We start from the raw sequence: 65031 nt of genomic DNA on the forward strand, positions 1-65031 counted from the left end.
GTGGAGGGCTGCACAATTTAGGCATATTATTCGCACTTATGACCTTTGAGTAGGGGTGGGTGTGGGGTGTCTTTTTCGTGCCACACCTGTTGTGACACGGGCCTCAGTTTTTCCGGTCTCATCCGAAAGACCTATCCTAACCCTGATCCCCACGAGATATATTATAGCTAAGAAATCCATTATAGCTAAGGAAACCAATACACGCACGTATGATGAACTCCCTCCACATGCATTAGGGGAACATAAACCAGAAAAAAAATGATTAAATCGTTTCATCTAGAAAAGACCCATGAACCATCATTCAACATACATGTATCAAGTTCTTTGTTCCGATATTAACGCTTGAAAATATACACTCGTATTTATTAGAAAGTTTCATTTGAGAAATTAGATTTGACAAGAGCTCACTATATTATCATTCTACTAGTGTTCCCCATGTATCAAAACAATTCTAAATTTCTATACTGTGAACTACTCTAAAAATCCATTTTATTTTAAGAAAAAAGTAAAATATTTATTAACTTCGAAAATACTTTTAAATATTTTAGATTTGTTTCAAGATTATAATGGTGAGGATCAACTGAAATTGTACCCTCTCAACTCCTAGTTTATATCAGCAACTTTTTGGTTTTAAGTATTGAAGATAATAGTGACCGTTAGATGTCAATTTTAAATACCTAAGATAAAATCATCAGACAAATACTACGTATGATACAGAAATACACAAAACGAAACGAATACTCACTAAGAAAAACTTAAATGATACTCCCTATTCTAGCAATGTGGTTTTTAAACTTGAAACAAATGACACCTTAAATCTTATGGCAAAGATGCAATGTACCTTGCGTATTAATCTACACAAAACAGTGTAATACAAGCTCGAAAAGGTTAACTACGACACGTCCGCGGAAAACGTATGCATATGTACTACAATTAAGAAAAATGTAATAGAAAATATCACAGGCAATTATATCGCTTGAGTTCGAATTTACTATCAAAGAGTAAGGTGAAGAACTCTAAATAAAAGGTACCCAAGTTAGCCGATGTAAAAACAATAAACCACATGGTATAAAATTCTACTGTGTATTGTAATATATTCATACATAATCAATCTACATCACTACCAAAGTCCATCCCTAAATTCCGTATACTATCCAAGGTATGCAAAAATGAATACGGAAAAATGCCTATTATTGTTGGTTCACGTTTAGCTGGCACTATACGACTAAACAGAATGTTTGAGCATTGTAACAAGCTATTACTTAGAATGTGCTGCATTGAATATCATTTTTTTAGTTGCATTTCTTACCCCAATTCATAAACTGAAGTCCGTAATGTCTCAAAGTGACTAAAAATTGTAAAACCGTTTACACTTTCACTTTTCACAGCCATTTTAACCGCTTGACTTCAGTTTATGAATTGAGGTAAACTGCAAATGTCTGTAAATGAAGTAGAATCTCATGTTTGCAAGTAAGAAGTCGATATTCATCATTAAACTTTGTTTTAGGAAATTGATAAGCCTATTGTAAAATCTAGATTTGTTCATCTAAACCATACAAGATGATTATGAGTTAAGTAATCATATACTTCTTAATCAGAAATTCCCTGTTTATGTATTGTATAGTTTTATATAAGGTTCATCAAAATACAATGATAATTGGAAATCAGTGGATCTCATCTTCCCCATGGTACAACACTCCCATACTCCAATTCTTTTATTTCAGATGAAGCTGGTGTATCTCGTCTGCCTACTTATCTGCTTAGCGTTTGTTCGGGTAACAGTAGCAACTCGATGCGGAAGGTATTGTTGTGAGTACAGAACCGATTCACCTGGCTGCGCAAGATATTGTCCAGGCTTTCCGTGCAATTTTATGATACCACGTAGAAAGAGAGAATCCTCGGTGAGTTACTTGTAGAGTTTACATTGATAAAAGCTACCCCAAGCTCGTTCAGATGATTGATTGATTGCTTGTATCTTGCTTAACGTCTGACTCGGGAATTTTTTACCCATATGAAGACGTCACCAAGACCGGTGAAGGGCTTCCAATTGAGGCTTTTGTTCGGCGCTTACGCCCATTGAGCAGTGAGGATTCTTTAGCGTGCCACACCTACTGTGACAAGGGGCATCCGTTTTAAGGTCATCTCCGGGGACCCGTGACATTCATACCTGATGCCAAGCGTTTGGCGATGGAACTGTCACTACCTGTTTTAACGACCTAGGACTCTCGCGGCCGGGATTTGAACCTCGGCTTTCCGCATGCGGGGCGAACGCTCTAACCTCTACACCACCGCCTCCGTGGCCGAGTGGTTGGAGCATCGCGCTCAAAATCACACGATCTCTCACCTCTGTCGGCGCGGGTTGGAATCTCGCTCGCGCCGGTAAGTGAGAAAGTTTCCCAGTTTACTTTCGGGAGGTCGGTGGTCTCTTCCCAGGTACATTGTATCTGGGTTCTCTCTTCCACCAATAAAAAACTGGGCGCCACCATATAACTTAAAAATTGTTGAGTGTGCCCGAAGACCTCAATCAATCAATCTAGACCACCGCAACGGTCAATTTCAGATGAAGGCATGGTATATATATATATATATATATATATATATATATATATATATATATGTGTGTGTTTGTGTGTGTGTGTGTGTGTGTGTGTGTGTGTGTGTGTGTGTGTGTGTGTGTGTAAACGGTCATGGAAATGTACTTTTACTCATTCATTAGCATATCAAACTAAGAACTTTCAAAACCAAAATATATAGCTAATTTTTATGGGAACAATCAACATAATTTTCCAAAGTACTTAGAATAAGATACATGTAGAAGTCAAAACCATATGTTTAAGACATAATGCATCCAATTTGATATGAAAATTCAAATAAATACATTTACATGACTTTCAGTACCACATGACGTACATGGAAATGGCTGGTTCTCTTTGGCTATTCCAGTTAAAATTATTTTTAAAAATAAAAACTACTAAACCTGCACTGCATGAATACGTTTCTGCAATTTAGATGCAGGGATGACTTTGTTTGTTTGTTTCATTGTTTTATTTTTGGAGGATGTTCCTTTTTTAATTATTATTTTTTGTTAATTGTCTGTAGGCCTACATTCATAATAAGTACGTTGTCAATTTTTACAACAGATTTTATTCAGCTTACATTTGATTTATATTTTTTTCTTTCAGTCCTCATTCAAATTCAAAGAACCTAGTGCCGTTTACGAGCGATTTAAGCAGAGATTTAAACATCAATAAAATGGTAATATTCCGTTAACATTTTTGTTTTCTGGCATATAGTTTAAAATCAAATTCATGTACTTTAAAACCTGCGTAGATTGTTCTGAATAAGTGGCATTTTGCTACTCTATGTCATTAAATTCATGAACATTAATTCGTACGATAACACGTAGGGAACTTGTAGATTAAATGTACATAGAGAGCGTTTTGAATATATGAGAGAACATGGAACTTTAAGATGTTTTTAATACACATATTTGTACATTTTATCTTTTAACATAATTTGTGTGATACTGTAAGTATTGCGCCACAATATTCTCTAAACATAGTAATAACATGTATGATATCATAATGATATGTAAAAACACATAATATGCCATATACAAAAACATAGCTGTGAACTGTCACCTTATGTTTGCTCTGAAATGCATTTAAAGTAGAAATACACTTTATTTCCTTTTCCATTTTCATTTCTGTCTGGAAAAGTCAAATGTCGGCAATTCAATGAGTGACAGAATTTTATTTATCAAAAAGGAATTTGTAAAAGCGGTGTCTGTGTATCGAAATATTATACGACTTTAATGTTTCGTTGATGTTGTAAATTGATAGGAGACAAATATGTTGAAAAATCACAAAAATATGTCACATGAAATATAAGAATTCTACAGCAATCATCTTAAGCTGCATCTCTACTATTTTAATTTCACTTCAACCGTTTCACTCTTGATGCCCAGAACATGCATAACATTAATAACATGCGATTTTCACTTTTATTTATGTCAATACTTTTAGACTTGATGAGTGACAAGCACAACATCGTTGGGTTTTCATAATTGAAATGATAGTTTATTTTTTCCATTGTAGATGGAGATGAAAGTCTTTGAAATCAACGTGATGAAAAAAGAATGAACTGCATTTTCCTTATTTCTTAAAAATGAATTAAATGTTAAATCACCATGGTGTCATGTTTTCATTATATTGCAAAAATGCATAATGCATTGATCACAGTTTTCAATATTTATACAGGCATAATGGACAAAATTTTAAATCTTATATAAAAAATAAACATGCATGTGTAAATTTTAAATCAATTAAATATCTTTATTCGGCTTAGATAGTAACAGCAAAGGTAACCCATGGAATTTTTGTTTCGATGTATCGAATGACACATGTAATGACATTTAATAACTTAAGGCTACCAATGTGAAAAAATAGAAAGACAGGAGTTACATAGAAGACAAATTAACTTATTAATTTCAAAGCAAATGTGCAATATACACCTTCAATGAAATGATTGCGTGAAAAAGTGAAGATATCGAACAGTGATCAATTTCATAACTCCTATAAAGAATGCAACATTGAAAGTAGGGCAAACATCATTCCAGTTCGGTTAAAAAGATTTGTTTAGGATTAAATACGTTTAAATTCATTCGTCTGGCCCCCTCCTCCGACTTACGCTTAACTATTGAAAACAGAGTGCAGGGGTGAAGCTCAGACTATAAATCCCACCTCAGGTCCCATATTTACTAAAGTTCGTAGACGTAAACGTAGCGTAAATCTAGAAGTAGCGTACGTTTACGTGTGGGACGGTATTCATGAACAGTCGTAGACGTAAATTTACGTCAGAAATGAGCGTAACTCTACGTGTGCTATACTAGTACACGTAAGCTGATCGTAACTTTAAGAATAAACAAAGCAAATGGCGACTTGTCATTTTTATCGATAATTTCTTGCGTAAAGACCTTACAAACCCTCCAGATGCATATAAGCTGGTTAGTAATACACAAATTAATTGTATTTATTCAGATTATCGTTTTATTTGAGATCATCTGCAATTGTGTGACAATTCTCAAAATTTTGAGCCCGATCTAATTTACCTTGTGGCGGATCTTAGTCTGATTTAAAATCAAACCTCTCACTTCGCTCGATATACGGACAGTCGCTGTCCGGATATTGAGCAAAGTGCGAAATTTGATTTTAATCAGACTGGGTGGATCTAACCTTGCCTTTAGAAATAATTGGGAAGCTTTTTATTTTAGTCATGCAGGTTATTTAAAAAAATGCCATTTATCTATTATATAGGGTAGGTCTAGCATCTTTCAGGGAAATACATTTTTTTAATTTTCCAAACATGGTGGAATTAATGTACTTATATGCAATCAAACATGCAATGTTTTAGATTTGAAAAGAAGAGAGCCACTGTGTGTACAAGAATACATGGTGATCGACAGCTATAGAAAAACTATTTCTACTTATAGATATGTGATCTTTACTTTGTGGTTATAAGCAAATATTGGTAGTCCAAATAACTATTTGTTACATTGTAACTTACACAACAGGGAAAAGAGCCTCTAAATAAATATTTCTTTAAAAAAAAAGATATGCATTTCATTCCAAGAATACAATTTTGTGTAATTTGTTTCAGAGAGCAATTGTGATGCCTACTAGTGTAGTCATGTGTAGACTTTCAATCTTTCAGAATGCCATTTCCTTTAACTATAATCCTACAGGAGTCAAACCTTCATTGATAATGCATATATATGAATCTTTCTACCATTCATGATTTGTATGTAATTGACCTTTATATGTGATCAGCTAGGTAAAGTCTTTGCAGTGTATATTACCAAACTCCAAGGATGATGCCTTCAACATACATATTATTTTGTTGAAGCCCATCCCCCCCCCCAATTTACAAATATTTCACTGATAAAAGTTCATTCTGAAGGCTTCTCACATTAAACCGACATATGTACTAATGCTCCTCTTTACAAATTTTAACCCACCAGACAACTTTGTTGACAAATATTTAAGATTTATTTATTATGTCATCTTTTTAATATCAAGATGTTAAAATCATTCTAGAAATGGAAGTAATGCATGTACATGTCAATATCAATAACAACATGAAAATTCATCTAAAAATTTATCTATTAACAAATATACATGTAATTACATGTACATAATTGTATGCATAACAATGCATGTACATGTACTTAATTTCTTAAACATGTATTGTAACAAATTCTATTTTGCTGAATATCAAACGTTTTGTTATTTTACTGTCAATTTTTAAATGTCCATATGATATAAATGAATAAATAAATATATAAGATGACATCAATGTAGCAGATGGACCATCATCATGGATTGGTCAGTGGGTAAAGTACCAGACTACGGGCCATGGGTTAGATTCTTAATCCTGCCATATATTTTTGAATCATTCCTCTGCTCGTCCTTTTACACAATCATGGCAATGGAAGATGAACATTTCTCGGTTTCGCAAAAGATTTTTCAGGCCATTACAACAATGTACCCATATACCTAGAAAAATAATAGTATTACATTGATTTAAATAAACAACTGTCATTACACTGCAATCAAATTTCATAAGGCTTGAAAAATACATGCAACATAATTGTTAGTTAAATAAACTGTAAAATTGTGATAATACTGATTTTTTTTTACAGTATATTCATCTACCGTACACCATATCTGGGAAGATATCATTAAGTATCACCTACAATTTCTAATTTTAATGATTTATAACCCAAGAGCCCATATCAAGAAAAAGATTTCAAATGACCCCAAGGTCAACTTTAGTATTTTTTCATTAACCATTCCCCTTGTAATGAAATTGGCTTCTTTCCAAACTAGAAAAAAATACTTTTTAACCAAGAATTGTAAGTTTCAGTTAAGGTCATTCACGTTTATAAATAAAAAATATTTTTTTTGTGACATTTCAGGTACAATTCACTTGCATTCTATTTTCATTTTACAAAATTCTCAGGTTTAATTAGTCTAGAGTTAACATATTTTTATAGTTCCTGGTTGTGGCAAGTAAAAAATGTAAAATCAGCTGATATGTACTGCAGTAAAGTATATGAATGGGATTTTACTGTCACCAAAAAAGGTGAGAAAAATATTTAGCACAATTGAGTATTGAACCTGGTACCTTTGCACTGAGCTACTCAGGCTGACATATAATACATGGTAGTACAACATTATAAATTTAAAGGGGCATATTTGCTGTGAAAGTGATGGCAACCATTTTTATCTCTCAAAATCTCCCAATGGCAAAGGAATATGTATTACTGACTAATAAAAATATTTCTTTAGTAAAATAAAAAAAAAAACCCAGAAACCTAACAAGAGGCCCACATGCCTTATCGGTCACCTGAATACTAGTGGAAAAGTATCATTACTTGCATGGACTATGAAATCTAGAAAAAATTTCCTGTTCTAAATATCTAAGCTAATTATATTCTAATGTTCAGCAACAGTATAAAACAAGATGTGTTCTTAAAACTTCACATCCCTCAAAGTGCATACACTGATGAAAGGCTTTAAATAGGTGTATTCACATGAAAACATCAAAAGATATGACTAATTTGCACTCATCTTAAAGTCATAACCCTGGGTTGTGAAATTCACCATTTTTTGTACATCCTTTTCTGCATTTATATTTTATACAGTATCAGCAAACTTACACATAAATACTATATACTAAGTTTGGCCCTACCCTGGGGTCAAAACCCTTACTCTGGGGGAAATCAAATTTACAATTTTGGTAAAAGACTACCTGCTCAATCCATTTAGTTTCAATTTAGTATCAATAGCATTAAAGAAGATGTAATTTAAGTGTTTTATACACATAAACACTATATAACAAGATTTGCCCCGCCCTGGGGTCAAAATCCCTACCCTGGGGATCATGAAATTTACAATTTTGGTAGAGGCCTGCCTGCTCTACATCACTATGCATTTAGGTTTTCTTATATATGTGTGTTTCTTGATAAGAAGAGTTTTGAAAATTGTTCCCCCTTGTCCCAATGATGCTTCATATCAAATTTAAAAAGAATTGGACTGGTAGTTATTAAGAAGTTAAAAATGTTCAATTGTTAACGCACGACGAATGAAAACTAATTGCAATAGGTTACTGAGTAAACTCAGGTGACCTAATAAAAGTACATTTGATAACCGCTTTTAGTGTAAAGAAATATATAAAGAAGAATTCTTGGCTTGCAAGATAATAATTATTTAATCACCAAAATTACATATATTCATTTGTTTGCTTTGAGATTAAAAGATGTTTCAAATAACTGAATACATGTGTTATTACTTATCAGAAATATATAATATAGAGCAATTTTTATTGAGTGTTGATTTCAAATTTTGGTGACAAAATTACAGCTATTATTTTGGAAATCATGCAAGAATTTTCAATATCGAGGAGATAAAAAATAATTTCAAAGAAACATAGTGTATGTCCTTAGATTGGTTAAATTTCTATTTGATGTTCTTAAATCTTTGCCTAAGGATTTAATCATCAATGCATTACAAAAATCATTACATCATGTACCATGAATTGGTTTGGATTTTTTAAAACTTTGTAAGTACAGAAATGATTAAATATGTACAAACAGTGGATATACTTACATCATATATATGTACTGTACATCTTGCATCCCAATCCTAACCCTAAGGCATCATGGAAAATCTTTCAGGAGAGGACATGAAGAGCAATGCATCTAAATCAAGGAATGCTGCTGTCTGTTGGCAATTTATTTCTTGACCACCTTTATGACCCTTTGAAAAATAACAGAGGTCAGCTAACTTGGATATATAGTGCATGTTACATGTATATCACACCTAATATCTCCAATTAATATATAGTCATTGTTATTCTACATTAAATAAATTAACACTGACTTCACACAGTTGTACAACTGTAGTTGAATACGATTTTGTTTCACAATATTTTCTGAAAGTTTTGCACATGGATGTGCACAAGCAATAATTGAAATGATGCTAAAAGAGACTGTAACTGTTCTCATCTGGTACCGAGTCCATTCACCCCCATCTACCTGTTCGCCCAGAGTATATATTGTTAAAGCAATAATAATTTTCATATTTTAACAACCATGCAATAGAGGGGCACGTTCAAATCACACATTTTAGAATTAGTGCCTGTATATATAATGTATATTTTAGATTCATTTTTCACCAATATTCTTGTTTTTCTTTTTGCGAAATGATGTAAAAGCATGTGCGTACTTGTGTACAGGTAGCTATGATACTGCTTTATCATGTTGTCCCAGTCATGAAATTAAAAAAATGGGATAAATAATTTTGAATTTCAATTGTGGTATTGTCAAAAGTTTGAAGTTACCATGTACACAAATGAGCTTGTGTCTTAATGTGTTAATAGTGGGCACATATAAAATTGTAAATAACTAACACATATGAATAAGGGACTGATTTTGTGATGTGTGTCATGTACTAAATCCCTTTGAAGTCAATCTAACATTATTTAGGGGCCTAGTAGTCAGTGGTAAAACATTTAAGGTTATTACTACACAAACAACTTAACTTACTTGTCACTCCATACCGACTTCTTTTTGAACACCTACAGCATCGCAGATCCATGCACAAGTCAAATGCGTTAAATTTGATGAACCTTCCATTTGGATTTGTAAACAACACTGAATAACGGCACAGTTGATCGACATGCCGTTCGCAGGCATACGTATACGTTGAAATTCGTTGCTTTCTCACAAAGTTCTGTGTTTTTTTTCATCATAATGCGGCGGTAGCGCAGGGAATTCAAAGTAAATGAGCAAATTCACACTTTTTACGCTTCGATGTGAAAATAACCACTGCGCACGCGTAAGTGCAATCATACATCGTAAATTACGTTTGCGGCTACGAACGGTTTTGTGAATACCATTTTATGAGTACGTAACTCTAATCTTAAGTCAGACGTAAATCCTACGTTTACGTATACGTCTACGAACTTTAGTAAATATGGGTCCTATTGTATCCAGGGATCCGTGTTTGCCCAAATCTCTATTTTGTATTGCTTATAGGAGTTAAGAGATTGATCACTGTCTGTTATATTCACCTTTCTTCAGGTATTCATTTCAATACTCAAGAGCTTACTATACCTCTACAGAAATTCTATAATTAAAACTTATTTGTGTTAATGATGAATTCAGATCGAATACATATCTAGTATTGTACTTATGATTAGATACAATAATCAACATGAATGTTGACATATCTAATCAGTATGCTAAAGAATAGGATGATGTACGATATGGTATTGACCTGAATTATAAACACGTCAAGGGTAAATATACATGGGTATTATTACATAGAGTTTACGGATATCAATATCTGAATAAAAACCCATGAGAAGCACATACTAAATTTCTTGATATTAATTTTCAGTGTTTAAAAAATCAATATTCTTTCGCAGACATATGAATCAGATTTGAATTGTCCTTAAGACTTTCATATTACCTCAGTGCGTTAATGAAACCACTTAACAGTGTTCTTACAGTATACATACGTAAATGATGTTAATGCTTTGTTAAGGCGAGTATCCAAATTTACAACATTTGCTGCAAACAAACCTGTCTGAAAATGAAAACTAAATCTATGTTCATAAAATTAAAATGAGTTAGGTTTATCGTAAGGAATGTAATTTATTTCCATGATTTCTCAAGTTAGTCCAAACAGTGGGGAACATTTGTTATTTTTGTATAAAGTTATATTTGGAGGAGTTACATAGTTCAGATTTTGAACATCATAGAAAGCTTATAAGTCCCCTATTTCCTAGGCCGTTGGTTGTTTTACGTTCCAGTTTTAAAGATTTTATCCCCTCGTATTGAGACCTCACCAGTTTTTCATGAAAGTACCACAGATATTTAGACCTAAGCTATCGATTACAGCTGTAGCATTTCTTTAACGCCAGTCGCGACACAGGACCTCCATTTTCCAGATCATATCCAAAAGACTTGTGATTATTTATTATCACTTCTAAATACTTGGCGTTTGGCGAGGGATCAATCTCATAACTCCTATAAGCAATATAAACTAGAGTTGGATAAACACGGACCCCTGGACACACCAGAGGAGGTGTCTATGAGGAGTAAACATCCCCTGTCGACAAATCGCATCCGTCGTAAGCCCTATATCTTGACTAGGTAATCGGAGTTATCCGTAGTCAAAATCAGTGACCCAAGAACGGCATATCAATCGGTATGTAACAAGTCAGACAGTATTTGACCCAATGATAGGTTGTATTGGCAAACTAGATCGTTATAACAACAATAGAATCTGCGAAATGCTGACTTTAAGTGAGACTGTTGAAACCCCTGTACCATGAAGTTGTTTGTCAGTAGCCTGCCTCGATTTAAAAACTGACCATACGCAGATCAAGCTATCGGTATCGAATCAGTTGATAGATATAAACACTATATGTAGGTGATGATGGAATACTGCTAATAAATACGGGAAGTTGGGGATGGAGACGCTGAAATCATCCCGTTTGTCATAAAGGTGAGTTGCTAGATTGCCGTTAGTATCTACTTTCAATAAATATCTAAGTATGAGGCATAATTAAGTGAACGACTCTGTGGTGTCTTTTATTTCGAATTCACTGGGATATATCGAATCGACATATGAATGAAAATTATTATTGTTAATCTCAAAATGAATGAAATATTCTCAAAAGGACATAAAACAAACCAAATGTCTGTATACCGCATTCTCAGCTAAGAATATTAATTTGTCTCCCCAAAAGCAAAACAATTAAGGCTGCATTGTGAAGCAATATCATTGTGGGCAAGAGAAAAAATAATGATAATCGTCCATAGCTACAAAGATGATCGTGAATTACATACATCTCTATTAAAGTTACAGTTATGACCAAGTACAGCGTGTCTCTCGTCCATGAACATTGATAGTGGGCACATACCACATGCCTTTCGCCGGAAATATGATGCATAAAGAACGGACAAATTGACTGATTGTATTTTGTTTAACGTCTCTCGAGTGAATTTTTCACGCATATGTAGACGTCACCAAGACCGGTGAAGGGTTTAAAATTTAGGCCTTTGCTCGGCGCTTACGGCCATTGAGCAGTGAGGGTTCGTTGGCTTACCACACCTACTGTTACACAGGGCATCCATTTTTAAGGTCATCTCCGAGGACCCGTGGCATTCACACCTGATGCCGAGCGTTTGACGATGAAAGTGTCACTATCTGTTTTAACGACTTAGGTCTGTCGCGGCCGGGACTCGTACCCCGGCTTTCCGCATGCGAGTCGAACGTTCTACCCCTAGACCACCGCGGCGGTGAGAACGGAACGATATGTTGTCAATCATGTATTTCTATTCAGAGCTTTTCACTTCCCTATCAAAGACAGCATACTTACATTACACCGTGTTTGCCCTTCACACGGGTATCTACACGTAATACGGTACCATGAATTTTCAGTAAGGTTAACCATTAATTCTCTTTTCTGGTCAACGTTTATTAAATTCAAAACATGTAAAATTTGTTTTTCTCTCCAAGTATATTGTTGATATAAAACAAAATACCAGATACATGTAAACACTAGTGATTCAGGGGTTGCACAGTTTCAGTGAGTAAAACTAGGCGTATACAAAAAAGTGAACGCTTTTATCATGGAATATGCGTCGTGCAGTGTAATAACTGGTTTCTTTTGACGGAATAAATGATGATATCAATCTTATTTACTTTTTATTTTATTTTCTTACAACAGCATACACATGGTTAATTTGCACTTAATCTAATTTTGACTTCTTGGCAGTTTTCTGATTTCGAAGCGCATCCTCCTCCATTTCATTTTCCTGCAGAATAAATATATGTTCATTGATTACCAACTTCATAATGTGTTATCAGTAATGATATAACAAATAGGTAAGTGAAATCAAAATAAATATCCTCTTCATTTGAGATATTTCCATGTCACCTACCTTTACATAAAAAATACCTTGATATATTAATGTTTAAAAATTTCAAATTTAGGCAGTATCTATTTTAGAGGTAGATCTAGATATTTTAACCTTGTACATTTAATGTCTTTGGTTAATTATGATAAAGCAATTATATAGCAGTCTGATGTGCGTCAATACATGTTTTACCGACCTAATGAAAGTATATTGACCGTGGATTCGTCCTTGGGCAATATACCCACATCAGGTTAATAAAGATATCAAAATGCTACTACATGTATGTACATATATATTAGATGTAAACAACGTGCTTATGAATTTCGATAAATATTATACGGCCGAGAATCCCGAAAGAAAAATGGAAGAAAGTAAATATAACAAATTTCATTTTTAGAAATAACTGAAGGTATGAACTGTGACGCTTTACACCGGCATACTTCATGAAGCGTGTTAGCAAATGCAGGTCATACCTCACGTGTTTTCAAAAATAAAATGCCTTTCTTAGATGTTTTCTCTCTTTGTTTGTTGAATTCAGTTATAAACAACACAACACTCTATCATGCGGAATAGGGGTTACTTTAATAATTACGGAAATTGCAAATATGATAAACTTATGAAATCATGATTTCTTAAAGTTCCTTTCAGACGTATTGAATTCATGTAATAACACCAGTGAAAATAACACGTTTCTTCAATCACATTTGAAACTTACGATATATAAATTTAAATATATAAATGGTATATAAATTTTAATAAGCTTTGAGCAATAGAATTAACCACGGGTTTTTTAAAATCTTGGTAGTATTTTAAGCATTGTATAGAAAAAAAAAACACCTCATAGATTTCCCTTGAAATAAAAAAAAAAAACCCGCTAACAAATTATCATTTTATAATTATGTTTTTGTCTCTGGAATTTTATTTCTCCTATAAAAAATCGAATATACCCAAGGCATATGAATTCATTCCAAGAACGAATATGCTTATAACGTTTTAAATTTTTCATATTATGATATTGTTAAACTCATCAAGGATTTCTGTCTCTTAATATGGAATAACTTTGTATTATACTAGTAAATTCCACAGTGCTGATGTTGTGAAGTCAGCAGATGAAGTAGAGAGAATTCGTTCACTTATTTCCTGCAAAAAGAAGTAGTGGATGTTTAGAAAACCACTGTTTCTATGATAGTATTTCATGAATTAGGACAGAAGCCTTTACAATGGAACAGAGAATATAGGATGTTAAAATGAATAAATATACAATAATTGTATCATGAATAATATTTATCAAGAAATGGTGGATGTACATGTGTGTGATTCAAACGTTTTCTCTTGTTAGTTGTCCTATGTATAAAACAACACAAAAAGCTGATTGATATACATGTGGAATTGGAAAGAATATGTAAATGGAAACCAATTCTTAAGCGAGGTGAAACAAAGGTTAAATGATATGTTTATACAAGTTTGACACTTCTTCAAAATGTATTTGTACAAATATTCAAATGATAGTTTTGATTGCCAACTATACTTAACAAACCCAGTATCAGATATATATATCTACAATACAGTAGTAATTACCATTTTATCTTTATTGAACGTGGATACTTTTATATATAATATTCCAAGAAATGTCACAGGTTGAAGATGAGTTCATTTCATACTGGTTTGTTTATCTATTTATAAATCTAGGAAAGCGTACTTAAACTTAAAGAAATATTACTTTAAATATCCCACTGTTTTTGTTCGGGGGGGGGGGGTGTAACCGTACTTTATCTGGCATGATTTGATTAAAGTCATGATTAGGAATGTTTTCGTCTTATTTTAACTGTTCTACTTTGCTTTATGTATATGCCACACGGAAAATGATATTTTTATGCGTATTTTTTGTAGAAGTATTTCATGTAACTGTATAGTAAGAAACAATACAAGAGTAACAATATCCAAGAAAAATAGCAAAACTACTGTGATTCGTGTTAAACATTAAACTTAACAAGAGGCTCATGGGGTGACATCGCTAACCTGAGTCACCTTGGCCCATATCTGAAGACTTTCCATATATACTTGCATGTAAAACCTTAGTCCCTATTGTGGCCCAACTTACCCCTGGATGCCATGATTTTTACAAACTTGAATATGCACGATGTCAGAAAGCTTTCATGTAAATGTCAACTTCTTTGGCCCAATGGTTCTTAAGAAGATTTTTCTAAAATGTTTTTCTCTATTTATTCCAATGTAAAACTTTAATCCCCTATTGTGGCCCTAACTGACCCCTGGGGGCCATAATTTGCACAAACTCGATTCTGCACTATGTTTTAAAGCTTTCAAGTGATTCTCAGCTCTTCTGGCTCAGTGGTTCTTGAGAAAAAGATTTTTAAAGATTTTCCCTATATATTTCTATGTAAAACTTTGATCCCTATTGTGGCCCCATCCTACCCCTGGGGCCGTGATTTGAACCATGTGATATTTTAGTACATATATCTAGTTTATATTTTAAAACAATACATATAAATATAAACAATAAAATGCCTTTGTTGTTTCTTCGGGTGATGAAGGTAGCAGTCATTGCAGAATTTGTTTTTTACATACACGATACTATGCAATACTAGCTTCCTTCATCACACGATGAAACAACAAAGAACGCATTTTATTGTTTAAATGAACGACACGAACTGGAAGCACAATGGAGATTGACAAGGACCAGAAGTAAAATGGCAAGTTGAATAAAGAAAGCACGAATTTGTAAGGAGCATATATTAAACATCCAACTCATATTACACAACTCAAATAGTAGCGATAATTTCATACCGACAAAAAATATGCGGAAACTATGTTGTATATTACGAATACAGATATGAAAGTCAAAATTAGTTTTCCATGAGAACTTTATCATATAAAGTTATTATTCAAGATCGGTCGAAATAAGAAAGAATAAAAGATATTTGATATCAATCACTAAGTCTGTAAATCAAAAATTTAATTGAAAGCAAGATTTCTTGTATAAGAAAAGGCCAGTGTTTGATTCCAATAATGTTTGTAATTTGATCAGATAATATTAGATCTAGGTTTGTCTTCATTATATCATTCTAGTGCCAAATGAAATGGGAAATGTAAGAAATAAGCTCTGAAAGAGATCCGTTTCCTTTTTCAATATTAGCCACCTTTTAAATGTTGTTACCAAGTCCTGTGTGACACAAAGATTTAAAACAAAAATACTGATCATAGCTTCACACGCAGCAACAAGATCAATCAAGCAAAAAATAAAAGAAATTAAAAAAATCAAACTTGCAGAAGTTTTTATGAGATGCGACTGGTGTTGCAAATTTCTAATTCTAACATCCTGTAGTTTATGCCGAAATATGATCTACCATCGAAAGGTACGGCTGGTTGTTCGAAAACTAATACATCCGGGTTGTTTTCTCATATATTTTATTTTCTATAGCAATAAAATTAGCGTGATGAAAAATCTACGCTTGTTTATTTGTAAATCTTTTACGTCCCAGTCGAATAAAGACGTCAAAAGCATTAAGTGAGGTGCCACAAATTTTGGCTTATGCATGGCGCCCAGGGCCAGTGAGGATTCGTTATCGTGCCAACGCCTGCCGTGACACGGTCATATCCGAAAAGCTCATTACTGTCACTTCTAATGAGTGGTGCTTGATGAAAGAACCTTGCTAATCTCTTTAGGTTTCACGCAGCACCGTGAACAAGCCTAACCACTAGGCTACTATGACTGATCGAGCCTAAACACTAGGTTAATGTGACTGATCGAGCCTAACTTCTAGGATACTGACTGATACTGACTGATCGAACCTAACAATTATGTTTATGTGACTAATCGAGCCTAACCACTAAGTTAATGTGACTGATCGAGCCCAACCTCTAGGATACTGACTGATCGAGCCTAACTGCTAGGCTACTGTGACTGATCGAGCCACTAGGCTAATGTAACAGATCGAGCCTAACCACTAGGCTAATGTAACAGATCGAGCCTTACCACTAGCTAGGCTGATGTGACTGATCAAAAACTTTTCGTAACTGCGGTCAGACATTGTTGCAGATAATCTCAGTGAGATTCGCCGAAGCTGAACTGGCATATCTTCCTAATTTCAGACCAGTGTCACACAATGCCACAAACAGTCTCGTTTAAAATCGACACTTCGCAAATTATAAGGTGGTCATGATAATCGTATTTCGAAATACACACTGCCTTTAGATCGGGTGGTGTCTGATGTGTTTCATACCAATTTGCAAAGCCGTTCTTTTTCTACTGACTTTGACACCATTTACCTCATTAAGATGTAGGGTTCATGACGTCTGTGACCGGTCAACAGGAATGCTAACTCCTTCTATGTACTTTGGTGTTTCCAGGGGTCCGCGTTTGCCCTCTTCTCAATACACAATGTAGCATAGGTACATGCATAGGCTTTATGAGATTAATCTTTTTTAAAATCTTTTTCATGAACAAACTATTTTTTTAAGGAATAAAGACATATCTTTATCACATGTTTACTCCTTTAACCAGTGGATATCACCCATTACATACATTTAAATCATTACACTATGTATTCCTAAGCCATTTGTGACTTCACGAACAAACGTCAATATTAAGTAGTTTGTTTACAAAATGTCAGGAAGCAAAAACAATACGGTAACGTAAGCAAATAATCGGGGGGGGGGGGGGGGGGTGGGTGGGATGGTGTTAGGGTTAACATATAACAAGAAGAATATTCCATGGTTTGTGGTTTGATTTGATTTATACACAACTCGTTAGATATAAATCATATCAAACCACAAACCATGGGGTATTCTATCTTAATGTATCTACTAAGTATATTGTTAATTATAGGTAAGCAAGGTATCAAGATTTGTTTTGAGGAATGGATTACTATTATAACTTTTGAAAAATTAAAGTATCACTTCTCACTCTCTCTTTTCATTTCAAGAATACGTATGTATATATCTTTAGTATGAAAAGAACCTGATTCACAAACCCCATATTATGGCCCTTAAAATATATAAAAATGAAAGTAAGTGTTGAATAGGAGTATTGGTGTTATAAATATGTATCAGAATCCGGGGCTTAAAAAAACATGTTAGATTTTAAAAATAGGAGCACAACTAAAGCTGTATACATACTAGAACCGGATATGGTACCGTATTTTTGTCATTTTCCACCAAAAACTGGTTATTTTGTAAAGGTTTTGTCATACTGGTTTCATCTCGCCCAAACTATTTAAAGTATTTTTATAATATACACCTTTTCAATTGACCATAAATGCAAAAATAGTTTAGGGCGAGCTAGGAACACTATTTTTTATTTTTCAAAAAACGATATTCCGAATTGCTGAAAAATATCACGGTTATAATGCGCTGGTGGTAGTAAACTTGAATTTTACAGATAATATGGCTGATTTAAGTATCTTATGGAGAAAGAAACTACGTTTTTTACTTCATGTCGTGTATATAGGTCATTTTAGTTCGGTATTTAGTTTTAAAGCAAGGGAAATTCCCTCACCTAATAATAGTTTTCGGTTGCGGCTTGTTTTGCCCCTTTACTAGGTTATAGATGTTCATTTTCAATACCTAGTTGTTTTCATCTTTTAAAATCGTTCACAAAGCATCTTCATTGCATCGTTGCTTAAAAACTGTGTATAATTTTTGGTAGTTTTACATTATTATCATAAACATTATCATTGAACGAAACGAGTTACCGAAACTGTTAGGCCTAGTGACTGAAATGTACATGGCGTCTTCTGTCACTTTGGGATATATCGGAAAATATTCAGGCTTCACGCAAGTATTCTTGTATGGTACTGATATCATATCGACTAATGTTTGCTTTATTTATTTTACAAAATTGTTACTATGCAGCTTTAGACTGTCAACATTCGAAATAACGGTTTTATTTAACCTAACTTTACGTACATTGGTAGCGAGTCCTTCTTTGATTTACAGTACATCAAAGTTTCGGACTGAATATTAGCATGACCTGGTCAGGCAAAAGGGAATTCAAAATAACAGAGATTTAAACTACAATATGACTTACCATAACATGCAGCATTGCGCCAGTTAAATCCGACACAGTAAATTATGTAAGCAATACGCCAGTTTCGAGATAGGAACTCTTCTGTATAGGAGGTGCATTTAGTGGAACTTTGAATGCCTAAGTGGAACAGAGTGGATATACAGCCAACGAGGAAGACGATGAAATGTATTAAAAGCGGCTTCTCTTTAAATATGTAAATGTGGAAAATACTAAATACTATCGAAAGAAATGTTTTACTAAAGTGGAAACATAGAAACAATGTCATATTTGCAAGAAATATCTTGGATATGGTACTTATGACGAACGAATAACGTGATAGGATAAGAATTCTATGTATTTAATTACTTCCTAAATACTTATCACTTACTTAGTTTGTGTATCAGTCGAATTCGGGTTATCAAACAGCGTATGAGAAACTTACTAAGTACATTCACTTACGCTGTGATGAATATCTGTCCCACTCCCGCGTGTAAACAAATTCTTTAGCGCCTTACTATGTACGAGAGTTCTCCAAAGGGAAATAACTCGGACGTATCTCGAAACCGGCGTATTCATAGATAACAATCCACATGTTATCGATGAGACATGACGTCATCTGTTGTAAGACATTCATGACGCATTTTATGGTTCGATAGGCGGATCAAGTAACCCCCATATGGAAATACTCGATATACCGTTTTTTTTTTTTTTATTTCACATATGCTATCGTCGTACATGTCAAGAGTTATTTTTTATTTTTATGTGACTTTATTTGTAAACAATTTAAAGACTGCGTTTTGTTGTGTTTTTTTTTTTTTTTTTTTTTGGTTGTTTTATTTGTTTTTGTTTTTTAGGGGGGTTGGGGGGTTGGGTTAAGACAATACAGTATTTATTGTGCATGTTTAATTTCGTTGATTTTCTATTTCATAGGCCTAGTTCGAAGGCCTATCAACGCATCAGTGTTCCATTGTCCAATGTAAAATTAGAAAAGGAGAAGTAGTGTCGTCTTGGCTGTCAAGGAGGTGTGTCCCCATACCAAGTTACATTTATTCAATATAAACAAATTTTTTTTCAGCTTGCTCAACAAGTCAAATTGCGTGATACAAGTAAAATTAAATTATGACAGACGAGCTGAATGCTATATTATATATGTTTTGCCAATTAATAAACTGGACATGTGTTTTGCCAATAAATATATCTTAATTTAATAATCCAGCTTACAATAGCAACAGGAAATTGTGCTTAAATTGTCCAATCTTCAAAACCTTAAATTGTGTACATGTGTGTGATGGCGGGGGTGGATGGTGGTCTTCATCCACTCAAAATGTCCCAATCACCCTCCCGAATTCAATTTCTTTACATGTAAGTGTGCAGTGGATAGATCGCCACATGGACCCATGCAAGTCTGCTGTAAGGATGTTTTGAAATCTCGGTGTCAAATGGAACTAGTTTATACAAAAAATTAACAGACAAAATGATTTGACGATTTGCATTTTAATTGCGTCTATTCATACACGCTATATAACTGTACTGAATCTATAACTTCGATCGATCGATCGAGAGAGAGAGATCTGTAATTGTATACAGGTACGGGAAGTTTAATCAAATCTTAAAATGAACAATATTTTTCTTATTATTAACCATTCCACTTCATTCTGATATATTTAATTTCCCTTTTTTCCGTGTTAATTTATTCGGCTGGCGCAAGTTAGGACTGCCCCCTCTCTTTTTTAAACCGATGTTACGTGCCTAGCTATCATTTAAAGTCAAATGATCCTGAAAGTCTCTTATTTGGTGAACTCGTGCTGCTCGTGCTGTGAAACAATGTGCCGACTAACACGTACGGGATGTCGAGAATTTGGGCGTTTCATAAAGGTGTGAACGTCTGCGGGGAAGTCTGCATACGGATATGTATCAATATTTTGATATATCTATATACAAGAAATAATCCCGATTTACAAACATGTTGAGGTTTCTATTTAGAGATAATTAAAATCCATTTAGCGACACTGTCCACTCTATTTCTGGGGTTTTTAAAAACAATTTATCTGCTTCAAACATATAAACGTGAAAAATTAATACATAACGAACGTCATACGTTAAGATTAATTAAGATGAATTGTTTCGAATAGCAAACTCCAACATGTAAACAATTTAAGTAAGTTATCAAATCAGTATGATAATTCTTTAAAGATAGACAGTGAAGGTACATTTTTTTTTAAATTACTATTCTAAATTTACAATAATATACATCATTAAATGTATGAATATATACAAGTCGCCGTTTTATACGTTTTAATTTTCACCCACTAATATTTCGCGTAGTATTTATTATCTTTTTTAGGTAAAGGTCTACCTCGCTCAGATAATTAAGACTTCAGAGGTGCCGACAATTTTAAAGGTCCACCGTGTTTTATTTTCATAATTTTAGTTTACGAGGTGGATGTTCAAAAAATCCATTTTTCTAATTAGTTACTATAATTACTCAAGTTTAACCAAAATTATACAGTGGTCTCTCTCTTTTTTTTTTATCGTCAATTAATATCAATTTTAATGGAAATTGATACGATTAGATATATGCAACTTGAAAATATAAACTCGTCTTTGAGATAGACGGTAAAACAATACTATTTGCTGTGGTCTTTTCACTGAAAGGAATTTTAATTTTTGATCACGATTTTTCAATTATGTCCAATATAGCGGGGAAAATTTTAACAATTGTGATTTACAACCAGAATAAGCCCAAAAAATATATATTAACCTATGCGTCCATCTTTTGTGTATTACACTGTGATTCTCATAACGTCAACACCATGACGTTATATAGCTTTTCTGTTGAAAAACAACACAAAGTTTAAACGACTGTAAAACGAAAACTAGAAAAGATATAGTTGTAAAATAAATTGTTCTATAACCTATAAATCCTAGAGCATCAACTGTGAAAGTCTCATTTATTTTGGCGAAAGGGCCAATTTTAGTACTTTGTGGTTCTGGTTCTTTTAAATGTGTTCTACTGACTCAAACTATACTCTTTTTTCATCAGTGTAAATGTCTTTGCTCTATGTTTGAATAACATCGAAGTCCTATAAAAATGTAAAAGTTTGTATCTCAGCAAACAGTCACTGTTCACTCTAGTAATTGTGTTTCATTAGTAAGTGCAAGAATTTCATTCCCGGGTTTTCACTGTTTAAGGAATTTAATATACGCTATACACAGTGAACAGGATGGTGAAACATCTTTACGGACGCCGGACGCGCGAGAGGGACGAACACAAACGAACGCCGCGGAGTGGCAAATTTGATAGCTCAGCATCTGTTACCAAAAAAGTATTATGAAGACGCGTAATTAATGCACAGAACATAATTGCTTTCAAGGTAAGAGATACACGTCCCATTTCGCTTTACATAAATATACATATATCTGATGTGAATACTGTATATACTTGTACATGTAGTATGCAGGGATTTGATTATATTTCAAAGGAAAACAACAAAACAAATAAAACACCGGCATGGTACGAAATGAATTCGTTTAAGGTATGCTTTATTTTAAAAGCTTGCATATCTCTCTCTCTCTCTCTCTCTCTCTCTCTCTCTCTCTCTCTCTCTCTCTCTCTCTCAGATTAAATATATATTGCATAAATGTGAGCACATTGGTTGTCGTTTAAACGTTTGGATTTTCCATTGTTTGATATTTGTTATCATTTGATATTTGTTATTATTTCTCTAATTTAGATAAAGCTGCTCTTCCTCGGCCTGACTATCTCCCTCTGTGAACTAATTCCCCAGTCAGGGGCCGTTTCCTCTCACTGTGGTCTCCATGCTTCGAATCACTTCACCACCACGAGGTGTAACAACACCCACTGTACAAAGTACTACAAAGTTACACACGGACGGTGCCTGAAAAGGGTATTTCTTTCACAGTAATATTCTCCTTTTCGTCGGTGAGAGGAGGGGCCATATAAAAATTCTAGTAGCAGTAAGCATGTAATATCTTCTTTCAAAGGTGTTTATGATCTGAAAAGCTGAATCACTCAAGAACACCTGAAATATGCACATTGTACATGTAACGTTTTCTATAAAATGGATTAATTTTGTAAGTGCTAACAGACAATTATTCATCATTTCCAAATACATATCTGTTCGTACATTCTAGATATTCTTACTTACTTTTAAGATCAAATTGATGTAGATAATTCAAATTAAATTAACACAAAATAAGTATAATATATATGTAACTTCTTGTAATTGCACTTTCGAAATGGCATATAAATATTGATTATGTAGTAGTAGTAGTTTATTTATTTATAGTGATGTAGTTGTGTATTGATATGTGCATGTCGCTGCAGGGTTTGCCCCTATAGTGTAGAATATATATACAGAACTTTTTTTTTTTTTTTTTTTTACATCCTGAGAATTATTTACTATATTTGAAACGTCACTAACTGTAGATTAAGTAGCAACTGTGTTCAGGGGCTTACCAGTGAGAGTTCTTTAACGTGCCAACACCAGGGGCTTCCGTGGTCGAGTGGTTAGAGCATCGCATTCAATATCACACTCCCTCTCACCGCTCTCGGCGCGGGTTTGAATCCCGCTCGCGCCAGTAAGTGAGAAAGTTTCCCAGTTTACTTTCGGAAGGTCGGTGGTCTCTTTCCAGGTACATTGTATCTGGGTTCTCTCTTCCACCAATAAAAACTGGGGGGCATCAGATAACTGAAAATTGTTCAGTGTGGCGGTGTAGCGGTGATCGCGGTCGCTGGTGCCTAGGGTCGCTCTAAATATAGCGGTAGCCCTGCTGTTCGACGCTCGCATAATTCGACCCATAGGTAATTGTAAACATTTTATATGGTTGTAATCAGCAATTAGTGTGAAGTTTGGTGATGAAAAAAAAAAAAACAAACCCAAAAGACAATAAAACAATTGGTATTATTGAATTATTTTGTTTTAAAAACCAGAAAATGCTTTGGTTTTTAATTCTACATCTGAAATTGTGATCGGCATATGAACTTCATTTATGCACATATTTTAATAAGAAGACGTGCATTTTAACTAATATATTAAATTATATAACTAGTGCAGCTCCTTTAGCAAAATATCAACAGAAACTTACTAATAATTATTCATTTTACATGCAAGAATCATCGAGATCGGCATTCCACCAATGTCGTCCTGTACTCGAGCGATCGAGTCTCGACTGATTTATATCATTATGATTATGATAACAATACGTTGAAAGTAAGATAGTGGTTTAAAAAAAAAGTAAATAATATTGTTTTTATTGTCTATGATTTAATTGCTAGTATGAATAAATGCGAATCATGATCACACTGTACCAGTTTAATTCAAAACAAAGTTGTGACTCGAATTTCCTCTATTGTGTTTTTTAATATCGAAAAGCCATCAGCTATGTCAATGAAATATTTTTATGTAGGTGTTGAAATGCTTAGGTATTTAGTTTTAATTTTTTGCGCAATTACTTATGAATTATGAATTTAAAGCAGATTTTCGACATAGTTTGTGGTCAGAATAATCCAAGCCCCATGACTAATTTTCATTTGTAATTAAATGAGCACAAAGCACAACTAGCCAATCCAATAAACTTATCATGGTTATGTAACACTAACCTGACTAAGAAGATAAGTACCTGTTTTTGACCGACTCAGGTTTACATTTCTAGGTAAACATCATATCTATAGATATATCTAGTGTTTTTCAATGATGATATCAGACATTCAGTATTTGAAAAGTGGATAATTTATATTGAATTAATGTTAAGAATGGAGATGTGGAGTTCATATCCCATTAAAATAATTTACTTCACGTAGTTCAAAACACGTGAAATTAGTTTAAATTCATTTCTTTGAAAACATGCCAGAAGAAAATTTATACTAATGCAATAATCAGTTATCTTTGGAATGAACAATATGAATTATTTACCCTGTGAAAAACGAATAGAGAACATCCTATATATTGGACATTCTCGAGCATACAGTAAAAATATGCATAATCACTTGCATGAAATTTCTATATGGTAGAGCCTTGATATTTAGAGGTGAAAGGGCAAGTATTATGACATCATTTACTGATCCTTTTAATTCTTTCTGCATTGAATTTGTCAATTCTTCAAAACATCCCAATTTCCCTCATTGTGATACATTTTAATCTGTGATCCATTTCAATCAGTCTGTTGATTTTTTTGTTGGATTTGAATTATACATTTTTTTCGAAGTAATCTGTAGAGTAGCATAATTTCATGTGAATTTGCAATTTTTGAGCTACGTCTGTTCTTTAATAACATCAAGTTGCACTCAAATACAGTGGCAAATCTATACCTTACTGTGGGGTTTGGGGGGAGGTTAACCCATTTAAAAAGAATGATTTAAAATGGTGCATTTTAATGCATTTCTTCCCTTCATTTGTAGTCACCACATCTTTTATATGTTTGGGTGTGGTAAAACAGAAAAGAAATATGCTGGTGTGACGTGTTGTCAGTATATTTTTCTGAATTAAAGTAACAGAAAAGCAGTTTTCGAAATTCGTTTAAAACTTAGTACAGACTGGGTTTATGCCAAAACTAGATGATATAGACCTCATCGAATTGGCATAGACCGCAACATTGAAAAAAATAACACAAATTTAAAACATTTTTATTGACTTTTAAAGTACTTATAAAGCATATTTTCTTTCCATTTCCAAAAAAGTGTTCTCTTTTCCTCATAACGTTTATCAGACGTTGACTTGTGGGATAACTCAATTGCTTTAAACTAAGAAAATTAACATACACGGTTTGTTATATCCCAATTACAATTGTTATAGACCAGTGCCATTTGACATAGACTCGGTCTATGGTTAATTTCAAACACCAAGAAACATCCTAAAGGTCAGTTATAAAACAGCATCACGCATATTTGTAATATATCAACAAGTAATTTTGAAACAGTGCACTTTCTAATGTTGACTGTCTGGTATCACCCTCATCTTACTGGAGTTTGATAGGCTATATATCAAAATAGCAAAACCGGCTGAAACCTTGACTGTCAATGGAAAAACATCAAAATGTTGGGTAGACAGCATACCCCTATGACAGCCGAATTCCCTAAAGTGACTGCATAAAGAAAGAGAATTTGGGAAATATATGGTCACTGCTTTACCACCTTGGTCTGGAAAACCATTAGCATCCCTTGCATGTGAATCAAAAAGGTGGTAATGTTCGTCACGACTAATGATGGCTGTTGTGTAGTCTCCAAATCTGACCAGGAACCCATCTGTGTTGTTATGCTGCTGCAAAATCTGGATGAACTCTGACTGAAAATCCTGAAAAAGAAAGAATGCTGGAGATGACTTTTCAACCTGGAAAGAAAAGGGTGTATTGTCAATAAGGATGGTTGGCTGTGTTGGCAATTCATCAATGGCTAGCCTAAGGTCCGAATTTGGCAAATCCCTGTGTAAAGAAATTAATTGAGTAGTATGCAGGTTATGGCCTTCAAACATAACACGGTTGACATCAACTGCAGACCCAGACACCGACGCTCATAATTAATTCAAAATAATTATTTTCCCCATTTTTTCTCTCCCGAATTCTGAAACTACACTTAAATTATCTAATTCAAATCAAACCGCCACCCATTTGCACCTTGTGCAACTTTTACAGACGATACCCTAGGCAGTTCTGACAAAATATGAAACGGTCATTCTGAAGAGCGACCCCAGACACCGACGCTCATAATTAATTCAAAATAATTATTTTCCCCATTTTTTCTCTCCTGAATTCTGAAACTACACTTAAATTAGCTATTTCAAATCAAACCGCCACCCATTTGCACCTTGTGCAACTTTTACAGACGATACCCTAGGCAGTTCTGACAAAATATGAAACGGTCATTCTGAAGAGCGACCCCAGACACCGACGCTCATAATTAATTCAAAATAATTATTTTCCCCATTTTTTCTCTCCCGAATTCTGAAACTACACTTAAATTAGCTATTTCAAATCAAACCGCCACCCATTTGCACCTTGTGCAACTTTTACAGACGATACCCTAGTCAGTTCTGACAAAATATGAAACGGTCATTCTGAAGAGCGACCCCAGACACCGACGCTCATAATTAATTCAAAATAATTATTTTCCCCATTTTTTCTCTCCCGAATTCTGAAATTACACTTAAATTATCTAGTTCAAATCAAACCGCCACCCATTTGCACCTTGTGCAACTTTTACAGACCATACCCTAGTAAGTTCTGACAAAATATGAAACGGTCATTCTGAAGAGCGACCCCAGACACCGACGCTCATAATTAATTCAAAATAATTATTTTCCCCATTTTTTCTCTCCCGAATTTTGAAACTACACTTAAATTAGCTATTTCAAACCAAACCGCCACCCATTTGCACCTTGTGCAACTTTTACAGACCATACCCTAGTCAGTTCTGACAAAATATGAAACGGTCATTCTGAAGAGCGACCCCAGACACCGACGCTCATAATTAATTCAAAATAATTATTTTCCCCATTTTTTCTCTCCTGAATTCTGAAATTACACTTAAATTATCTAGTTCAAATCAAACCGCCACCCATTTGCACCTTGTGCAACTTTTACAGACCATACCCTAGTCAGTTTTGACAAAATATGAAACGGTCATTCTGAAGAGCGACCCCATTCAGCATAATGCATTCATACATGCATAATTAAGCCATTTACTGAAGAAAGTATATAACCAATATTCCACACCAATTGCAACAGGATATATTTTTATTCTCTTCAATTACATTTCTACTTTGGCTATTTTTAAAAAAAAAGATATGCCAATTTTATACGTATATTTCGGACCATAAAGACTGAAAACAAATGATTTGTGGATTTTTATGTGTTTGATAGAAAGTTCGGTGAGGCTGTATGCTGGTAATTAAGGAGTATATGTTTCGACTCTTAAAAAGATTTCGTCTCTCTGAATGTATGTTATTTGAGGCATCTTTTCGAAATATTTCTGTGGCCCTTAAAAGGGCCGGTTTTCTTCTCGAGCTTTACTTTGTCAGAAGAGCTCTCCTTCTCTGTGCGGCATATTTCCATAGGTTTCCCTGGGAAATATGAACACCATCAGCCGCAAAGTCCTGGGGATATTTCAGTCGAAGTAAAATAAATCTTTTTCCGAGCTTTGCTTGCAGAATTGTGTTAATCCTGTTCCTCTTCCTCCTGAAGATATCCCTAGTCAGACCAGGGCTCTTCTTGAAAGTACCACCCCTGTCTAGAATCTGTCCCACGAGAACAGTTCCAACTCCGCTGTCTTCTAGGACCTGCACCAGTTGTAGGACGTTTTCAGCCACCTTCCTAGGTTGTCCGTCAACGCTAATGTCGTTTCCACCGAGATGAATGAAAACTCGATCAGGGGAATACTGAAGCAGGTTTTGCAGGCAGGTTTGATTTGGCTCCCTTGCTGTCATGCCACCAACTCCAAAATATTTTATTCTCGGGTCTGCTTCGGTAGATCTTCCGAGACGCGAGACAAAAGACGATCCAAAGACAGCAGCTTTCATGATGATATTAAACAACTGGACGTCGATACCGTGGCTTTTGTACATACTCGTGAAGCCAGTCCTATCATATTATTGGCTGACTGCAAAGAATGAGATTCACTCAAAGTACTGCTCATTTTTACGTAGTTCCTTGTCATGAATTTGATATAAGAAAATTGTAATTTTATGATATATGAAAAATGATTCAAATAAATGTTCCTAATTAGAACCAGGATCATGAAAATATTTCAACTTTTGACGTCATAATTAATATATACATTGTGCTGAAATTATGTACCTTTCAAACCATTTACAGCTTTACAAATTACAAAAAGACACGGCCAATATGACCATGGGCAAAAAGTTACAATAAGAAATTTTATGAAAGTAGGACAAAATGTCACAGGACAAAAAGTCACAATTTTATAAGAAAATAAGACCAAGTCACAATTAGAATTTTATGATAGTAGAACAAAATGTCATAGGACAAAAAGTCACAGTTTATAAGAAAATAAAAAACTATTGATTTTTTATATATATTTGAAAACATATCTGTTCTTTTTGTAAAGTTTAAGAAAATATATATGCAAACTTTATATTTTCTATGAGATTTTGATAATAATTATAAAATTGTTATTCCTTTTATCATATTTATTGTAAAATATCATTTTGATTTTTAAAAAGAGAGATTTCTTATTTCGATGAAATAAACTTGATGATCATTTGGTTTAGTATACTACATATTACATGTAATGATTGTCAAAACAAAATCTGATGACAGAATTATGGTTGGCTTCCTTTCACTCCAGATCATTGTCAAAACAAGAAGTAAGTGAACTATCATATAATAATTGATATATAAACAAGTTAATGATTTTTCCTTTCTTATTATCTGATAATGAACATTTAATAATGAACTGAAGGTGCTAAATGTGGCAAAACAAACATCAATAATGATGACATGTATTCCCTTGTACCTCCTATCCACTGTAAGAAATTTCTGGTGTCTGAACAACAGCTTTAGTGAGCATTTGGGTACCACCTGTTATTATTATCTTAAAAGTATATATGGGGTCTCATTTGCTAAGTCATTTTTGTGACTTTTCTACATATTTTGTGACTTTCTGTCCAGTGACGTTTATCCTGTGACTTTTTGTCCGTATATCAAACATGAATCCTATTTTGACTAATTTCGTGAAACTGAAACGTGTCCTTTGTAAGCAATTATAGTTGGGGCATAAGTGAACAGATATACGTTGACCTTGAAAATAAATAAATAGATATTAGGTAAATAAAGACGAAAAAAGCCGCCAGACGTTAGTTTTGTTGTCTTATGGTTTTTATTGGGAATAAGAAGGATGGCACGATCCCTCATGCCTGCTGGTTCCTGTACACGATACTGCTATATGTACCTGTATATAGAGTCTAGTTTGTTAAATTTTAACACAAAAAGAATTATCTCGTAATAGGAAAGTCTTCCACTTTTGTACAAAAACACCCAAAGTAAACCTCCAAGTTGTATACAGTAGATGTGTGGTTGTTCGCATATCGGAGATAATTTGAATTCAGATAATCAGAAAATATATTTGAAATAAAAGAGGGTGAGAGAAGAAACATTCTATGCAAAATAAATAAATAAAACAATGTTGAATATGTGCCTACGTATTGTTCGTAAATTGGGCGAGTGGTATTTGTACTTATGATTACGAAGGTTGGTCACGGTAGAATAACCTGGTGTTATCTTATTTACAGGTAATTGTTTACACCTGCACGTTAATCCAAGTTTAAGGCGTCTAGCTGTGCCTTGTTCACACCTGTTATCATGTGATTAAAATATAAAAGATGACTTAGGAATTGTTATGGAGATAACACTATTGTAAATATGCTTTGAATAAACAGCCATTGTTTTCAAGTTGTTTATTCGTTATTAGATATCTTAGACATAATTCAGAAATCTTATGCATTAAAATATCAATTTTGGAGTTGGATAATACAAGTTAATTTGTATCTTTCAAGTTATGATGTGCATACGAAACAGAAAACTGAGAAGGGGGTTTATTATTACTATGGATTTAAAACCAGTAGGGCACCGCTTCGAGTTAAATACCACGCATGCGGAGAAGCCGGTGATCCGAGTCGTTCTTTTCCCTATATATTCTATTAAGAGCGACCCTGGTCACCAGCGACAACCACCACGGTTACAGCGGAAAACAGCAAAACAATCAATCAAACCTGCTGTGAGACGGAACCTCCGTTTTTAAGGTCATATTAAAAAACCCATGATTTTCACTTCTAATAGCCGAGGAGTAAGATATACGGCAACCAATGTAATTGTTAACGTTTTAGGTTTGAAGCAGCCATAACACGAGCGTGGCTAAACCTCATGACCCCCTGGTTACGAAGCGAACGCTCGGACCACTGACCTACCGCGACTGGTTAAGAAACTTCAGCAGTCAAACGTTATTGTCGTATTCTATTTCAGATTTTGCAGTCCGAAAGGAATATCTACACTAAAGGAAAACAACTGTTTTTATCTAAAACTTATACTAAAATTAGCAAGTAAGTACACCAATTTTTCCTCGTTATTCCTATCTTATTGGACAGTTTATATGCACACGCGTAGCACTTACTTGTATTGCACTATGCTATGTTAAGCATGTGTATGGAAGGTAACTGTATAAAACTGTAAATAACTATATATTACTGTAATTAAACAAAACTGTAATTCTTTATTAATATACATGAGAAGGTGGTCAGTCGATAAAATTGTGTATAATAGAGACGATTTTGTGGATATTGCTGGATAACCCCAAGACCGAGAAATGTTGTTTTGTAAAATAAAAGCCAGGGCTTTAACCGAAGGCATAACATTTCGAAACCGATATCCTGCATCATCCACGAAAACAAGAACTTTATTTTTATTCCACTATGGCTCAGAAATATACAGCCGAACGTCTCCCGATACAGCTATGATGTAGGTTACGTCATGGTAGCTTACGAAACAGAATACATGTTTTTGCTGACGAAATTGAAGGCCTGTGTCTACTAATTTGGAAGACTTTTCTAATATTTAGTTTGATGTTGACGGATTATATCACTGTAGTGTAATTACTTTTAAATATGTATGAATATACAGGCCAGCAAAATTACACAAACGTAGAAGAGGGCCAACGTGTGTTAACATGTACATCGGTCTCAGACCAACGTGTGTTAACATATACATCGATCTCAGACCAACTTGTGTTAACATGTACATCGGTCTCAGACCAACGTGTGTTAACATGTACATCGGTCTCAACGCAACGTAGTCGACTGCGTCTTGTTGATTGGCGAATATTTTTCAGTCAATTATAAAGTTGTATTTGACATGCATTGGTTAATTTCTGGGAGTTGAACTTTATTTACATAAATAGGCCATCGCGTATAAATACATTATATGGGACTTTGATGCAGGCCTCTTTGAAATAACGTATGTTCCAGTAAACGTTTTCCAAACAATATCATCCTATATTCAAAAGCTAACATTTAGAAGAAAGAGAATGTAAGAAGACTCTAATCAAACTATGCAATAACCTAAATTAGCAATGGATTACATATGTTTGAGATATTATTTTCCATTCAGCATAACTTTCTCTTGCAGTAGAGACCTGGAAATAGCCAAAGATGACATGAAAATAACGTACGTTTTGTGAAAATTACATCCATATTTTCTGAAGATCTTTATTAGAAATAATTTGATCTAGTTCATCAATTTAAGTTGAAATCTAACTTAGGTATGCCATGGACGTAGGTTTATCGTTTATAATATCTAAATGTACATACAATGCAAATTAAATCAACACGTGCCACGTGCCTGCTGTTTATTGATAAACATACATGTACCAATCATATTTTCAGCAATATCGTCAAAGGAGATACTGAAGACTTTAAATTCGTTAAAAGAAATCAGGTAACCTCCACCCCTCTCTCTATGGCATTTATTACGAAAACACGAAAATGACACGTGGCACAAACAATTCGATTGCTTATACCATACATTGCTCGATATTGCTTTGTTATATATTTCGCTAGCGTGATATAGTGCATCTTTGACATTTTTTCCAAAGGTTGGAGATTATGATACGATGCTGCAAATTCTTGAAGGGAAACTTTCTCGAAGGGACCTACAGCGTTTGACGACAGATACAGAACAGTAATTTGTGTAAGTGACAAGGCATCATTTACAAATTCCAATATCGAATTAAGATGTCGGCGTATAGGTGTTACTGTGAGTATAGAGTGAGAGAGGTGGACAAAGACGTATGTAAATGGAGAAATAGAAAGATCAACTGATAGAGCCACTTAGACCAAGAAGTTTCTCTCACAGACACATTTAGTCAACCTTTGCTTAACAAAGTTTTGCTGGGTTTTTTTTTTGTCAAATAAAAGAGTTTTGTGCATCATGCTTATTGTTTTCAATTACAACGTATAATTGTGGAAGTAAATACAAGTGTTTTCTTTTGCTGAAGCATTACCACAGAGGGGCTTTTTGAAATATTTTCCGAGTGACACGGAAAGAATGAGTGACTGTCATTATTCTCAAATGTTCAACTACTACCGCACAGCTACAATAGTCACCATATTACGTCTCGTGGGGATCCTGGTTAGAATAGATTCTCAGTACCCCTTGTTTGTCGTAATCTTGAGCTTCAAATTTAGGCCTATGCTCGACGCTTACGGCCATTGAGTAGTGAGGGTTCTTTAGCGTGTCACAGCTACTGTGACACAGAACATACGTTTTTAAGGTCATCTCCGAGGACCCATGACCTTCACACATGATTCCGAGCGTTTGACGATGGTAGTGAATACTATATACATGTATTTAGTGGTACCATACAATGGATTGATTGATTAATTGCATCTGATTTAACGTCTCTCTCGAGCATTGTTCATTGATATGGAGACTCATACAAAGTAAAAAACATAAAATACAGAGATGTTTCAAATGTCATGCAGTTTATGACCGATCGGGGTTAGAGCGTTCGTGAGTTCAAGAGCCACTTGTGTCAAACTTGGCCGCGTCAAAGGTAAGACGTTAACATTTGTAATGATTGCTCCTTTGTCAAACTCTCGGTATTTAGAAGTGATAATCACGGGTCTTTCGGATTTGACCTTAAAAACTGAGGTCCTGTTGGCACGCTAAAAACCCTTACGGCCCTGAGCGCTAAGCATATGTTTAAATTTGTGGTACTTCACCTACAGCTCGTATGAGCGAAACATTCTCGACGGGACGTAAAACAAACAATGAATCAATCATACAGTTTATGGAGTAAATATATGGAACCACAACGGTGTGTTTTCACATAACATAATTCTGATAACATAATCGTCTGTAATGATTAAACATTTTAGTTAATTATTACGTGTTTTTTCTGTTTATAAACATCAGCAGCAGATCAGAGAAGAATATGATAATAATAAGTCATTTGGATTAGAATTAAATGCTTATCAAAACACATCGATGATAATTTTTAAAATCTCTAACCGTTTTGTTTGACGAATTTCATAAGTTTCGAAAAATGTCAGTTACTTTGATGTAGTAAATGTTCGTCCTTAGTAAATAAAGAAAATGTTAAAGCAGCCTTTGTCAGCTGGGACCAGTATATAATCTTCATGATATCTAATTTCTGTTAGCACCTCTGGTTTACTAAAGATGATACGCACGTTTGTTTTAATGTATCTTATACAAGATCTTAATATTACTTTTATACATTTTATCTATTCTGATAAGGCAGCATGTTTTTCCTTGTCATATTTAGCCCATTGTCTGATATAATCGTCAACATAATTTGCGATAGAGATGAACGTCTGTAGTCAATTGAAAGATCTGGGATCAGTGGCTTTACTTTTCAACTATATTGATATCAACAGTAATGACGTCTAGCTAGCCTATACTTTAACGACGAAGGATAATAAAAACATGTAGGATGATTTTATATAAGATGATCTATAACCAGAGACTGTAAATTTTGTAATTAAAACGTGTAGATGCAATATTAGAACTATATTTGTAGAAAATACTAGGTTGGTTGGTGTATTGTTTAACCGCACACGAGAAATTTTCATTCATGGAGACGTCACCATTGCAGATGAAGGGTTGCAAAATTTAAGCCTATGTTCGGCGCTCACGGCCTTTGAGCAGGGAGTGATCTTTATCGTACCAAACTTGCTGTGACATGATGCCTCGGTTTCTGCGGTCTCATCCGAAGAACCGCCCCATTTAGTCGCCTCTTACGATAAGCAAAGGATACTGAGATCCTATTCTAACCCGAATCCCCACGGGATGCGTTGTCTTGAATATATATTTGAGGGATGTTCCGAATACTTCCAGAGACAGCTGACGAAGTTAACCATGTGTGCGCATTGTAATAAATCTACCGGATGTAGCGTTAGTAAGTGACTATCAGGCAAATACAACACATGTACATCCACGTTTCATTGTGATCCTGTAGATGGAGTTTTGTATTCTCTCATGAATTAGTTCTATACCGATATATAGGATAGCAGCTACAGATACATTCGTATAAAACTCTTCGATATACAGTACAACTTTTCCTGCGCACGATGGAGGTCTGCTATTGCGGTATTCTTACATCACTGCCTCACAATCTTGCTCTAAAATCCTAAGATATTGTCTCGCTACATTTGTGTCCTCATCCAAACCGAAAACTCATCACTGTTCAAAAACTTCGCTTATTGACGTAGCCATGTTAAATGACCTTTCATTCGAATTCCGTTAACAAAATGAATACTATACAAGTTGAGCTGTAATTTGAAGGTTTCTTTTAAAGGGGTGGGTCGGTAAGTCTCTGGAATATTCTAATTTTCCAGAGAAATTCAGATTTGCAGCTATGTTTTCAAACGAATCAAGGTAAAAAACCACTTTTTTAAATTTCCAAGCCATATTAGTGCACAAAGAAACACCAAACCAGACAACTCTGCAAAGTCAGCACTTCAGTTTGAAATTGTTAACCTTAAAATTCCTCATTTTACCTTAAACCTGCATAGTAACAATTTTAAATTCGTATGTTGTCTCCTAATTGGATATCCGTGTAACAAATAAATTGTAAGCGATAGAAAGTCCAGTAAAAATCATACAATATACGTGTTATTATCTTTAGAGTTCGCATAGGACATTCAAAATAGATACAGATATATATTTATTAAACAGGAAACTTCAACCAAAATGGTTTGAAATATTTTGTGACTACCCATTTACACATAAATATATGTATATATGTTGAGTTATAGTGACCCAACACCAATCTCCAACAGCAATTTAATAGAAGGGAATGGGTTTTTTTTTTTGAAGTAAACATACAATATGTATTTCTGAAAAGTGAAGATAACGAACAGTGATCAAACTCATAAATTCCATAAGCAATATAAAATAGATAGTAAGGCACACTAGAGGTGGGATCATCATTTGACCCAATGATAGGTTGTATTGGCAAACTAGATCGTTATAACGCCGATGGAATTTGCGAAAGGCTGACTTTAGGGACTGTTCAATATTTATTGGGGAGTTGGGACCGATGCAAAATGCAATAGGACACATACATACTGATGAAAGGCGAAGATAACGAACAGTGATCAATCTCATAACTCATTTTGTTACCTTCACCTTTCATAGGGAATACAGGGATGTGAAAAATACTTGTAAATAAATTAGACAACAATTCAGTAACACAGTCATTAAAATATGCAAATATAGCACTTTAAACAACAATAAAACAAAAAGAAAAAAATAAGACCAAAATATTGAGATTTGTGACTTCAATTGACAAATTACCTAACAAACATGACAAAGTAAACAATGTTTCCCAGGAACTTGAATCCCTCAGCTTATATAACACTTAAAGTGATAATTATGAAGAACTCCAGAGATTTTTAAAATGAAGTTTAATCATGCATATGTAAAACTTATACGGTACCAATTTTGATACTCCGGATGCGCATTTCGACAAATAATGTCTCTTCAGTGATGCTCAACCGAACTTTTTGGAATCCGAAATAACATAAAACTTGTAGGCCCCAAGAGCTATTTTAAGGAAAAACAGAGTGACAAAAATGTGGAGTCAAATTCGTCTAAGGATAAGAGCTATGAATGAGGGAGATAATCCTTTATTTTGAAATGAATTTGTCAATTTTATCACAGCAATTAAATATACATCCGTATTTTCAAGCTAGTAACGAAGTACTTAGCTTTGGCTGTAGAGACCATCGGGGACTAACAGTCCACCAGCAGAGGCCTAGACCCAGAGTTCATATTTATTAGATTGGACACACACTTTTTTATTGCACATCTGATATAGAACAGCAACTTTTTTGCATTCTGAGAAGATAGGACATAGTTTTTAAAAAAAATGAAAATATGGAATACACTGGTCCCAACCCCCAAATAAATATCCCTTAAACGCGACTGTTAAAACCCCTGTACCATCAATTTGTTGGTTAGTATCTTGCCTGAATTTTAAAACTGACCATACGCAGAGAAGCTCCTGCGTATCGAATAAGTTGAAAGATATAAACTCCATAATTTATGCAGGTGATAATGGAATATTGCTATATGAATATGGGAAGTTGATAATGGAGAAGCTGAAATCATCCCGTTTGTTTGCAATTATACAATGTTTGTACGAAAGCGACATTTACAAAGGGATTTTAGTATGTTGTAGTTCTTTTACGTTTAAATGGTTAACATAGTCTCTTAGCATCATTGCATTCATGGTCCTCCTCAAAATCAAAACATACGGGACATAAGGGCAATGAATACTTTTTTTCTGGTTATATAGTATAAGTTATGCAAGATATGGGCATGAACGTAAGATTGATTGATTGATTTTAAACGTCCCGTTGAGAATTTTTCACTCATATTGATACGTCACCAGCTGTAGGCGAAGTACCACAAATTGATGCTATGTGCTTGAGATGGTAGCAGAAAGGGTTCTTTATCGTGCTAACACCTACGTGACATGGGACCTCCGTCTGTAAGGTCATATCCGAAAGACCCATGATTATCGCTTCTAAATGCCGAGCGTTTGACGAAAGAGCAATCACTACCTATTTTGATGTCTTAGACTTGGCGACATCCCGGTTAAGAAGCGAACGCTTTACCACTGAGCTATCCTGACCGGTAGTGAAAGTAAGAATAGTTTTTATGGATAACTGATAGGGTGGTGCTCTGTTTGGCATAATTAAACACATAACACGGTTTGAGGAATTAGAATGGTCATTTATTAACTAATAAATAACAAAGTATTATGCCAAAAAGCATATAAAACAGTTGGAAATATAACAAACTAAAAACACAATACTGCAATTCATGCTAAGGAATTGTGACTAATAAGACATTAGAAAAATGCCACAATCCTAAAAACTACAATATAAAAAATCATAAATACAATATTATGACTAGGAAAAAATCTCAAGTTATACGAGCAGATAGTTTGGCAAATTGTATATACAAAAAGTGTCAAAGATGGGGTATCTCCGCCACCTATCACGGCTGTAATTAACTTCAGCTTTGATATGCCCCATTCTTTTTTTCAAAAGTGTAAGCATAAAAATCATAGAGGATATACTTAATGATATATCATTATAGTTTAGTTTTAATTGTAACACGAATTCTGATTGGTTAATTCGACTTTATCATTATTATTTATATCGTATAAACAAAACTGCCGTTTATTCCCGCTATATGACGTCCGAGGAATGCGGTCACAATACGTTTGGCTGTTCAATTTTCATTTTGTTGCTACGGCATTATGAGTCTGCGTCATATACAATTCATATTTTCTTTAGCATTATTCATCAAATAATACAGCGCACTGAATTAAATGATAAGGAATGGAAATAATGTTTACTCATTTTATACGATATGAATTACGTTGGGATAGTTTATGCTATCTCATAAACCGATTCGCGATTTATAATGTTGTACTGTAAATTGTCCCAACTTATTTGATATCGTATGAAATGAATGAAAATTAATTTCATTCCTTAAATAATACACCTGCAAAGCTTTTTCTCAATGACTTATAACAAGGATCTAGTTTTACGTCTATAAATTGAGAAAGAAGAAAACAAACTTTTGCTTAAAGTCTTGCCCTTCAGATCCTCACCAGAAATTCCTTTCCCTATACATGTGTATTACTATGATAAACTTTACTAAAAGATGAACATTTGAAAACTCGAGATTTATTTAACTTACATTTTGTTTTCCAAAGAACAGAAATGTTTTCTAGTACATTATTCTTTAGTAAAGAAGACAACATGTCATCTCATCTAAAATAAGACCAGGTTCTCCAAATGAATGAATATTATCATTAGGATAATTTTTTTCTGGTTTGAAATATGGGTGTATTATTTTAAATGTTCTTGATATGATCATTTTATTATTATATATTTTCCCCATCAAGTGGGTTCCTGGTAAACTATTGAATCGAATCACATCAAACTCAATATTGTCCTTCATACACTGCACATACGCCTCCGAAACAGCCTTATATCTTAAAATCGACTTTATGATTGCAAACTGGAAATATAAATAATGTGAAAGTATAACAAGTGCATTCCCACAAAGAAAAAAAACAAAGCCAACATCTAAATATTGGATTCACAAATCGATGGAAGCGTCTGATATCTCTTTCCGGAATGTTCTAAAAGGATAGGTTGGATATTTGTTACAGATACAACCGGATTGTGAAACATATTTACGGATGTTTCCAAATATTACAATTGGAAAATTTGACACGTGTTGCAGAATCGTTTCATATATATACCTGTCAGACTGGGGTTTAAATCAGTCACCCCAGAGGTACTATGTGTTTGAATATATTATCACTTCGAATATTTATGTTAATATTTACATTCTATTTCAGACAGCTTTTCTTTTTTTATTTACTTAAAATATACATAATATTTCATTAAATTCAGATACATATTGAACAGTTGCAAGATGCGATAAAACTTTAAATATTGTATTGCAGAAAAAGAATTCTTTTAAGATACGTTGCAATTTATAATGCAGAACATCCTTTCAATATTCTTGATACATGTATGAAATATTATATTTTTCTGAAAAGGAAGATAAGTCTCTATTGGATGTTTATCTGCAATGCGTTCGTCATAATATTAATATTTTTTTCAAATATCGATGAGTGGTACAACAGTAGTAATACATTTCTTTGTTTTAGATGAAGTTGTTCTTCCTCACCGTAACAATCTTCTGCCTCTGTGAACTATTTCCCCAGTCGGAGGCTGTTTCCTCTCATTGTGGTTATCATGCTTTGAATCACTACTACACCACGCGTTGTAACTCTACGTACTGCACTAAGTACTACAAAGTCAAATACGGATACTGCTCATCTTCTGGGGTACAGTATTTCAAACACTTTGAGGAGTTCTATCTTTTCTGTAGATGTTCTCTACAATTTTTAATGTTGATTCTAAAAAACTATTAATTCTGTTTCCAATGTCTACATTTTAACTACAAATTTAAGATGGTCTTTATAAAACAGTTCGATCCTATTGAAATTGACAGAAATCAAGTTCCAAACTAAACATACACGTAGAATTCACTGTGGTGAAAGCAAATTGTTGTCTGATATGATGCCTGTCTTAGGTGTGAATACCTGTTATATTCCATTGGTTTGGGTAGAATAAAGGGGACATTATAAGAAATAAAATACCGTTGTCTTTATCAGGATTCACGATGAATTTGAAAGTGTAAGTAGTATAATGTATGATAAGTTAAAGCAAACGTCAATGAACGCGTCTTCCTTCTTTTTTTGGTTTCAGTATCTACAATATGAGGTGAACGTGTACTATAATGGTAGACAGCTTTATTATTACATCACATATTACAGAAATGGCAAGTAAGTATTTTTTCTCTTTCGATATTAAGTTAATTGAAATCACATTGATGATCATTTCTTCTTATACAGGGTATAACCTATAAAATGGTTATTAGACTAACATACGGATTAACGTCAAATTATCTAATTTCTCTCTGTGAATATTGAGAGAGATTTTCGGCACTCTTTCTGGGTGATTTATGATGTTGTTTTAGAACAATGATTCGTTACTATGATTGTCATTCCTTTATTGTTGTCTTTATGAATCCCAAGTGTGGTCATATCACTTTATAACAAATATTGTATTTTAAATATATAAAACTTTCAACGCGTTTTTTATTGGTACCCGCGCAGTATGTTAAAACAAAAAGATCTGTGAGCATGATAACTTTGATTTAAGCCTTAGTATAAAAACCAACGCTATCATATTTGTATGAGAACTATGGAGGCTGAGTCGGTACATACTATTGACATGCGTATCCATTGTTGTGATCTAAAGTAGGCGAAATTAACACAGTATATATTTTGAATGTACATGTAACCATTTCTCTATTTCAGGAGAGCACTAGACGCAGGAAAAGAAGCCCTGGAAAAAATGTACGTACCAAAATATTTTAAGGACAAGGTATAACCCCAACTGTTAACTACATGTATTTGTTAGTATCTTAATATTGCTGCAAACCTATATCTATTGCAAACATTTATCACGAAATCACGTTTACTTTTGCATTATTCTCAAATTTTTACTAGAAAATTCAATTCATTGAAAAAACAAGTTGACCAAACTTGAAATACTTCAAAAACGTCTGTTATATTGTAGTAATGACCGATTTACATTGTTGTTTGATCAAATAATAGAATATCCCAGGTAAACACAGCGGCATCCTTCTTCAGTCAAGATGAATTCAGAACCTTGATTATCCTAAGACCGTACCAACTATAAAAGTTGTATAAAGATAATGCAATCGTAACGTTCCATCAGTTTTATCTTGAACATTTATTTGTGTTCGGACATCACTATGATTATGTACTGTTGCAATTTCATTATTTATCAACAGCAAAATAGCGAGAAGAAGCACCAACGAGAAGAAATCTGTGAAAACAGTGCAGGTACTTCAAGAATCTTTCGCTAGCTAAAATTGTCTTCAATAAAAAAGAAATTGTGACTTGTTCCGAAAATTTAAATCCAATAATAAGTAGAAAATTCTGTATATGCATTTGTTTAATGTTTCACAATATATCATTTATTAATAGTTTCACAACTTTAACATTTCTCTTTGTTCGCTTTGTTTTAAATTAGGCTGAAGAGTATGGCACCATATTGCAAAAACTTGGTGGTAAAGTCGTTCGCAGTGGCGCAAAAAGTCTCAAAGGCTTAACCACTGATATTGATCAATAAAGTATGTGTTGAATCGCTTTCTTCAAATTAAACAAAACAATGCATGCATTATGTGCAATATTGTGTTTGTGTTTTGCTAATTATACATGTAGCTAATTTTTTTTCAGACCAGGCACAGAAACAAGATTATTGAACAGTGTGTTCTTTCCTAGTTATTCCTTTTAATGAAATAAACAATTGCAAATTATGAATACATGTAGCTTGTTGTTTTCAATGACTAATTTATATGACATACTATCCTCGAATGCAGATTTCCTCGAGGAAATTTGCAATGGGGCTACATCCATCATTGTTTGACGTAGAGTGGTATTCTCGCTCACAATTTCCCTCTCATATCCCAGAGTGGGATTTCCCCTCAGATCCCAAATTCGGATGTCCCTTAGCATCCCGGGGTATGATTTCCCTCAGATAGACACCACACTTTTACTTTTATGAGAGCTTATTTCTTATCCATGTCAAATTCGGGATACATTTTAATAGTGATGTGTGAGTAATAGTCAAGGAACATATAAACATCAAAGGAAGTCAGTAGGATGTCTTATTGTGCTATTGCTTGTTTGGCATTTAACAGTGTGAAAACAGAAAGAAGTTGGACGAGACTTCGGTTTACTAGAAGACACGAACTGGACATTTGACAAAATAATACTGATACCTGTAAATTTGCATCAAACCGATTTGTAATGAGCATAGTACAGTACGCATTATATTACTGTATATTTATGTACTAATTTGGCGACAGTCTTAATGTTTTAAAACAACATTCTTTGAATTCTGATGAAAATCAAAAGGCCAAACATTAACTTACAATGGAGACTAATTCATTATTTGCATCATTATATTGTTAAATTATCTTGAGGTTGTGTGACAGTTGCCTGGTTTAATTAAATGTATCTTTTATTCCAATGATAGCAAATTAAAAAGTGTCACAAATACGTGTATACTTTTGCAAAGTCAACATTTCAGTTTGAAATTGTTAAATTTAGAATTCTTCATTCTGCCCTTAAATCTAAATAGTAACAATTTTGAATTCGTATATTGTCTCAAAATTGGATATCGGTGAAACAAATTCCACACGATAGAAAGTCGAGTAAAAAAATTCTATAATCTGTGTGATTATCTTTAGAATTCGTATAGGACATTGAAAATGGTACATTTATATTTACTAAACAGGGAACTTCAACCAGAATGAATTCAAATATTCTGTGACTGCCCATTTACACATAAATATATGTGTATATGTCAGTTATAGTGACCGAATACCAATCTCCAACATAATTTCAATAGAAGGGAATGGAGAAAAGGGTTTGAAAAAGTAAACATTTGATTTGTATTCCTGAACGGTGAAGATAACAAACAGTGATTAATCTCATAAATCCCATAAGCAATACAAAATAGATACATGTAGTTGGGCACACCAGAGTTGGAATTAGGTGCCTAGGTGGAGTAAGCATCCCCTGTCGACCGGTCACATCCGCAGTGAGCCCTATATCTTGATCAGCTAAACGGAGTTATCCGTAGTTAAAATCAGTATACCAAGAACGGCCTAACAAGTGTGCCACGAATGTTTAACAATATAACACATGAGACATCATTTGATCCAATGATAGGTTATAGTGGCAAACTAGATCGTTATAACGACCATGGAATTTGCAAAATGCTGACTTTAAATGAGACTGTTGAAACCCCTGTACAATCAACTTGTTTGTCAATATCTTGCCTCGATTAAAAACTGACCATACGCAGACCAAGCTCTTGTGTATCGAATCAGTTGAGAGATATAAACTCCATATGCAGGTGATAATGGAATATTGCTACATGAATATGGGAAGTTGACGATGGAGAAGCTGACATCATCCCGTTTGTTTGCAATTATACAATGTTTGTACGAAACTGACATTTACATTGCAATTTTAGTTTGTTTTAATACTTTCACATCACACGGCCTCTCAGCTTTGGTCGGTGCGGGTTCGAATTCCGCTGTCGCCGGTAAGTGAGGAAGTTTCCCAGTTTACTTTCGGAAGATCGGTGGTCTCTTCTCAGGTAATTGTGTCTTGGTTTTCTCTTCCATCAATAAAAGCTGTGGGCCACCAGATAACTAAAAAAATTTTGAGCATGGCGGAAAACGGCGAAACAATCAATAACGTTTGTATAGATTAACATCGTCTCTTAGCATCATTGCGTTTATGGTCCGTTTCAAAATCATTTATAACATATGGAACATAATAGTTCTGGATATGAAAGTAAGATCGATAGATTGATTTTAATTGTCCCTTTAAGAAATTTTCACTCATATTGATACGTCACCAGCTGTAGGCAAAGTACCACAAATATAGACCTATACTTAGCTCTCAGGGCCGTAACAGTAAGAGTTCTTTATCATGCCAACGCCCACAGCGACACGAGACCTCCGTTTTTAAGGTTATATCCGAAAGACCCGTGATTCTCACTTCTAAATGTCGAGCGTTTCGCGAAGGAGCAATCACTACCTATATTAACGTCTTAGGTTTGACGCAGCCATGGCACAGGCGGGGCTCGAACTCACGACCTCCAGTTGGTATTGAAGCAAACCCTCTACTTCTGAGGTACCGCTACCGGTAATGAAAGTAATGAAAGAATAGTTATATCTTTAGAAAACAAACGTGTAAGCATAAAACTCATAGAGGATATGCTTAAGGTGGAGACGGATAGCTATCACGTGATTGACGTAATGCGCAAATCTGCACGCGCTGTTTTTCCGGAATTATCAACGCCATCACATATCGATCATCTTTTACACAAAGCGTCTATTGTTACAAGATGGCTGAAGAGGCAGACGTATCGGCATCGAAAGAATTTGCGTTTTTGAATGGCAAGTTTACATAGAAAATTAAGTCATGGAGGTCATCCAGACTAAAAACTATTAATAGTCACAGGAATGTAAGAGAAATTAAGGATGACCATGAGTACAGTTTTAACGATAATACGCCGTGTCCGCCTGTCCCACCATCGGCATCGGTTTCTGTGCCTGAAGTAGCTGTAAATTTAGACGTGAATGATGATACTGGAGAAATTAATTGGCATGATGGCAGGAGAGTGATAGAACTGAAGCATCTTGCTGATCAGATGCAGTGTAAAGAATGTGGGTCACCTCTGCACTTGTCAGATATCACGAGCGAGACACGGTACGGGCTGGGGAGCGTTTTCAATATTTTGTGCAGAAATTACTTGTGTGACCATGTCAGCCAAGTATCCACTGGAAAGAGAAATAACAAGGGTGCTTTTGATATTAACACCAAAGTGGTCATAGGTTAGTATATAAATATTCAACACCCCATTCAATAATAATTATAAGCTTTAGCCTACCACGTACATGACTGTCCCAAGATTAGTAAATTTTGTCAGAGTGATGTCATAGTGTTATAAGATTTTAAAAAGTAATTTAAAAATTCTTAAGTTTTACTCTTCAATAAAATAAATCAATTATTATAAACCTTGATCAACTACATGTACAACTGATGCAATATACATGAAAGGTGAAGATGTTACATAGTATATAATCAGAGATATATTTCTCTGATATAATGTGTGTATGTAAAAATAGGTCAGAGAATTTGTCATATTTATGAATAGGCCTATATCTTCATTTTTTAATATTCAACTTTGCATTTAGAGGGGTGAAATTTTAGATTCTGATGACTTTCAAAAGTTTTTTAAGCTGTTCATGTCACATAATTTCATCAACAAAGTAAACTCTAAAATTCAAAGGGGAAAAAAGGAAAATTTAACAAAAAGGGAAAAAACAAACAAAATTTGGTTTTCTCTAATTAAAAGGTATTCTTAAATCTTGATCTCATTTTTTTTTAGTTTACTTTATAGTTCATAATTTTTTTTCTTTGCTATATTTTGACTTAAAGATCACAATGATTTAGACAGGGTCCATATGTAATTGAAGAGTTGAATTTAGTCTAGATCAAAACTGATTTAGAGATTAGTGTGCACTCTTACTTTGCTATGCCTTATTGCCTTATTTCATTATTATTTTAATTTTTCAATAAGGTAAGAAGAACTTCAATGTGCTGTCTGTTAGTAAAATGGAATAGTAAATATAATCATATTTTCATAACACTGAAAAATATAAAATGGCAAGTGTGACAGACGCACTTTGAAAAATCTGATATAGAAAAGAAAAGTTAATGGATCCAACTATCTTGTTGTAATATAATCTTAATAAGATGCTTTGTACCATTCAAATCAATGTCTCCCCCCCCCACCCCCACCCTCCATGTTACCTAACTATCCTTTTCTTACATAGTTTGCATCAAGAATACTTAAACAAGCCACTTTTACATTTGAGATTAAAATCATTTTTCAACCCCTAGCAGACTCTAACAATACATGTATGTGCCAATTTTTAGGGTACTTGATTTTGTATCATTGCTATATCAGAGATTTGAATTTTTCACATTTGAAGAGACCTCTCTAATTACAATCGCTTTGATGATTATACAATCTTTGTATTAAGTCTAATCAATCTATATAATCTTTATTTATTCTTATAGGTATGGTTCATTCTGGAATGGGTCCGTCCCATGTTGTGAGCTTTTTAAGTGCTTGTATCATCCCACCAATAGATCCAAGTACAATAAAGAAAAAGGAGAAAGAAATTCACCAATCCTTTCATAGAGAAGCTTCAAAATCTTGCAGATCTGCATTAGCTTCGGAGTATGAAGCTGTTCAACAACATGAGCTAGAGTGCAGTTTTGATGCTGGATGGCAAACCAGAGGTTCTGGGTGGCAGTATAGGAGTAACTCTGGTATGTAAACAATCTTTATTATGATTTACAGTAATATGAACATAAAATATAAAACAGGAATTTCACAAATTAAAATTTGGTTTGGGTAGGGGAATACAAACCTTAAAGTAGAAGAGGGGTACAAAACACAAAATTTTGTCTCAGTAATTTTAGTAACAGATAGACTTTAGTTGAATGCCAAAATGTCTAAATTTGGTAGAGAAGTGGTAATTAAAATTGGTTTGTAATATGTTTTTAAGTTAAAAATCTGATTTTGCTATCATTATCACCTGGAAACATTTTGGGTAAAAAGCATTGGGGCTCTTTCATTTTTCTGCATTCTGCCTCCATTTCAAATGGAACACCCATTTTGAATGGAACACAGTGAAAGGTGACTGGATCACAGTCCCCCAATGACCCCCCCCCCTTCCCCTCCCTTTGTCTACACCAATGCATATACCCATTTTATAAATTGATTAGGCTGCATTGTTCCGATTTGACACCTTGGATCTTGTAGGTATTATGTTCTATTGATTAAAGTCATAGAAATATTACATGCAATGAAATTTCATATATTTTAGGGCACGCTAGTCTTGTAGGAATACAAACAGGGAAAATTGTTGACTTTGATGTAAGGACCAAAAAGTGCCGCACCTGTCAATACTACTCCGGAAGGAACGAGACAGTCCCTAATCACGATTGTAACTCAAACTGGAGAGGTATGTTATTGTTTTATTTACAATATACATTATATGATATTGAAATATTTTCATAGAGTTTTGAATATTATTGAATTGAAGGAAAATTTGGAAAGTTATTCAAACCATTTATTTTTTTATTAGGATCTAGTAAAACCATGGAGCCAGACATGGCCTCAGCCATGCTGAAAAATCTTCGATCCAAAGGCTATGAAGTTAAAACTCTTCATGGGGACAGTGACTCTACAACAATGGCCAGACTAAAACCAGATTTCAAAGATTTAAAGAAGAACAATGACAAAAACTACTTTAAGAAAAATCTTTCCAAGGACCTTTATAAACTCTCTCACAAACACAAAGAACTGAAGCCAGCAGGAGTAATTCCTTATTTAACCCGGTGCTATATGTACCCAATATCCAGTAAGTGTGCTACAGCAGAGGATCTTGCAGAGAAGTTGGAGATAATTGTGCCACATGTGTATGGAGACCACTCTCTTTGCCATTCTGCATCGTGGTGTACTTATCACAAGTCACCATCAACTTACAGGTTAGACTATTCATGTTTTTAAACTGTTCCGAAAGGTGACTTATAGGTATTTTTCTGTCTGTCTCAAAGTGTATGTGGTCTGTAGATGTCATATGTCTATACATACAAAAAAAAAAACAAAAAAAAAAAAAAAAAAAACTTTCAGTTGGTATTTGAACTGTAGTTTGTTATTATACTTATGTCCTTTCTATGTATTTAATTATTCCTAAGGGTTGTTTTAAATTGTTTGATATGTTATTAGGGTAATTATATCATTACACTAGGCACTGTATATTAATGATATTAATTATGCATTTTAATTCTGACACTATGAATATTTTATTCACATGTCTGTGCACATTGATTTTATATTATCTTTTCTATCACAGTTGTAAAATGCTTTAGAGAACTAATGTTTATAGGGCGGTATTTAAATTTTTAAATTACAATTACAATACATATACATGTCTATATTGTTCTTGCCTAACCTACATATATATGTATATACAAATGAATTATAGATGGACGCAATGCTGTCTAAAATAATTAATTTGCTTAAATATTTAAAAAAATATATGCTCTTAGCAATGTTTTAATAAAATATACATTTTAGTTTGTTATTCAGGTACAAGCATCTACCACAAGGTAAACCATTTCATGAGGAGGCATTGGGGAGTGATTTGAATGAGATCACCAAAAAGTTACAGAATAGGACATCACAATTAATTTGTATGGGTACAACTCAGGCAAATGAAAACTTTAACAACATTGTTGCAACTAAAGCACCAAAGAATAGGTATGATATACATGTAACTTGAAAAAGTCAATCTGTGTCTGACCTTAAAGATTTCTCTTTATAGATACGGCACATATAGATATTTGATTTTATTGTCATATTTTCAGATCTTATGGAAATACATGTTCCTTGGCCAAACGAGTGTCGGCTGCAGTTCTACAAAAGAATATTGGATTTACATATGTCACCAAGGTATAGCTATATATATGTTCTTTTAGACACTTTCCTTTTATAGTTACTCAAATTTATGGCATTACAATTAATCAGTGAAGGGTTGCTGCCTTGCTCAGATGAAAATCAGACCCCAACATTTTCTAAGTTTTACTCGCCGGATAAATATCCAAGTCAAAACAGTAAAATTTTCAGGGGTTGAAATTTTTATTAGTTGTGGTACTGACTACATATTCATTCTCATCTCTACGAGACAAACAAAAATAATAATGATCATATGACTTGAAAAATAAACCTTTAGGACCATGAATATATATGTCTTTTATCTACCCTTTTTAAACTGAAGTAATATCATTAAGGAAATGCAAAGATTTTTGGGAGTGAAATTTTCATTTCTTGACCATTGACATTGTGCTTTATACCATTTTCTTTGTCTCAAAGATACGAGAAAGAATATGTAATCAAATAATTTTAGGTTGACAAATAAAGATTGTATGTCTCAAAACCTTAAATATATGATTATGATGATATTCTGATTTATTCAAATACATGTGATACATGTAGATAGATAAATCCTGAATCAGTTGGATTGAGGTTTTTTTACTCTTGTCCTAGCTCTTCCATAAGGATAGATTTCAAGTGTATTCTTTGTGTTTACTTCTTTTGCTCATATTGAACTCTAAGAAGTCCTTTATATGCATAATGCATGTAATTAATTTACAGGAGCTTAATGAACTCCGGATGTCTGTGTAATGAGTTCAATATTTGTACAGCATTTGCACCTCGACATATTGTATTTACAGATCAACAAAGATGCCTTATTATCGCCTGGGAAAATAACACAGAAGTCAATGGCCAAGGATAAAATAAAGCTGTGGCAGAAAAGAAATAACTCCAAAATATCCCAAAAATGTAGACGGTTGATTTTAAAGGCAAGGAAACCTTGACCTTCACATACTACCTAATCAACATCTTCTGAACTATCTAGGGTAGGGCTTTCATGTTTTGTATATCAATTTTTTATGGCAAGATGTCAAGTTTTATCAGGCCAAAAATAAAAATGGATTTGTTTGATGTACTCCGACCGACCCATCAAATTTACTCCTACCCGATCATTTTTTTCAGCAATTTAAAATTTCACTTTTTAAATTATTTTGTTTGGTTCCCTTGAAAAATAGAAAATTCTCCTTATTTTAAAAGAAAATATAAAAACAATTCATGATATTCCAAAAAAAAACCCCCAAAAACCTACCTACCGACCCACCTTGAAAAATGTGGGTCGGAGTACATCAAACAAAAATATTTTTAATGATGGCCTCAAATACATGCACCTTCATGCAGTTCTGAAGAAAAATTAAAAATATAAAAAATTACCCCACTCCTTAATATTGCAGTGAAAAAAAAAATTGCCAAAGTAATTCTCTGCCTACGAATGATTAAAATAAGACCAATTAGTTGATCATGATCAACTAGACAGAAAGAATGAATGAAAACACAGTATTTTGCAACGTACATGAGTTATCTCCCTGTACTCGCAACCTTATAACCTATTGTAGTAACATATTTTAATTGTCACAATGATGTGCCTGTCAGAAACGTACAGTGTATACATACATGTTTACAATTTATAATCAACTGAAAATAATTCACCTATTTCAGAAAAAGAATGCCCATCATGAGACAGCTAAAGCAATTAAGGAGGGACAAACTTATCAAAGCAACATATGTGCTTCTGATGCTCCAGACATAAGAGTCCATTCCACATATACATTCTCTATCTGATATGCAGAACTTTGTTGTCTTTGACATCGAAGCAACAGGACTGTCTCGATCTTCAGATATCACACAACTGTCAGCCTATGATGGAAAGGAGTCTTTCAATGTTTACATTGACCCTCGACAGCCAATCAGCCAGAAAGCAAGTGAGATTACAGGACTATCAAACTGTTTTCATAAGAATCAGATGTATCTCAATGGAAAAGATGTTAGAAGTGTCAGTCTCCATCAAGCATTGCTAAGTTTTTTTGTTTGTTTTTTTTTGATTTTCTGAAATTGAAGAACCGTCCCCTACTTGTAGGCCACAATATTGGATCTTACGATATCCCTATTTTGTCAAAGCTACTTTTGGAATTTGGACTTTTATCAATTTTTCTTCAGCTTATCATTGGATGTATAGATACATTGAAAGTGGCAAAGAAAGCTGTCCAAAAAAAAAGAAGGAAATAATCAATTACAAGCAGACCACCCTTATCAAGAAATTACTTGATATAGAGTATGATGCACACAACGCATTGGAAGATGTTAAAAGTTTACATCAACTATTTGCAGAAAAACTGCTTAGTCATTGTAGAAATAATGATATATTTCCTTTTAATGTCGCAAAATTAGAAAGCAGCTATGGTGTAGTGATGCAAAAAAAAAAAAAAAAATTTCAAAGACTGTAGCAAGACGCTTTGCAAACTCAGGACTTGGACTGGACCATCTACACCTTGCTTTCAAAAGAGATCCAGATCATGGTGTGAGCAGTGTTTTAGTAGAGCGTGGTTTTAAAGCGAGGACTGTTTGTGCCATCAAAAGTTTCTTTCAGGACATGTCTCCTACAGAGGAATAGAAAATGTGAAAACTAGTATTTAGATATTCTGCTATGTAAATGATGCTTGTTTTTTTGGTTTGTAATTTTAAGATACTGAAAATTGAGGAAATATCTGTAAGATAACATTTTTAGATCACCTGAATTGAAAGTTCAAGTGAGCTTTTCTGATCACCCATTGTCCTTCTGTGTGTCCATCCATCTGAAACATTATTGTTTTTGTACATTCGGTCTGTCTGTCTGTCAGTCACAAAATCTGTACATTTATTATACTGTAGCGGTCCGCCGGGTTCGATCGCCGGTGGCCAGTTAGCTCAGTTGGTAGAGCACCTGACTAGAGATTCAGGGGGCCCGGGTTAGAATCCCGGTCTGGTCCATTGTATTTTCTCCCTTTCTGTTACATTTGGTGCCGTAGACCAGCCCCCCCCCCCCTTGGAACTGACAGGTGAAAATGCCTGCCAGGGGATAAAGATCCTGGGTTGATGTCTTCAGGTGTGAAGACATTTAAGGAGGGAGGAATGTAGCGGTCAGCCAGGTTCGATCACCGGTAGCCAGTTAGCTCAGATGGTAGAGCACCTGACTAGAGATTCAGGGGGCCTGGGTTCGAATCCCGGTCTGGTCCGTTGCATTTTCTCTCTTCCTGTTACAATACATATAGTCATGTAGAGCAGGAAATTAAGGCCTCTATCAAAATTATAAATTTCATGATCTATGAGATAGAGTTTCTGACTGTAGGACGTGGTCTTCATGTAAAGTCTTTCATCAGTATAGGCACCTTAAAGGGGGGGGGGGGGGCATTTAAGTTTTAAGAGCATAATCTTGTTTTATATACTGTTTCTTAAAATTGGAATTTAGCTGAAGTATTCACAACAGGAATTGTATTTTAAGGTTTCAAAGCTCTTGGGGCTAGTAATTGATACTTTTGATTAAAACTCAGATGATCAATAAGGCACCTATGAGCCTCTTGTTTTCATGTACAAGGTTATGTTCACTTTCCTGCTGGTACTTCAGCATAACAGTCATTATTTTTGTACCGTATACATTATACAACAATGACATTGGTAACATCGATGTTGAATCTTTTCTCCATCTTTTTCCTCAATGCACAAAGTGCAGTTCATAATGTCTATGTTCCTACTCATGCTTTCTCCTCCATACCATGCAATACATTAAAGGGGGTGGGGTGTAATTTAGAGTACTTTCAATTTTGGGAGTTGGGAACATTTGTTAGTGGATATTTCTTTTAAACCAAAAACAAATAGAATTTATTTTTTATTTGTGTGAATTTTTTATGTGATAAAACTCTGATTTAAAGTATCAAATATGGTGATGTATGATATATTTCTGTATTCTGATTTTAAGTGCATAAAGGTCAACTACAAGAGAGCATAGTTAAAATTCAAAATACATATTTCTGTATCATATTCCCTCATTTATAAAAGTTAAATGCAAAGAATTATCGAATTTCAGCAAGATTGTTTGGATGGATTCTGGACAATACCTCTTATTTCTTAAGAAATTTTGTGTTTTGTTAAAAGGGGGTGGGGTTAGATATTTGTTGCTAGTTTCATACTGAACCCCATTATGGTGTATAATTTTTTTTATTAAATTTAACTTACTAATTGACTAACTACTTAATCAAATAAAATAAGATATTTGATAGGTAATTTTTTTACAGCTGGAGCAAAAGTATGACACTTTGTGCAAATATTGTGCACTATTTCAAGGTAATTATCCAATGCAGCTTGGTTGAAGTAATCCTGTTGAATGCTTATAATAATTGCTGAACTTGAAATTGATGTGTAATATACAATTACACGAAAGGCTCTTTGAAACCATATGTGACAAGTTATGATCCTTTTTACAATACAAATGTTATAGTTCTTCTTGTATATTGCTCTCTGCTTATTTTTCTTCACTTTTTACGCTTTACAAAGACTGAGGAAGGTGTCATTAAAATTGCCATATTTCTCAAAAATGAGGTCGATTATCTACCTTGATTTTTAATATGTTTTATATCAATGCTTCATCATAAATATGTATCAAAATAAAAAAAATTCAATGGTTAATTTTTTTATCATCAACCTATCAATCTCTACCTTAATGATATATCATTATAGTTTAACTTTATTTGTAACACAGAATCTGATTGGTTAATCCCGACTTTATCAACATTATATATATAGTGTAAACAAAGCTGCCGTTTAATCTCGTTATCTGTCGTCCGAGGAATGAGATCATAATACGTTAGGCTGATCAATTTCCATTTTGTTGCTACGACAATATTTGTCTGCGTCACATAAAATTCATAATTTCTTTAAAATTCTTCATCAAATAATGCAGTTAACTAAATTAAATCATATGAAATGAAAATAATGTTGACGTATTTTACAGATATAAAGGACGTTGTGATATTTTACGCTATTTTATAAGCCGCTTCGTGATGTATAGTGCGTAAACTGTCAAAACTTATTATATATTACATAGAATCAGTAAAAATGATTTTCATTTCTTGAATCTTAAACATTCAAAGCTTTTTTCTCAGTATCTTATGATTAGGATCTGGTTTTAACATGAGATTGGAGAATTTACGTATGTTTTGAGTTACAAAATAGAGTTTGTTAACATACACTGTACAGCTGCAGTTCTTTCGTATATTATAGACACTACACTTAAACATACCGATTGTTAGGCCTTTCTTGGCACACTGAATTTGACTACGGATAACCCCGTTTACCTAATCAAGATATAGGGCTCATGGATGGTGCGACCAATCGACTTGGAATGCTCACTCCTCCTAGGCACCTGACTCCACTTCTGGTGTGTCCAGGGGTCCGTGTTTGCACAACTTTCTATTTTGTATTGTATACAGGAGTTATGAGATTGATTACTGTTCGTTATCTTCACCTTTCTTGTAATGTAATTTATCTCCTAGTATGATGTTTCCCGTGTTACAATACAATATACATCATTTAGTGGAATGTATCTATCTCCAAAGCTCCATTGACAGTGACATGGGGTACGGAATTTTACAAGTACTTTATTTCCCGAATATCCGTAAGTAGTTTTCATATTCAAATTTCAAATTAAGGTAGCTCCATCTCATGTGATTAATGGAGCAAAGTAGAACAGACGTAAATAAATGATTTTTACTTGATGTAGGTTAATTCAATCAGTAATCGAAGAAAATATATCTGTTGGCTCATTTTCGAAGATTTCAGACATATGTCAACATCAGAAAATCGTACATTGTCATTAAATAACATGATAAAGATTAAGAAAGAGTGGTTAAAATGAATCCCGTAGGTACCCCTTGCTTATGGTAAGAGGCGACTAAATGGGGCGGTCCTTCGGATGAGACCGCAAAAACCGAGGTCCCGTGTCACAGCAGGTGTGACACGATAAAGATTCCTTCCTGCTCAAAGGCCGGAAACACTGAGCATAGACCTAAATTTTGCAACCCTTCACTGGCAATAGTGACGTCTCCATATGAGGGAAAGAATATCAAGAGGAACGTTAAACAATATTCAATCTATAAAACTAGTTAAAATGACAACATTTTGACTTCAGCAGTTTCAAAACACTGCTACTTTCTAAACCTAAATAAATTAAATATAGATATCAAGGAAATCATTGTATATTAGACATGCAATAGAGAAAATAACAGTATATGAGTAATTGTTTTCCACCGGTTTTAGTATTGATAATTGATTATTTATAGAAGATGTAAACCTTTTCAACGTTAAATACTTTACCATTTTTCTAATATACCCAGTGAAATTTCCTTCAAAGATATATTACTATCATACAGAAAGTTTAATTGAATAACGGGTACGCTTTGCAAAATCATATGCTATCACATGAGAGTGAAGATACCTTACATGTAAACAGTTTATTGATAATACTTTTCAAAGTATCAATTTGATTATGCCATGTTTGTATAAATTAGTCCTGTAACTGAACCCACCGCAACTGTAATACACTTTTGATTGTGATTATGCAAAAACTGATTATTCCAAATAAGAAGTTCAGCGGAAGTCAAAAGTTCTACGTATGGAACCGATCAATGGGTTATACCACTTTCTACTTCACAACACATGTCTAATATCTAAATAAAATATCCGGAGCTATGTTTTCGGGGCTAATAGTTAATTAAATATGCGTCAAGGCTGGAGCTTTGCCGGTTGTAATTTTTGGTTCGCAGCAATGACTAAATCATATCGCATCTTTTATGCGCCGCATCATTCTGCAGATCGTTGGAGGCGTTTTCCAATTACAGATCATTAGTATGGAAAAGTATTGAACGTTTCAAATACGTACACAATTAATTTTTAAATATTTAATGTCCTAATGTTTTGCCTTTGGTATTATTTATATATCTATCTTATTTATTACCGATATTGATTTTCCTCCATATATTCACTTAGGAATTATGGGATTGATTGCTGTTCTTTTTTCACCTTTTCATCTAAATACAAATATTATTGATAGTCATTTTCTCTTAATTGCTTTATAATATAGTTGGTCTATTTCATCGGTTGGAAATTTCCAAAGAATTGAAATGAGAATGTAAATAGCGTCGCGGTTCATACTGTCATGTATATTTCAAACAACAATATATTTCTTTATTGAAGCAGTAAAGTTTTGTTACGATATAATTATTCGAGACATTTTCTAAATAGTTTGAATGATAGAAACGGAGACACATTCCCTCCATTGCGGACTCCGACATTCCTAAATAAAACAAAGCAGTTGTATTATTCAGTTTTATTAGTGATTTAATTACTTGATGCATATTTCTAATGTACATGAACGATTGATAGTTTATCCCAAATCATTTCTCCGGTGACAAACTTGTTTGAACTTTGAAGTATATAAAAGCACAGAATAGACATAAATACCTCTCCATGATTGAAATCAGAGCTCTTCTGGTACGCTATTGACCGTCATTATGGGATTTAATACAATTTACAGTGTACCTAGTACGAGTCACCACAACTACCCAAAACTTCAACATATAACTGAAATATTGCCGTCTCGACTTCTATATAAACCACAAGGGAAAGCAAATTATACATTTTACGTATTCCTTCTCATATGTGATTTAATTTAGAACATGCATTTCAGTAATTAAAAGGAAAAGGAATACAGATGCATTTCCTGGTTTTTAAGTTTGGTGTTTAGCATTTTTAAAATCCAAATTTGAAGTTTATTAAGATTTCATCGAATGCTATGAGAAAAAGAAATAAGTTTTGACTGAATGCTATCACACACTATATGCTGTCTTACTAGCATATGATAAGGACCATTGTTTACTTAAAGTACGCTAACATCCTGTAATTTAGAATACAAATGTTTTTTAGTCATGCATTCCATATAATACTAAACATCAATACGAATCTAGCCTTATGCAAAGATACTTTACTAATTATACCACTGATATTTAACAGGTAAAACCTTGAATACGTAACATATAACAAACAATTACAATGATTGAACCTATTGCTTTTAAAAGTTCTTACCTGTATAATTTGAGAAAAGAAAACAAACTTTTGCTGAAAGTTTCGCCCTTCAGATCCTCACCAGAAATTCCTTTCCCTATACATGTGTATTACTATTGTAAACTTTACTAAATGTGTTTTGCTTTAGGATGAAAATTTCAAAACTCAAAATTTATTTATCCTACGTTTTGTTTTCCAAAGAACAGAAATGTTTCATAGTATATTATTCCTCAGTAAAGAAGACAACATGTCATCTCATCTAAAATAAAAACAGTTTCTCCAAATGAACGAATATTATCATTAAGATAAACATTTTCTTATTTGCAATATGGGCGTATTGTTCTAAATGTTTTTTATATGATTATTTTATTTCATATTTTCCCCTTCAAATGGATTCCTTATAAAATATTGAATCGAATCACATCAAACTCAATATTGTCGTTAATACACTGTACATAACCCTCCGAAAACAGCCTTATATCTTTAAAACGACTTTATGATTGCACAATTTAACACATTTGGAAATCTAAATAACGTGAAAGTATAACAAATGCAATTTTCACAAAAAAAGACAACATCTGAATATTGTATTCACAAATCGATGGAAACATCTGATATTTCTTTCCGGAATGTTCTAAAAGGATAGGTTGGATTATTGTTTCATATAAAACCGGATTATGAAACATATTTACGGATGTTTCCACGTATTACAATTGCAAAATTTGACACGTGTTGCAGAATCGTTTCATATATATACCTGTCAGACTTGGGGTTTAAATCAGTCACCCCAGAGGTAAGAAATTATGTGTCAGAATATGTTATCACTTTGAATGCGATAAAACTTTAAATATTGTATTACAGAAAAAGAATTCTTTTAAGGTATGTTGCAATTTATAATGCAGAACACCCTTTCAATATTCTTGATACATGTATGAAATATTATATTTTTCTGAAAAGGAAGATCAGTCTTTATTGGACGTTTATCAGCAATACCTTCGTCATAACATTACTATTTTTCAAATATCGATGAGTGGTACAACAGTAGTAATACATTTCTTTGTTTTAGATGAAGCTGTTCTTCCTCGCCGTAACAATCTTCTGCCTCTGTGAACTATTTCCCCAGTCGGAGGCTGTTTCCTCTCATTGTGGTTATCATGCTTTGAATCACTACTACACCACGCGTTGTAACTCTATTTACTGCACCACGTACTACAAAATCAAATACGGATACTGCTCATCCTATGGGGTACAGTATTTCAAACACTTTGAGGAGTTCTATCTTTTCTGTGGATGTTCTCTACAATTTTTAATGTTGATTCTAAAAAAAATGATAATTCTGTTTCCAATGTCGTCATTTTGACTACAAATTGCAGATGGTCATTATAAAACAACTGGATCCTATTGAAAGTGAGAGAAATCAAGTTCCAAACTAAACATACACGTGGAATTCACTATTTTCAAAGCAACATGTCATCTGATATTATGCCTGTCATAGGTGTAAATACCTGTTATATTCCATTGGTTTGTGTAGGATAAAAGGGACTTAATAAGAAATAAGATACCGTTGTTTTTATCAGGATTATCGATGAATTCGAAAGTGTAAGTAATACAATGTATGATATTTTAAAGCAAGCGTCAATCAACGCGTCCTCGATTTTGTTTGTTTCAGTATCTACGTTATGAGGCGAACGTTTACTATAATGGCAGCCAACTTTATTATTACATCAGATATTACAGAAATGGCAAGTAAGTACTCTTTCTAATTCGAGATTAAGTTAATAGAAATCACATTGATGATCATTTTTTCTTATACAGGGTATAATCTATAGAATGGTTATTAGACTAACATACGGATTAACGTCAAATTATCTAATTTCTCTCTCTGAATATTGAGAGAGATTTTTGGCGCTCTTTCTGGGTGATTTATGATGTTGTTTTCGAACAACGACTCGTTACTATGATTTTCATTCCTTTATTGTTGCCTTTTTGAATCCCAAGCGTGGTCATATCACTTTATAACAAACGTTATATTAAATGTAAAACGTTCAACGCGTTTTTTTATTGGTACTCGCGCAATATGTTAAAACAAAAAGAGCATGACAACTTTGATTTAAGCCTTATTATAAAAACCAACGTTATCATATTTGTATGAGAACTATGGAGGCTTAGTCGGTACGTACTATTGACATGTGTATCCATTGTTGTGATCTAAAGTAGGCGAAATTAACACAGTATATATTCTGAATGTACATGTAACCATTTCTCTACTTCAGGAGAGCACTAGACGCAGGAAAAGAAGCCCTGGAAAAAATGTACGTACCAAAATATTTTAAGGACAAGGGATAACCCCAACTGTCAACTACATGTATTTGTTAGTATCTTAATATTGCTGCAAATCTATATCTATTGCAAACATTTATCACGAAATCATGTTTACTTTTGCATTATTCACAAATTTTTACTAGAAAATTCAATTAATTGAAAAAACAAGTTGACCAAAGTTGAAATACTTCAAAAACGTCTGTTATATTGGTGCATTTTTTGTAGTAATGACCGATTTACATTGTTGTTTGATCAAATAATAGAATTTCCCAGGTAAACACAACGGCATCCTACTTCAGTCAAGATGAATTCAGAACGTTGATTATCCTAAGACCGTACCAACTATAAAAGTTGTATAAAGATAATCCAATCATAACGTTCCATCAGTTTCATCTTGAAAATTTATTTGTGTTCGAACATCACTATGATTATGTACTGTTGCAATTTCTTTATTTATCAACAGCAAAATAGCGAGAGAAAGCACCAACGAGAAGAAATCTGTGAAAACAGTGCAGGTACTTCAATAATCTTTCGCTAGCTAAAATTGTCTTCAATAAAAAAGATTGTGACTTGTTCCGAAAATTTAAATCCAATAATAAGTAGAAAATTCTGTATATGCATTTCTTTAATAATTCACAATATATCATTTATTAATAGTTTCACAACTTTAACATTTCTCTTTGTTCGCTTTGTTTTAAATTAGGCTGAAGAGTATGGCACCATATTGCAAAAACTTGGTGGCAAAGTCGTTCGCAGTGGCGCAAAAAGTCTCAAAGGCTTAACCACTGATATTGATCAATAAAGTATGTGTTGAATCGTTTTCTTCAAATTAAACAAAACAATGCATGCATTATGTGCAATATTGTGTTTGTGTTTTGTTAATTATACATGTAGCTAATTTCTTTTTTTTTCAGACCAGGCACAGAAACAAGATTATTGAACAGTGTTCTTTCCTATTTATTCCTTTTAATGAAATAAATAATTGCAAATTATGAATACATGTAGCTTGTTGTTTTCAATGACTAATTTATGTGACATACTATCCTCGAAGTCAGATTTCCTCGAGGAAATTTGCAATGGGGCTACTTCCATCATTGTTTGACGTAGAGTGGTATTCTCGCTCACAATTTCCCTCTCATATCCCAGAGTGGGATTTCCCCTCAGATCCCAAATTCGGATGTCCCTTAGCATCCCGGGGTATGATTTCCCTCAGATAGACACCACACTTTTACTTTTATGAGAACTTATTTCTTATCCATGTCAAATTTGGGATATATTTTAATAGTGATGTGTGAGTAATAGTCAGGGAACATCTAAACATCAAAGGAAGTCAGTGAGATGTCTTATTGTGCTATTGCTTGTTTGGCATTTAACAGTGTGAAAAGAGAAAGAAGTTGGACGAAACTTCGGTTTACTAGAAGACACGAACTGAATATTTGACAAAATAATACTGATACCTGTAAATTTGCATAAAACCGATTTGTAATGAGCATGGCACAGTACGCATTATATCACTGTATATTTATGTACTAATTTGGCGACAGTCGTAATGTTCTAAAACAACATTCTTTGAATTCTGATGAAAATCAAAAGCCCAAACATTAACTTCCAATGGAGACGTATTCATTATTTGCATCATTATATGGTTAAATTATCTTGAGGTTGTGTGACAGTTGCCTGGTTTTATCAAATGTCTCTTTTATTCCAATGATAGCAAATTAAAAAGTGTCACAAATACGTGTATACTTTTGCAAAGTCAATATTTCAGTTTGAAATTGGTAACTTTAGAATTCTTCATTCTGCCCTTAAATCTAAATAGTAACAATTCTAAATTCGTATATTGTCTCAAAATTAGATATCCGTGAAACAAATTTCACGCGATAGAAAGTCGATTAAAAAATATATATAATCTGTGTGATTATCTTTAGAATTCGCATAGGACATTGAAAATGGTACATTTATATTTACTAAACAGGGAACTTCAACCAGAATGAATTCAAAATTCTGTGACTACCCATTTACACATAAATATATGTGTATATGTCGAGTTATATTGACCGAATACCAATCTCCAACACAATTTTAATAGAAGGGAATGGGGAAAAGGGTTTGAAGAAGTAAACATTTAAGTATATTCCTGAAATGTGAAGATAACAAACAGTGATTAATCTAATAAATCCCATAAGCAATACAAAATAGATCCATGTAGTTGGGCACACCATAGTTGGGATTAGGTGCCTAGGTAGAGTAAGCATCCCCTGTCGACCGGTCACATCCGCAGTGAGCCCTATATCTTGATCAGCTAGACCGAGTTATCCGTTGTTAAAATCAGTATACCAAGAACGGCCTAACATGTGTACCACGAATGTTCTAAAAATATAACACGTGAGACAGCATTTGATCCAATGATAGGTTATAGTGGCAAACTAGATCGTTATAACGACCATGGAATTTGCAAAATGCTGACTTTAAACGAGACTGTTGTAACCCCTGTACAATCAACTTGTTTGTCAATATCTTGCCTCCATTTAAAAACTGACCATACGCAGACCAAACTCTTGTGTATCGAATCAGTTGAGAGATATAAACTCCATATGGAGGTGATAATGGAATATTGCTACATGAATATGGGAAGTTGGCGATGGAGAAGCTGACATCATCCCGTTTGTTTGCAATTATACAATGTTTGTACGAAACTGACATTTACATTGTGATTTTAGTATGTTTTAATACTTTCACGTCACACGGCCTCTCAGCTCTGGTCGGCGCGGGTTCGAATCCCGTTGTCGCCGGTAAATGAGGAAGTTTCCCAGTTTATTTTTCGGAAGATCGGTGGTCTCTTCTCAGGTAATTGTGTCTGGATTTTCTCTTCCACCAATAAAAACTGGGCGCCATCAGATAACTGAAAAATTGTTGAGTGTGGCGGAAAACGGCGAAACAATCAATCAATCACGTTTGTATAGATTAACATCGTCTCTTAGCATCATTGCGTTTATGGTCCGTTTCAAAATCATTTATAACCTATGGGACATAAGAGCAATGAATAATATTTTTTCTGGTCATGGGTACAAGTTATATAAGTTCTGGATATGAAGGTAAGATCGATAGATTGATTTTAATTGTCACTTTAAGAAATTTTCACTCATATTGATACGTCACCAGCTGTAGGCAAAGTACCACAAATATAGACCTATACTTAGCTCTCAGGGCCGTAGCAGTAAGGGTTCTTTATCGTGCCGACGCCCACCGCGACACGGGATCTCCGTTTTTAAGGTCATATCCTAAAGACCGGTGATTCTCACTTCTAAATGTCGAGCGTTTCGCGAAGGAGCAATCACTACCTATATTAACGTTTTAGGTTTGACGCAGCCATGGCACAGGAGGGGCTCGAACTCACGACCTCCAGTTGGTTATGAAGCAAACCCTCTACCCCTAAGGTACCGCGACCGGTAATGAAAGTAATGAAAGAATAATTATATCTTTAAAAAGAACGTGTAAGCATAAAAATGATAATATATCATTATAGTTTAACTTTATTTGTAACACGGAATCTGATTGGTTAATTTGACTTTATCAACATTATATATATAGTGTAAACAAAGCTGCCGTTCGTTTAATTTCGCTATCTGTCGTCCGAGGAATGAGGTCATAATACGTTAGGCTGATCATTTTCCATTTTGTTGCTACGGCAATATTGGTCTGCGTCACATAAAATTCATAATTCCTTTAAAATTCTTCATCAAATAATGCAGTTAACTGAATTAAATCATATGAAATGAAAATAATGTTGAGGTTTTTATAGATATAAATGACGTTATGATATTTTACGCTATTTTATAAGCGGCTTCTCGATGTATAATGCGTAAACTGTTCCAACTTATTATAAATCGCATAGAATCAGTAAAAATGATTTTCATTTCTTGAATATTATACATTCAAAGCTTTTTCTCAATATCTTATGATTAGGATCTGGTTTTAACATGAGATTGGGGAATTTACGTATATTTTGAGTTTCAAAATAAAGTTTGTTAACATGCACTGTACAACTGCAGTTCTTTCGTATATTATAAACACTACATTTAAACATACCGATTGTTAGACCTTTCTTAGCACACTGAATTCGAATTTGACTACGGATATCTCCGTATACCTAATCAAGATATAGGGCTCATGGCGGGTGTGACCGGTTGACAGGGGATGCTCACTCCTCCTAGACACCTGGTTCCCACTTCTGGTGTGTCCAGGGGTCCGTGTTTGCACAACTTTCTATTTTGTATTGTATACAGGAGTTATGAGATTGATTACTGTTCGTTATCTTCACCTTTCTCGTAATGTAATTCATCTCCTAGTATGATGTTTCCCGTGTTACAATAAAATGTACATCATTTAGTGGAATGTACCTTTCTCCAAAGCTCCATTGACAGTGACATGGGGTACAGAATTTTACAAGTTCTTTATTTCCCGAATATACTTAAGTAGTTTTCATATTCAAATTTCAAATTAAGGTAGCTCCATCCTCATGTGACTTATCAATATTAATGGAGCAAAGTAGAAAAGATGTAAATAAATTATTTCTACTTGATGTAGGTTAATTCAATCAGTAATCGAAGAAAATGTAGCTGTTGGCACATTTTCGAAGATTTCAGACATATGTCAACATCAGCATATCGTACATTGTCATTAAATAACATGATAAAGATTAAGAAAGAGTGGTTAAAATGAATCCCGTAGGTACCCCTTGCTTATGGTAAGAGGCGACTAAATGGGGCGGTCCTTCGGATGAGACCGCAAAAAACCGAGGTCCCGTGTCACAGCAGGTGTGACACGATAAAGATTCCTCCCTGCTGAAAGGCCGTAAACGCTGAGCATAGGCCTAAATTTTGCAGCCCTTCACCGGCAATAGTGACGTCTCCATATGAGGGAAAGAATGTCTAGAGGAACGTTAAACAATATTCAATCTATAAAACTAGTTAAAATGACAACATTTTGACTTCAGAAGTTTCAAAACACTGCTACTTTCTAAACCTAAATAAATTAAATATAGATATCAAGGAAATCATTGTATACTAGACATGCAATAGAGAAAATAACAGCATATTAGTTATTGTTCTACACCGGTTTTTAGTATCGATAATTGATTATTTATAGAAGATATAAACCTTTTCAACGTTAAATACTTTACCAATTTTCTATTATACCCAGTGAAAATTCCTTCAAAGATATATTTCTATCATACAGAAAGTTTAATTGAATAACGGGTACGATTTGCAAAATCATATGACATCACATGAGAGTGAAGATACCTTACATGTAAACAGTTTATTGATAACACCTTTCGAAGTATCAATTTGATTATACCATGTTTGTATAAATTAGTCCTGTAACTGAACCCAACGCAATTGTAATACACTTTTGATTGTGATTATACAAAAGCTGATTATTCCAAATGAGAAGTTCAGCGGAAGTCAAAAGTTCTACGTATGGAACCGATCAATGGGTTATACCACTTTCTACTTCACAACACGTGTCTAATATCAAAATAAAATATCCGGAGTTATGTTGTCGGGGCTAATAGTTAATTAAATATGTGTCAAGGCTGGAGCTTTGCCGGTTGTAATTTTTGGTTCGCAGCAATGACTAAATCATATTGCATCTTTTACGAACCTCATCATTCTGCAGATCGTTGGAGGCGTTTTCCAATTACAGATCATTAGTATGGAAAAGTATTGAACGTTTCAAATACGTACACAATTCATTTTTAAATATTTAATGTCCTAATGTTTTGACTTTGATATTTATTATATATCTATCTTATTTATTACCGATAT

The 65031-nt window shown here is 33.9% G+C and overlaps 3 protein-coding genes, 1 long non-coding RNA gene and 1 pseudogene across 7 annotated transcripts in view; all 5 read left to right on the plus strand.

Moving 5' to 3' along the window:
• The window catches only part of LOC125673468 (uncharacterized), a 4750-nt gene extending 562 nt beyond the window's left edge, over positions 1 to 4188 (plus strand). Inside the window, exons 2-4 of the long non-coding RNA XR_007369546.2 lie at positions 1725 to 1901; positions 3183 to 3255; positions 4098 to 4188. This is a non-coding gene — a long non-coding RNA (uncharacterized LOC125673468). The remainder of the gene's footprint in view (positions 1 to 1724; positions 1902 to 3182; positions 3256 to 4097) is intronic.
• An 18073-nt stretch (positions 4189 to 22261) lies between these two features.
• On the plus strand, positions 22262 to 32975 carry LOC125673452 (uncharacterized). 3 transcript variants are annotated; one of them, XR_008801007.1, is made up of 6 exons: positions 22262 to 22393; positions 22754 to 22927; positions 31014 to 31090; positions 32172 to 32210; positions 32429 to 32480; positions 32638 to 32975. XR_008801007.1 is itself a non-coding variant. In XM_056158201.1 (6 exons), the coding sequence occupies exons 1-6, from the start codon at positions 22475 to 22477 to the stop codon at positions 32725 to 32727; spliced, it is 513 nt and encodes a 170-aa protein (XP_056014176.1). In that variant the 5' UTR covers positions 22377 to 22474; the 3' UTR covers positions 32728 to 32975. The 3 variants fall into 3 exon arrangements, 2 of the variants coding, with proteins under 2 accessions (XP_056014176.1, XP_056014177.1); XM_056158201.1 differs by having other exon boundaries at positions 22377 to 22555; XM_056158202.1 differs by lacking the exon at positions 32429 to 32480 and having other exon boundaries at positions 22377 to 22555.
• Positions 32976 to 39376: 6401 nt separating this feature from the next.
• On the plus strand, positions 39377 to 42018 carry LOC130052643 (uncharacterized). 2 transcript variants are annotated; one of them, XM_056158205.1, is made up of 6 exons: positions 39377 to 39948; positions 40373 to 40449; positions 40987 to 41025; positions 41487 to 41538; positions 41729 to 41828; positions 41935 to 42018. In XM_056158205.1, the coding sequence occupies exons 1-5, from the start codon at positions 39769 to 39771 to the stop codon at positions 41825 to 41827; spliced, it is 447 nt and encodes a 148-aa protein (XP_056014180.1). In that variant the 5' UTR covers positions 39377 to 39768; the 3' UTR covers position 41828; positions 41935 to 42018. The 2 variants fall into 2 exon arrangements, with proteins under 2 accessions (XP_056014180.1, XP_056014181.1); XM_056158206.1 differs by having other exon boundaries at positions 39739 to 39948; positions 41729 to 42018.
• Positions 42019 to 44533: 2515 nt separating this feature from the next.
• LOC125673463 (uncharacterized) lies at positions 44534 to 51791 on the plus strand (annotated as a pseudogene).
• Positions 51792 to 57577: 5786 nt separating this feature from the next.
• On the plus strand, positions 57578 to 60199 carry LOC125673456 (uncharacterized). The gene is made up of 7 exons (XM_056158203.1): positions 57578 to 57674; positions 57948 to 58127; positions 58551 to 58627; positions 59155 to 59193; positions 59667 to 59718; positions 59907 to 60006; positions 60118 to 60199. Exons 2-6 carry the CDS (start codon positions 57948 to 57950, stop codon positions 60003 to 60005), a joined length of 447 nt encoding a protein of 148 aa, XP_056014178.1. The 5' UTR covers positions 57578 to 57674; the 3' UTR covers position 60006; positions 60118 to 60199.
• Positions 60200 to 65031: the final 4832 nt, after the last annotated feature.

The sequence above is a fragment of the Ostrea edulis genome, chromosome 3, assembly GCF_947568905.1.
Source record: "Ostrea edulis chromosome 3, xbOstEdul1.1, whole genome shotgun sequence".
Classification (NCBI taxonomy): Eukaryota; Metazoa; Mollusca; class Bivalvia; order Ostreida; family Ostreidae; genus Ostrea; species Ostrea edulis.

Coding starts and splice junctions, on each gene's coding strand:
- LOC125673456 (XM_056158203.1), top strand. CDS start 57,948: ATGAAGCTGTTCTTCCTCGCCGTAACAATCTTCTGCCTCTGTGAACTA. Junction 58,128..58,550: donor GATACTGCTCATCCTATGGG/GTACAGTATTTC, acceptor TGTTTGTTTCAG/TATCTACGTTATGAGGCGAA. Junction 58,628..59,154: donor AGATATTACAGAAATGGCAA/GTAAGTACTCTT, acceptor TCTCTACTTCAG/GAGAGCACTAGACGCAGGAA.
- LOC125673452 (XM_056158201.1), top strand. CDS start 22,475: ATGCAGGGATTTGATTATATTTCAAAGGAAAACAACAAAACAAATAAA. Junction 31,091..32,171: donor ACTTATACTAAAATTAGCAA/GTAAGTACACCA, acceptor TTTCTCTTGCAG/TAGAGACCTGGAAATAGCCA. Junction 32,481..32,637: donor AATTCGTTAAAAGAAATCAG/GTAACCTCCACC, acceptor TTTTTTCCAAAG/GTTGGAGATTATGATACGAT.
- LOC130052643 (XM_056158205.1), top strand. CDS start 39,769: ATGAAGTTGTTCTTCCTCACCGTAACAATCTTCTGCCTCTGTGAACTA. Junction 41,026..41,486: donor AAAGAAGCCCTGGAAAAAAT/GTACGTACCAAA, acceptor ATTTATCAACAG/CAAAATAGCGAGAAGAAGCA. Junction 41,539..41,728: donor AATCTGTGAAAACAGTGCAG/GTACTTCAAGAA, acceptor GTTTTAAATTAG/GCTGAAGAGTATGGCACCAT.